This window comes from Sminthopsis crassicaudata, chromosome 2 (assembly GCF_048593235.1).
Source record: "Sminthopsis crassicaudata isolate SCR6 chromosome 2, ASM4859323v1, whole genome shotgun sequence".
NCBI classification, from domain to species: domain Eukaryota; kingdom Metazoa; phylum Chordata; class Mammalia; order Dasyuromorphia; family Dasyuridae; genus Sminthopsis; species Sminthopsis crassicaudata.
Genome location: NC_133618.1, coordinates 336,443,156 through 336,504,529, shown reverse-complemented (window position 1 = coordinate 336,504,529; position 61,374 = coordinate 336,443,156). Strand labels below are relative to the sequence as shown.

General features: G+C 37.1%; 1 long non-coding RNA gene across 3 annotated transcripts; it reads left to right on the top strand.

Annotated features, from left to right (window-relative positions):
• Positions 1 to 1,755: 1,755 nt before the first annotated feature.
• Positions 1,756 to 45,788, top strand: LOC141556402 (uncharacterized). 3 transcript variants are annotated; one of them, XR_012486523.1, is made up of 4 exons: positions 9,806 to 9,876; positions 37,900 to 38,012; positions 41,799 to 42,002; positions 43,068 to 45,788. It is a non-coding gene; the product is annotated as an uncharacterized LOC141556402 (long non-coding RNA). The 3 variants fall into 3 exon arrangements; XR_012486524.1 differs by lacking the exons at positions 9,806 to 9,876; positions 41,799 to 42,002 and adding an exon at positions 1,756 to 1,799; XR_012486522.1 differs by lacking the exon at positions 41,799 to 42,002.
• Positions 45,789 to 61,374: the final 15,586 nt, after the last annotated feature.

Here is a 61,374-nt window from a genome sequence, read left to right as displayed (position 1 = left end):
AAAAAAATTAAACTTTCATTTTTTAAACATTTGAGTTCCAAATTCTCTCCTTTCCTTTCTCCCAGCCTCCTCCCTAAGAAGACAAACAATTTGATATAGTTTATACATATAAAGTCATGTCATGTAAAGCATTTCCATATTAGCCATGTTGCAAAAGAAAACACAGACAAAAAAAGAAAAAGAAAATAAAAACTTTTCCATGCTATTAGTTTTTTTTTTGTTGTTTTGTTTTGTTTTTTTTTTCCCCAGATTCTGTCAGTTCTTCCTTTGGAGGTGGATAACTTTTTTAATCATAGCTCCTTTGGGATTATCTTGGATCATTATATTGCTGAGAATAGCTAAATCATTCACAGTTGATCATTATATAATATTGCTGATACTGTATACACTGTTTTCTGGTTCTGCTCACTTTACTTTGCATTAGTTTATATAAGTCTTCCTAGAGTTTTCTGAAATCATGTTGCTTTGTCGTTCTATTACAATCATATGTCACAAATTATATAGCCATTCCCCAATTGTTGAGCTCCTCCTCGTTTCCAGCTCTTTGCCACCACCAAAAAAAGATCAATATTTTTATATATGTAGATTTTTATCCTTTTTCATAGTGGTATTTCTGGGTGAAAGGGTATACACAGTTTTATAGTTCTTTGGGCACAGTTACAAATTGCTCTTCAGAATGGCTAGATCATTCTATAATACCACCATTAGTGCATTGGTGTCCCAATTTTTTCCACATCCCCTCCAACACTTGTCATTTTCCTTTTTGTCATATTATCTAATAAGATAAATATGAGGTGATGCTTGAACTATTTTAATGTGCATTTCTCTGATCAGTAGTGATTTAGAGCATTTTTCTTGATGTCTTATAAAATTTGCCTGTTCATATTCTTTGACTATTTGTCAATTAGAGAATTACTTGTATTCTTATAAATTTGACTCAGTTCTCTATGTATTTGTAAAATGAAGCCTTTACCAGAGAAATCTCCCCTTCTCCACTTTTCAGCTTTCTTTCTAATCTTGGCTGCATTGATTTTCTTTGTGCAAAACCTTTTAAATTTAATGTATTTATTCACTTTATGTCTCATATTTCATGTTTGGTCATAAATTATTTTCTTATCCATAGATCTGACAGGTAAAATTTTCCATGCTACCCTAATTTACTTATTATGTCATCCTTTAAATCTAAATCATTTTGACCTTTTCCTTGGTATACAGAATGAGATATTAGTCTATACCTAGTTTCTGCCAAACTCCTTGCCAGTTATCCCACCGATTTTTGTCAAATAGAAAGTTCTGTACCAAAAGCTTAGATCTTTGGGTCTATCAAACACTTTATTACTATCGTCATTTACTAGTGTATAAATAGTATACTTAATCAGTACCAGATTGTTTTGATAATTACTGCTTTGTAAAATACAGTTTTATATCTGGTTCTTCTGGGTCATCTTCCTTTACATTTTTTTTTCATTGAATCCCCTGATACATTTGACTTTTTCTTTTTCTAGAAAAATTTTGTTATTATTTTTTCTAGTTCAATAAAATTATTATTTTTTTGTAATTTGATTGGTATGGCATTGAATAAATAAATTTAGGTAGCATTTTCATTTTTATTAGGTCTAGTCTCCATATGAGCCAATTAATACTTCTCCAAATGTTTAGATTAGATTTTGTGTGGAAAGTATATTGTAATTATATTCATATATTCCCTGGGTTTATCTTGGTAGGTAAACTCATAAGTATTTTTATATTGTTTGCAGTTATTTCAAAATGGAATCTGTCTTTCTATCTGGATTCTGTTGGTAAGTTATAGAAATGTTGATGATTTATGTGAGTTTATTTCATATCCTGCAACTTTATTAGTTGATTCTCTAGGATTCTCTAACAAGAATCTGCCTAGTCTAATTCCTTCCATTTCTTTTTTCTTTTGTTACTGTTATAGCTGGCATTTTTAGTACATTATTGAATAATATTGGTGATAATGGCCAGTCTTACTTAACCCTGATTTTATTGGGAAGTTTATCCTATCACAAATAGCATTTGCTTATTATTTTAGATAGATATTACTTATCATTTTGAAGTGTATGGGGTGTTCAAGGAGGACTAGTGCCTCTGGTGGGAGGCCTTGCTGAGCCCTTTTCTGTCTGCTCTTCTACTTTTGGTGTATACTTTGTATTCAACTCTCACCTATGGTTCTAAAAAGCAAACCATCTTGGCAGACAAACTAAACTAGGTTAAGGGTAACAGATAGTTCTCATACCCGTTGTGAGTTAGGGGGGTATTTATCCCAAACATGTGAAGACTTTCCTCAGAAGCAGATGAGAACAATTTGTTCAAAGGCTGTGAAAAAGACTGAAGGTGACTCTATGAAGTGCTTAGAGTTTGGTCAAATATTGAAGACATCAAGGTCATCTATTGCTTTCCTGGTCATTACCAGTCATGCTGACTTTTGCCTTGCCACAAGATTTCAACGACTGGAAAAGAGTACTATTTTTTCTCACTTAAATTCAATCATATGAATTAAGGTACCACCCTTGTGATGTCATTGGTCCCCTTGGAAAATGAAGGATAAACAACAACTTATCATTTTAAGGAAATCTCTATTTATTTCCATGCTTTCTAGTTGTTGTTATTATTGTTGTGGGTTTTTTTTTTTAACAGTGAGTGTTATATTTTATCAAAAGTTTTTTTCTGCAATTATATTCTGTTTCTAAGATAAAGTTACTTAACTATCCTATTTCCTCTTCTGCTAATATGGGCAATTTATATTTATGTGAGTATTCATTTCACTTTATTGGCATATAAGTGGGTAAAATACAGATTGCTTTCATTTCATATTTATTGTTGGTGAATTCATCTTTTTCATTTTTGATATTGGTAATTTGATTTTCTTCTTTCTTTTTAAAAATCAAATTAACTAAAGGTTTATTTTATTGTTGTTGTTTTTCTTCATAAAATAAGCCTTAGTTTATTTATTAGTTAAATAGTTTGCTTTCAATTTTATTAAATCTCTGCTTTGACTTTCAGAATTTCTAATTTGGTGTCTAATTGAGAATTTTAAATTTGTTCTTTTCCTGATTTTTTAATTGACCACAAGGAGGCAGAGTTATATTCAGGCCCTCCACCCCAATTCTCTTTACTCTTCCATGGAGTGGAATGGGTCAGAAGATAGTGTAGAAAGTGTCCTCTAGTTTAGCCTGAATGATTCCACCCAAATGAATGGATCTACCTAAAGGATAACACCATTTGGGGCAGCTAGGTGGTGAAGTGGATGGAGCACCAGCTCTGAATTCAGGGGGACCCGAGTTCAAATCTGGTCTCAGATACTTAACACTTCCTAGCTGTGTGACCCTGGGCAAGTCACTTAACCCCAGCCCCAGGAAAAACAAACAAACAAACAAACAAATAAATAAATGGATAACACCATTTTCTCACAGTGCTAACCTAAGGACATAATTGAATACTGAAGTAACCACAGATCATGGTATCATTGATCTAGGGTTGCAAAGGATCTAAGAGGCCATTTAGTTTTATTTTAAAGGTGATTAAATAGAGGGTCAAAGAGGTTAAGTGATTTGCTTTAGTATTAAGGTGGGATCAGGAAAGGATTTGAAGGAAGTCAAAGAAGAAAGAAGGCAGAGATGAGGAAGAGAACAGTAGGCATGGGGAGCAGTTAGAGGAAATGCCCTGAATTGGGAGATTTTGTTGGGAGTGTCTTGTTGGTGGAAGACCAAGGAAGAAAGCCAGTGTCATTGAAATGCATGAGGAGGGAGTAAGGTGTGAGAAGGATTAGAAAGATTGGAGAAGGCCAGGTTGTAAAGAGCTTTGAAGATCAGAGGTTTTATTTTATTTTTTTTTTAAGTTTTATTCATATTTTGTTTTCCTATTACAAATATTTATAATTTCTCCTAATTTGTAAGAGGTCTCTTTAAATAAAGTAAAACTAGTAATACAGTGACCTCATCTGAAAGTATGCAGCATTTCACATCCGAAGCGCTATTTCTACTTCTTAAAACAACAACAACAACAAAAAAAAAAAACCCAGAAATCTATTTTCTTTCCTTCCTACTCTTACCTCACTGAAAAAAAACAAAAAACATTTTGTACTGTTTGCATTTTTGTTTTTCTTCCCAGGTTATTTTTACCTTCTGAATCCAATTCTTCCTTTGCAACAAGAAATTCGGTTCTGCACACATATATTGTATCTAGGATATACTGTAACATATTTAACATGTATAAAACTGCCTGCCATCTAGGAGAGGGGGTGGAGGGAGCGAAAGGAAAAGTCGGAACAGAAATGAGTACAAGGGATAATGTTGTAAAAAATTACTCATGCATGTGTACTATCAATAAAAAGTTAGAATTAAAAAAAATAAAATAAAATTCTATTTTAAAAAATAAAATAAATTAGTAAAAAATTTTGGGAACAAATATGCATAGTCAAACAAAATAAATTCTTTCAATGGTTATGTGGTTTAAAGATTTGATACATTCACATATAATTATATAGTATATGTAGTCTCATATATACACACTTATATATGTGTGTGCCTGCATTAGTATGTTTCATCATCAGAACTCTGGAATCATGAATGGTCATTGTATTGGTCATAGTTGTTTATCTTTATAATATTGTTCCTGGATAAAATTGTTCACTTGATTTTACTCATTTCATTCTTCATCAATTTATAAAAATCTTTTAAATATTTCCATAATATTGATATTGTTCAGTATAAATTGCTCCTTTGCTTATTTTACTCTGTCAGTTCATGTAAGTCCATGCCTTTTTGAAATCATCTATTTCCTCATTTCTTATAGCACAATAATATTCTTTCACATTTATGTTGGTGTTCCTTAATTGACGGACATCCCCTTAGTTTCCAGGGATTTTTTTGCCACCATAAAAAGAGATAATTAAATATTTTGGTATTTATTAGAGAAAGTAAAATTAAAATAGTTCATACTGATCAGAGTGCTAAGATGCTCACAAAAGGAAAATGGTAAATGTTGGAAACATTATGTGAAAACAGGCACATTGGTGTATTGTTGAACTTGTAAATGAGTACAACTATTCTGGATAGCAATTTGGAATTATAAGTAAAAACTTCTGAGCAATGTGTGACCTTTGATCATTATGCCATTTCTAGCCTGTACCCAAATAAAGGATTTTTATATTTGATCTTAGAGGAAACTACTGCAATTTATTGAATGAGGCAAAGAGTGGGAAATGGTGGGAGGTTAGGGATAGGAGGTGATATATTCAGATCCTTTCGGTGGAAAGATTAATTTAAAAGTTGAGTAGCCGGTGGATGGGAGAAGGGTGAGACTTGAGGCAGGAAGGCCAATTAGCAGGTATGAGATAGTCCAGATATGAGAAGGTAAGAGCCTAAAGCAAAGTGATATGAGTGTCATAAGAATGAAGAGGTGTTACAAAGGCAAAATCCATAAGATCCAAAAAATGGATATGGGCCAAGGGGCAGGGTGGTGAGGGAGAGGGAAGATGATACCTGGGAGGATGATAATGACCTGGATCAGTGACACCCAAACTCAGATTGAATGGGGATCACTCTACCATGTATAAGGATCCCTGCGGGCTGCATGTTGATTTAGTTTTAAATGTACTATTATCTACATTTTATTTTATTTGCAAGGCAATTGGGTTAAGTGACTTGTCCAAGGTCACACAACTAAGTGTTAAAATGTCTGAGGTTGGATTTGAACTCAGGTCCTCCTGACTTCAAGACCAGAGCTCTATGCACTGATTTATCTAGCTGCCCCAACAACATTTTTTTTTTTGGTATTTTTATTATTTCATTAAATATCTCCAAATCCAAATCCAAATTTCCAAATTAATTTGGTTTGGGCTGCACTCGGGAGTGTTGCAGCAGCATGTTTGATACTTCTGCCCTAGACAGTAAGTGGTAGGGAAGTTCAGAGGGGAAGGGGTTTTATTTTTTTTGGGGGGGGAAGGAAGATAATAAGTTTAGTTTTAAACATATTGAACTTAAGATTTCTAGAGGGGTTATGATGCCTTGGCAAGTAGGACTACTTCAGATGAGATGGGCGTGGGGAGAGGAAGGTAATAGCGAGATTAGGAGGAGAAAGAGGGATGAGAAGAGTAAACTCTTAGTAAATGGCCTTATTTTTTTCAGCGAAACATGAGGCAGGGTTCTCAGCTGAGAGAGTGATGGGAAGGGGGAATTACAGGAAGTTTGAGGAGGGATGAAAAAGTTTCAAAAACCAAGTTGGGACAGTGAGTTAATGAAAAAGGTGTTAAAAAGATTACCTTTTTAGCAGTGAGGCCCATTTGAGATTAAGGAACATAAATTTGTAGCATGGTTTTTTGAGTTTCCCCTACATGTGTATAGGAGTTAAGGCAGCAGCTGGTGGAAGTAATCTGAGGATGAGGCTCATGGAACTCAAGAGAGTTGGTTCAACAGAGTACCAAGATAGGGAAGAGAGCACATTGTAACTAGTGCCGGAATAATGGATAGTCTAGGACATAGTTTCTTTTAATTGTGGGTTGTGACTCTATATGGATGGAGTCTTGTAACTGAATGTGAGGGTCACAAAATTATTGTTTATTATCAGTAAATGTTTGATTTGCATATCTATTTTATATACTTACATACCTGGGGTTTCATAAGCCTTTCTTGGGTGAAAAAGCATTGTGAATGGAAAAGCCCTAGTATAGGAAAAAATTGAGGAATAGAGAGATCGGAGGTCATGGTGAGGACAAAACAGGGTTTGGTGTTTCAAGGCAGAAGGAGAGAAGGAATTACAACAGATTATAATCAGATAAATGTCAGAGATCATGAGTGTGGTAGTTGTACAGCAAGAATCAGAACCATCTAAGTGTGTTGTTGAGGTGAGGTAGAGGACTAGGTCATATGAAGTTGAGGAATTATGAAATTAGGATGTTTGAAGTAATATGTATATTGAATTCCCCAGGCAGAGGTGTGTTTGGAGCCAGCTCATATGGATTGCTATATTTTCAGTGTGATTATTTATATCTTGGAAAATGGCAAATGCTACAACTCAGGGATTGATTTGTTGTTTTATTGATTGTCAAGAAAATGATGTGATTATATTGAAATTGTATGAAAATAATGCAACTAAAGAATGACTTGTATTTTGGGGGGTAAACTTGACTCAGTTCCTTTTTATATGTTTGTACAACACGTATAAACTATGTCAATTTGCTTACTGTTTCAGAGGAGGGAGAAGGAGGGAAGGATAAAATTTGGAACTCAAAACTTTAAACAAAAGTTTAAGCATGCAATTGAGGAAAAATAGAATAGTTAAAAAAGAAAATAATAAAATTAAACTTAAAAGTGTGTTGTACATATGTTTTTTGGGAGGAAGCCAGTTGTTAAATAATTACTAGCATACCCTACATGTATGGAGAAAGGAGTTGGGAAGGAGAAGGACTGTGAGCCAAGCACTAATTCCTAGAAAAAAAGAAGGGGAGTTTCCCCGGAGGGTAGCAGACAAATAGTAACAGAATTTTGATTGGGTGATAGGTATGGATGGAGTAGATCTCAAAAGGGAAGGTGGAAGGGGGAAATCTGTAACTGACAATGGGGAAACAAGGAATATTTCAACTCTCTGAAACTGAAATTCATTACTGAAATGAGTGGCCCTCCAGGCTGTCTCATCAAGAGAGCCAGAAATGCACAGGATGGGAAAGGAATAGATGTAGGATGAAATCAAGTCTGTTTCCTGTGGTGCATTTAAAAAGCACAGAAGGGGTGGGGAATCTCAGAGCATTGGAAGGGGTTGGGTTTAGGGGAATGGGAATAAGAGATCAGGCAGTGGCATTGGTGTGTGTGTGTGTGTGGAAAATTTTGAATGATGACAGAGTCGGGATTTAGAATCATTGGGATGGAGAGGTATGACTGGGTGGGAATTTATTAATCACTGAGGAATGAGTTTAAGTCAATTATCAACATCCCTAGATAACAGTTTAGCTTTAGGGTGACGTCTTTTGGGTGAGGGGGACCAGTTGGGGCAAATTGAAGGAATGGCAGTCTTCCTAGGACTAGAGGAAGGAATTCTCCCAAAGGCAGGAGATGGGTGCATAATGAAACAGAGCTTCTTCATCATCAACCTCTCTAGATTTCCTGCTTAAAACTCTGATGTGGTTTGCTGTCTTTATTTTTAAATTGAATGAAACTGTATATAGTCAAGTGGGTAGTACAATGGATTAGCAGACCACTTTACTACTTAGTGGGGGACCCTGGGCAAAACAGCCCAGAACAACTCTATTGAAAGCCAGGGATGTTTCCCATTCAAGTGGAGGGTCTTGCTAATGTGAAAGTTGGTATATGACAAGCCTTGCTATCCCTGAGGCCTCCTAGGTGCCATACCACCCATACAAAACTATAGAATGAAAAAGATAGAAGAGACCTTTTAAAATAACTTTATCCATGTTACTTTTTGCTGATCCCTAAATTTCCTAATCAGTTTTCCTCATCTGTTAAATGAAGTTGTTTGACTAAGGGATTTCAGGAGTCTCTTCCAATTCTAATATCTGTGACCCTATGCTATAGAATTTCTCATATCCCATTTCACAGGTGAAGAAACTGAGGTGAAATGACTTACTTGATATAGAGATCTCATCCCTACAGGTTGACATTGATCCATTAATCAGAAATTAGAGATTTAACTGATTAGTAAACAGCATTTAGGACTACGTATTGGTATCTTGGCTTCCTTCCCCAGTTCAGTCTCCTGTAATGCTTCAGAAGAACTCATTTCCTTATAGGAAGAGAATGTACTTAGGTAGGTGTCCCTTCTAGTGTGGTGGCAGCTAGGTGGCTCAGCCAATAGATTGCTGGATTCTTCCTGAGTTCAGATCTGTCCTCAGACACTTCCTAGCTGAGTGACCCTGAGCAAGTCACGGCTTGTCTCAGTTTCCTCATCTGTAAAATGATCTGGAAAAGGATATGGCAAACCACTCCGTTAAGTTTTTCAAGAAAACTCCAAATAGGGTCATGAAGAGTGACACAAGCAAAAAATGACTGAACAAGAACCCTTCTAGTCTCTTCTTTACTGGTTGTTATCATGAAAATCAGTAGAGTTTCTGTAAGGGTAACACTTTATAATGATTAATTTACCTTCACTTTCCTTTGGTGAGGTGAGTAGATACTCTGAGATTTTTCTCCCCATTTTAAAGAAGGAAAAAACAAGAACAAGAAGGGTAAATGGAAGCCCAGCTTTGTAATTCATTCCTTAATTTTCCAGGCCCCTCTTTAGCTGATCGATTTTTAAATTAGAAATAATAGTATTTTGTAGCAGGGGTGATGACATGATTAATGAATGATTATAAACTATTTAGAAATTCTGGGCCTTTATAATTATTAAGTTGTTTACTCCCCAATTTCTGATAAATTGTATACATAGTTATTTGAATTATTTTCCTATTACCTCCTTTTACCACCCTTTACCCCCTTATCCATTTAGTCATTCGTTCATTCATCCATTAATGTAAATTCTTGGATTAAAAGGAAAATGACCCCATGGCAGGTTTAAGAGCATCCAACCACTGAATTGGAGAAAGAATGGAAGGGAGAATCACCCAGGCCCCTTAAGAGGTTAAAAGCAGTCTGCTCAAATTCTCCACTTAATTGTCTCAAGCTGGGGAAATGGGCTGAGGGGATGGAAGGGGGTGGGGCGGGGTGTGATTCATTAATTGGCCCAAGATGGGGGTTTGTCATTCCAGGCCCTGTTATCCCCTTTCCTGTCCAGAGTACTTGCAGCCTTGGCCCAGGGACACATGGGGATGCGGGTGGGGGTTGGGAGTGGGGGGGGCTACTCTCTCCCTGAGAAGTTCTGGAGCTGGTTAAGTCTGAGCCCACACAGAGCACTTAGGCTGGGGTAAGAGAAAATGCTTTGGTTCTTCCTTTCCTCCCTCTCCCCACCCCCTTCCTGTGGCTTTGAATTGTTTGTAGCATTATCTGAATCTTTGTGGTTCCCTATGTACATGGAATGAGAAAAACAATCTTCCAACCACAGGCTGAAGGGGCCTTGTTTTCTGTCCACAGTTTGGGTTGATTTCAGTCTCTTTTCTTTAAAGTTCTGTGCAAATCGATTGATGGAAAGACTAATAATGAAGGGAAAAGCCAATGCCTTTCTCTTCTTAAAAAATGTATTGAAGAGTCACCAAATACTAATAAGTAGGACACTGAAGGGCAACACAGGAAAATCACTAAAACAGAAAGATCCTGGATCTGAGGTCAGATGACCTGAATTCTAGATCTCCTGCCCTTTTTTTACCATGGTCTTGGACAAGTTACTTAAGTATTGAAATTAATTTCCATTTCCTCATCTATATGAAAGATAGAGAGAAAGACACATTTATTAAGTACCTACAATGTTCCATGCACTGTGCTAACTCAATGTGCCTCTCATTTGTAAAATGAGTGGTTAGACAAAATGATTTTTAAAGTTCCTTCGGTTCTAAACTTCTGTGAGTATCTTAGAAAGCAAAAAAACGTCAGAGCTCAATTTAAATTTCTTTTCCAAAACTAATGAAGACAGCAATACAGTTAGCAGGATCTCTGTTTTGAAAATTTAACTGGAATCTAAAACGGGATTGCAGTTGACACACAGGATTAACAATGTCAGCTGACTCCCCTGAAGCCAGTCAGAACATCTGTACTTTCATTCCTCCTTAGCCATACACAGGAGTGGTTATGTCCCCAGTCTGCTGATCTGTAATATGTAACTCTGAAATTCCTCTCCCCAACTCTTAGCCTCCATCCTGTCTTTCCTTGTGTTTCATCTGCTTTTCCCTCCTGTTCTCTACCCTGGCCAGAGCTCGAAGGCCATCCCTTTGGTCTGGCCTCCCTTGGTTAATCAGTTGAACTTTTTACTCTGACCTCTGCCCTTGAGTCCCTTGCCTCCTAGTCCCACTGGAGAAAGTCTTACCACTGTGCTGACTGGGACCCACTGCTCATTTGTGTTATATAAGCTCTCCCTGCTGCTCACCAGTTCTTTCACTCATTTATGACTGAATTCTCTTCAATTCCCTTCAGTGTTTGTTCCAAATTTCTTTTCAACTCACCTCGACTCCACCTCCTCTCAAGCAGCAGAAGATCTTGCCTTATAACTCACTGACAAATTCCAGGCTATTCTTTTTGAGCTCCCTAAACCTATATTTTAAATTACCTCCATATAATCCCTTACTGTCTTTCAGGCTCAGAGAAAAGGGGGCCTTTCCCTTTGTAAATATCTGATTCCATTTTCTTCAATTTTCTTTGTATGTTCCTCCTATCATCTCTTTTCTTTCCCAATTTTTAATCTCCTCTTGTTCACTAGCGCGTTCCCTTCTGTTTATTGAGGTAGTTAGTGGAGAAAGTACTAGGTTTGGAGTGAGAAATATTTGAGCTCAAATCCTGCCAGAGAAACTCCTTAGTTATGTGATGTTACTAAATTTCTTTCAGTTTCAGTTTCTTCATCTATAAAATGGGAATAATAATAGCACATCACTATGGCTGTTGTGAGAATCAATTGAGATGATATAGTATAATCCCAAGTTATTTTATTCTCATTTCAATGATACTGAACCCCCTTCTGCCAAAGTATGCTTTGCATACATTGTTGTCTATTCCCTTATTTCTATTTTTTTCAGCCCTATTATGCTTATACTTCAGCTCAGTTCTGCCCATTACTTCCATTAGGCCTTCTGGAAAGCCTATTTCATAACTAGCAAGCTTCCTAAATTCCTTTTCTTCATCCTTCCATCTTTTGGTACTCATTGAAACCTGGCCCCCTACACCTCCCTGAGGAAACAGCAACCCAGTCCAACCTTTTGGGAATTAACTCAAATTTTTCTCTTATAGCCATTCATTTACTGGTTTACTCCTCCAAATTTATCATTCCTTCTGTGTCTCACTATCTCCCTCCTTCCTCATTGAGTTCACTTCCTTGTTCACAATTGTCTTTTCTGCCCCATCTCTTGCCCTCATCATAAGGATATCAACATATATTTTTTCATTTTTTTCCTTCCCTTCCTCCTTTTCTCCCTCCCTTCCTCCTTTTTTCCCTCCCTCTCTCCTCTCTCCCTTCCTTCCTTCCTTCCTTCCTTCCTTCCTCCCTCCCTCCCTCCCTCCCTCCCTCCCTCCCTCCCTCCCTTCCTTCCTTCCTTCCTTCCTTCCTTCCTTCCTTCCTTCCTTCCTTCCTTCCTTCCTTCCTTCCTTCCTTCCTTCCTTCCTTCCTTCCTTCCTTCCTTCCTTCCTCCCTTCTTTCCTTCCTTCCTTCCTCCCTCTCTCTTTCTTCCTTCTTTCCTCCCTCCCTCCTTCCCTTTCTTCTTCATTTCCTCCCTTCCTTTTTTCCTCCTTTCCTTCCTTTCTCCCTTCCTTTTTTCTTTCTTTCACTTAATAATATTTTATTTTTCCAATTACATGTAAAGATAGTTTTCAGTATTCTTTTTGGTAAGATTTTGAGTTTCAAATTTTTTTCTTCCTCTCTCTTTTATCTTTCCCATCTCCAAAACAGCAAGCAATCTGATATAGGTTATACATGTACAAACATTTAAAACATATTTCCATATTAGTCAAATTGTAAAAGAAAAATCAGAACAAAAGGGAAAAATCATGAGAAAGAAAAAAACAAAAAACAAGAAATGAAAAAAGTACACTTTGATCCATATTCAGTTTCCATAGTTCTTTCTCTGGATGCCGATAGCATTTTCCATCTCAGGTCTATTGGAATTGTCTTGGAGAACTGTATTTCTGAGAAGAGCTAAATCTGTCATGTGGACCATTACACAATCTTGCTGTTACTGTATTCAGTGTTCTGGTTCTGCTCACCTTCACTCAGCATCATGCCACAAACATCTTGATGTTCCTTCACATATCATAACTTTATAGATTGGTTGCTGATCTCATCTTCCATTCCACTCTATTCTACAAAGAAGGATGAGCATAACCTTGATCTTGCCCTCATCCACAAGGATTCCATTTTCATGTCTATTAATTCAGAAATTCCTTTAGCCAATCATAATAATTTGTAATTCCATTTTCTCCTTTGCCTAAATACTCTTAACTTTCTTCATTATCCTCAACATGACCTCTAATTTCTCTCATTATTCAGGTCCTGTCTATATTCTCCCTTTGTAATCTTCACTCCTTTGGCAAATCAGTTCAGCTCTATACTGTCTTCTATACTTGAATTCTTTGTTCTTTAGTATGCCTTGCCAAATTTCAACGTGGAATTACTACTACCATCTGCTTCCTTTGTTCCAACTCACATACAGGATATAGGATAGGGATAGAGATTGAACTCATGATTTAATTGATATTGGGAACTCTCTGGGGAGGAAACTCCTGCTACCAATACACTAGCACCTTCCTATAATTTATGGTTTTAGAGAATTACTAATAGCTGGGATTGACAAATTACTTCTTGAGGACCAAGTCTACCCCAATACCTGTTTTTATAGGAAGTAAGGATGACTTTTATATTTTTAAATACAATAAAATTTTATATAAAAATGAAAAAAAATTCTTAGCTCTCAGAATTACAAAAGAGTTTATTTTCTAGGTCCAGATCTAGTTTGATACTTACTACCCATAGGACCAGCCCATGGATTATAGGAGTGAGGAAGATCTGAGTTCAAATGCAACCTGACATTCACTAGCTGTGTGACCCTAAACACGTTATTTAACTCTTTATGTCTCAGTTCCTCATCTGTAAAATGAGCAGGAGAAGGAAATGGCAAACCACTTCATTATCTCTACTAGAAAAACCTCAAATGGAGTTATAAGCACAACTGACAAACTTTAAAACATTCACTTCAAAAAGTATTTTGGACATTTTTTTAACTTCTATTTAGTCTGTAAGTCTTATTTTCATCGAGAGTATGACAAATTCTGATTAATATGTTGATATACTAAGAAGCAGAATTATTCCAGAATGATAGAAATTTCCAAACAGAAACAAAATGCTGCAACTTTTTCTGATGCAATTAAGTATTAAAAAAAGAAGATGAATTTTATCTAAGAGATGGAGATAAACAGGCTCCAGTAGCCTGGGAACTCACGGGATTTCTAAATCTTATTGAAAAATGTTGGATCATAATCAAGGTGAGACTTGGAAAAATGAACCATTTTTCAAAGGTCAAAGATATATTTAATGACTAATGTGCTAAAAATATGGTTTTGTGATGAGTAATTCAAGAATGTGTCAAAATCTTGTGAAATCAGTGCAAAATTTGTATAAAACAAACATCTGCAGCAAAAAGAAGATATAGCATGCTAACATTTTAACAAATGTAGAAAGTTGTTGGGCTTACTACATGTCTAATTTAATTATATTATTTTATCCCAGTTTATATATATGTGTGTGTGTGTGTGTGAATATACATATATATATATATATATATATATATATATATATATATATATATATATATATATATATATATATATATATATATATATATCCTCCCCTTCTCAGCTAATGTTTTTGGGAGAAGTAATTTATTTATATTAGGTGTTTCTATTTCTTTTATTCCAACTCTTCTAAATCCTCTCCATTCTGACTCTTGATCTCATCATTACATTAAAATTACTCTGAAATTATCAAGGAGCTCTTAATTTTGAATTCTGGTTGACTTTTTCTTAATCTTTATTTTTCTTGACCATTTTGCAGCATTTGATACTGTTGATCACTGTTTTAACAGTCAACAAGCATTTATTAGGTACCTACTAAATTGATGCAAAAAAAGCAAAATAAACAAAATCCCTGCTCATAGGGAAGCTCATAATCTAATGGGAGAAACAATATGCAAACAACTATTTATAAGAAAAGAAGAAGAATAAATTGGAGATAATAGAAGGAAGGCACTAACATAAAGGGGGATACAGTAAGACTTTTTTGTAGAAGGTAGGATTTTAGTTACAACTTGAGTGAAGCCAGGAAAGAGAATCCAGGAAGCATAGAAGAAGAGAGAGAGAATTCTAAGAATGGGGGGCAGCTAGTGAAAATGGATTATCTGGATTAAAAGATGGATTATCTTATTCCATGAACAGCAAATAAACCAATGTCACTAGATCTCAGAGTATGGAGCCTTGAAGGATACCTAAGGTTAGGGAAATGAGAAACAAGATGGTACAGTAAATGATACAGTATAAAAGAGCATATAGGCAATCGGGAGGTTCATGGGAGCCAAGGAGGTGAGAACATTAAGATTAAAGTGTGTCAAAAACTCTAAGGAAGGTCAAAGAGAATTAAAAGTTTAGAACAGAGCAGATTAATGGTAGGTTTATGAGTCAGATGACAAGGGGTAAAGAATAAAGAATTAATTTACCAAGAGGGAGCTTCCAGAGGAAAAAAAGAGTGAACGATTAAGGAAACAAGTTTTCGAGTTGACCTAGGCAAAAAAAGAATCAATTCTTCCTTAAAGATTGAACAGAGGAGGAAAGGAGCAAAGAGATTCTCAGGTGTAGAATAGGAGAGAAAAATGAAACTCATGGTATCTAGCCTTGATTTTCTCAGTTGAGTAGGAGGTGAGATTTTTTGCTGATAGAAGGGAAATGTGGGTTCATTGAGAGCTTGAGGTAAGGGAAAGTTAAGAAAAACTGATACAGATATTTTGATAGTCAGAGAACAAGTCAAGACTATAAGCAGAGAAAGTAGATTGTAGGGACAACCAGGATAAATCTGAACAATTCAGGATTTTTGCAGGGTATAAATGGCAGAAATCAGTTCATTATCAAGTAGTTATTAAGAATCTATTATATACCAGATACCATGCTAGGCTGTGGGGATGCAAATGCAAAGAATAAAACAAACCCTACTAATGATGAGCTTACATCCTGTTCTAATGGGAACAGCATATATGTGTATGTGTGTGTATGTTTATATATACATACATACACACAGAATAAGTATAAAGTGAATAAATACAAAAAAGGAGTTTTAAAGGCTCAAAAGAGGATTTATGTTTTATAATGGAGGCAATAGAAAAAACTAGGGAATTATATGGTCAGATATACCCTTAAGGAAAATTACATTGGTAGTGTTAGTTAGTGGAGTGGTGAGAGACTTGAATCAGTAAGACTAATATTCTTGCAATACTCTAGGGGAGGTGATGAAGGCCTGAACTAAAGAAAGTATTTAAGAGTCAAGGGAATATTTTTTTAAAAATGAGGAGTCTTATTAGCTCCACATGGTTGTTGTTTTTACTCCCTAAGACTACCTAATTGCTATCTTTAAGGCTACGAATATCCAACTCAAGATCACTGTTTGCTCACCTTTTTTTCAGGAAAGGAGACACAAACTGGAGGAGGCAGTCTGATTTCAAATTTTCTAAAACAGTGTATGTGGTCATACTCATTTGAACATTTTTAAATTTCTTCTGGCTTTACCCAGGCCCAAGCTGGCATCCCTCATTCACTTCTCAGTGTTATCCCAGTAAGGAAAATAGTTAAATTTCACTAAATTTTAGTGAGAATAGAAGCTCTCTCCTTTTAAACTGACAAAGACCCCAGCCCCTACCACTACTTCTGTAGTGGTGTTCTCTGGCTCATTTTTTGTTTTTCATAATTCTAGAATCTCTAAGATTCTGGGAAGACTCAAGCATTGTCAGCCTAAATTGTCTCTCTAGTGCCCTATATCAAAGAGACTCAAGAATGTTCATGTAGAATAATTACCAGTGGCTTTTCAAATGCAATTGTTTAAAAGTCACAAACTGGCCATTAAGTATGCTACAAATGAAGTCTTCAGGCTTATACTTCACAGCTGTAATAGAGATCATTTGTTACAACTCTCTTCTCCTACACAGAGTAATACAAATTTAACAAATAGTAACTTATAATATTTATCATCCTTAGGGTACGATCCTTACCTCTCCAGAACACATTTGTATCTATCTCTAGTCACTGACTTCTCACAGACAATAATCCCTTGGGGCTCCTCTTCCTCCACATTACACTTACCCCACTTTAGCCATGAACCCAAACCTGCCAACTAATGCCAAATGTCTTAAGTCAGACTTGACTCAGGTTGGTCTGGTGGTTCAGGTTAGGGATCAGAACAACATGAGTCATTCAAAGACTATCTTAATTGGAAATCCTCCTGAGTGAGTTTTAAAGGGATGTTGTGTTGTTATTGTTGTTGTTGTTTCTTTCTCATTTAAAAGGAAGTATCTCATGATAAATGGGACACAGGTATTAGCAAGGACACAAACATTCAAGTTAAGGTGAAAGATTAGAGTAAGAAGGAGAGATGGGAGGTAGCTGACATGGCTGGCATTTGAGACACTTGAGATGGCTGTTTCAACGGCTGTTTCCCAGTAACCTGATGGAGCAGCCTGAGGCCATGTCTGGAGAAGACTGGTGATTTCAGACTTTTCCCTGAGAGACAGTTGATAAAAGTAGGTGATGTACTTGTTTTTCCACCCTCCTTTTCTCCCTCTGTATGGAGGAGTTTTTCTGGTCTTTAAAGTTTGTTTACAATCTCTATTTAATTACTTTGACCATTAGCATAGGTAAAGTTTCGATTGATCATAATTGCTTCTTGATTTGCATATTTCCTTATTTGTGAATAGGAGGTTACAAAGAGACAGAAATAGTGAGGCACACTAGGCTGAGTGACAGGCAGACATATAGAGAACAGATACTCTCTTTGAATTGTTGGGGAGGAGTTCTTTTTGATTGGGAGCTCTGAGATTGGGAATAATCAGTTGAACGGACAACCTATAGACCTTGTCCATCAGCACATAGATCTTGGAAAGCTGTTGCATATGTTCAACAAGCTGGGCCCAGAAAAGCAAGATGAATTGTCTCTGGGAAATTTCAAAGGTCTTTTAATGGCTCCAAACATCTTCCTAAGATAAATGTCCATTTAAGAAAAATAGCAGTGACCTACTGGTATTGTTTGATATGTCACAGGACACTGCAATCCCAAGAAATTGATAATGAATGTAACTCAGAGGGCACTGGGAGGTATACATAAATGTGAACCAGAGTAAAAGATTTTGTTGTTAGAAAACATTGTATAACAATAAGATGGTGATGGAGTTGGCTTTTTTCAACAATGAATTGAAGACAAGTCGAATAGACTTGTGAATGAAAGAGCCACCCACATCCAGAGAGAGAACTATGAAAATTGAATGTGGATTGAAGCATAATATTTGCACTTTTTTTTTGGTTGTTGTTTGCTTGTGTGTTTTTTTCCTTTGATCAGATTTTTCTTGCATAGCACGATGAATATGGAAATATGTTTAGAAAAATTGCACATATTTAACTATATTGGATTGCTTGTTGTCTTGGAGAAGGAGGAAACGGGGAGAGAAGGAGAAAACTATGGAACACATGGTTTTGCAAAGGTGAATGTTGAAATCTATGTTTGCATGTATTTGGAAAAATAAAATACTGTTGAAAAAAGTTTAAAAAAGATTTTGTTGTTCGGTCATATTTAGTTCTGTGGGACCCCTTTGGGTCAAGCTCTCAGTGAACCCACATTGGGGGTTCAGTAGAGAAACTGAAATGATTTGCCATTTCCTCCTCTAGCTCATTTACAGATGAGGAAACAGAGGCAAACGGTGTTAAATGGCTTGCCCAGGGTCATATTTAAGCCCCTCTCTCCCTGATTCTAGGCCTGGTTCTCTATCCACTGTGCCACTTAGTTGCTTCAGAGTTAAAAGATGTCATCCAAGAAGCAAAAAAATAAAACGGAATGGTCATATGATGAAATAAAAGATTAACAAATTGATTGACATCTTCACTAATAAACTCTTAATGTCAAGGGAAAGCAAAAAAGAATCCTAGGATAAAAATATATTTCAATTATGTAATTGAATTCATGTGGCTGGCATGCAAATAGATTTTATGATGTATCTTACCACTTTGAAACACAAATGCCCTGTTGCTAGAAAGCTTCTAGGGAAGTCATCCTTTAGGATAAGCTAAGAATCCCCAGTCTAACGAGACGAGTCCTGATCACACTGCACCTTGGCAATCTATGGTGGTCTGGAATAGGATTACAGGATTTAAATCTGGAAGGAATCCTAGAGAATATCTAGTTCTAAATTCTCATCTTTCAATTGAGAAAGCTGAGACCCCGACAAAGTTGAACAATGTGGCCTAAGTCATATTGGTAGGAAGTGGTTGAGCCAGGATTTAAACTCAGGCCTGAAAACTTTTCATTGAATGTATTTTACCAGCACCCTTCTTACCTCCTCCATAAATTTTATTGATACTTTTTTATATCATAATTATTCATTAATGAACTCAATCTCCATATCTTGAAATTCAATCCCCTGTTAAAACAAAAAATAGCAATTAAGTAAAAATATCAGAAACATTGACTATATCTGACAGTGTGTACAATATAAAGGAGGATCTTAAGTTTCATTATCTATTCTTGGAATCGTTGTTGGTTTTTTGATAATTCAGAGTTTAACTTCCTTTCCATTTGCATTGTTGTAGTCATTATGTACACTGTTCCTTTGGTTCTACTTATTTCACCAGGTATTTGACTCTTGATAAGTTTGCCAATATCAACTTTTTGCTTCCATGAATACTGTTCTTTGTAAATTTAAAAGGCTGAAAAATCCATTTTTGCTTTACATGGATGTCATTTATTTCAGGAATAAGACATGATGTTTCTATTTTTTAGAAGGATTTGGGCAGTCAGAGGGTTCTATGATGGGATGCCATATCTTGCTACTTCCATCCTGTGCTAAAATTTCTCTCTCCACATGGTCAATATAGAAATAAATTATGCTTTGCAACCAAAAGTAGAGAAGCTCTATACCACCAATTAAAACAAGACCTGGAACTCACAGTGGCTCAGATTATGAGCTTCTTATTAAACATTTTGTACTTAAATTGAATAAAGTAGGAAAAAACATTAGACTACATAAGTAAGATCTAAATAACATCCTTTATAAATATGAAGTGGAGGTAATAAATATACTTAAGGGATTAGGTCTAGTGGATAGAATGTTGGAAGAACTATGGACAGGAGTTCACAATATTGTATAAAGGACAGCAACAGAAAACATTCCAAAGAAAAAGGAAGAGTAAGAAAGCAAAATGACTGATGAGGCTTTGCAAATAATTGAAGAAAGAAGAAAGTGGAAATGGAAAAGGGTAAGGCACAGATAACTCCTAATTAATTTTTAGTAACTGGGGCTGTTTTTAAAGATTGGCTGCTAAGACTTGGGAGGCTAGACTCTTCAGAGAAGCTGACTCTTTGCCTGATCTATAAATGGGATCTGAAAGATAAGCTTGACCCTTTTTGGATGTCACTTCACTTTCCTTGTTCAGAAGATAATCTTGGAGAGCAGATCGGTTGAGTCTGTGCTGTGTACAGAGGACCTAGTAATTGCTTCCTTGGACAAGAATCCATGAGAATTAGAATTATAGATTTGTTTCTAGCAAAAGGTGAGAGATTGAAGTCCCTGAGAAGAGATCCTTCTCAGGCAAAGAGATAGTAGTAGACAGAGCATTTGATAAAATTCTCTGAGAATCCCATTATAGAAGATATTCCTCAGCATGTAATTCATCTCCATTATGTTTTGGTATCTTTATCCATTTATCTACCTACCTACATACCTATGTATCTGTTTATCTATCTGTCTGTCTATCTGTCTACCTCTCTGTTTGTCTATTGTGGGGAATACTTTATGACTTTTCCGTGTGTGTGTGTGTGTGTGTGTGTGTGTGTGTGTGTAAAATAAAGACTCTATAATACAAAGACTCTATAATCCAATATACACTTATACAAAATGCTTATACAGGAATCTCATTGTCCACTTTAGGAAACCTAGAAACAATTTATTGATAAACTTTATTTTGGAGTTTTTCCCAAAGCAAATTCCAAGGTTGGGGAAAATTATAAGCCAACAACCAAATATGATCTTTTGGAGTAATCCCTTAAACTCAAACCTGGTCCATGTGAGTTCAGGATTTTGGAGGGTTATGGTCCCATGGGTTACAAAGGAAATGAGATTTTTTAGTAGACTAGGGATTCTTAACCTTTTTTGTGCCATGGCCTCCATGGGCAATCTATTAAACTTATGGACTCCTCAGAATAATGCTTCCTGCTTCCATTCACAATTGGAGGAAATGCTAAATTTCTGTTAAAGGTTAGTGAAAATAAAGATATAAATTTCCCCCCTTTAAGTTCCTGCATCTAAGATTTAAAATCACTGCAGCAGAGTTTAAGTGGAAATATATTTTAGGCATAAGGGTAATGTACTCTGTGTACAGAAGTATAGGAAGAAATCAGAATCTAACAAATGGTCCAATTTGGTTGGAATATAGAGTTTATGAAGGAGATTAATGTGAAATTAGACTGACAAAGAAGATTGGAGCCAGAATGTGGAAGATTTTAAAATTCAGAAGTAGAAATGTATTTATTTATATGAGATCATATTTGTAAAGAGCTTAGCAGTGTCTGGCATGTAGTAGACACTTAATACATGCTTATTCCTCTCCATTTATTTGTTTGTTAAGCCATTGAAAGGTTTTGAGCAGGTATGGTGAGTCATGATATCCTCCCTAGCTTTCTTTCTGCCACTTAAAGTCTTAATGACCTTAAAACCTTCCTTTTCCCTTCTGTACTTCTGAAATTGTTCTCTAGGCACTCAATGACAACACAAGCTTTTCTTGTCTCATATCTTATGATGATATGAGAGAGGTATCTTGGTATAGTGGATAAATAGCCAGTCTTGGAATGAGAATGACCTCTTAATTGTATTATCCTTCTTTCCCTCTTCACTCATAGCTCTCTGAGATGGGAAAACCCATAGTAGGTGTCTGTATTGATAGAAAGGGTTCTGTATACCAATTAAAACACAGTTCTGTTTTTTTTTTTTAAAGGTTATCAGCTATATAATGTAGTTATTCTATCCAGCTTAATCACTTCCCAATCCCAACTTTTGGTATCCTCCCCTCCCCAACAACCAGTATATTTTCACTACCAACCTCAGAGTTAATGTTTTGGATTCTGATAAAGAATGTAATTGGAGTCTTCTTGGAATGGAGAAGACCAAATCCTCCTCTTCTAATTTTATAAAAAGTTTGAATTTGTCATTCAAGATTGCTTCACAATGAATTCACTTACCTTTCCTGTTTGTGGAACAATAAGTCTTTGAATGCCATCTTCTTCTTGTAGAAGGTCCAGACTGAGGTATGCTGAGTCTTCCTGGTTACCTGGAAAGTAGATCTTTCCTACTCCTCTATTTCTGATGGAAAATCCTATTTTTCTCTCTGGATTTTTGTTTCCTCCTTCCCTTTCCCTATCTCCTAAACTAAATTTTCAGCCAATCTTTTTAATTTGAAGGGAGAGCATGGCACAATTTTAAATCTCTTTGCTTAATCTAGTATGGCAGCTTTTATTAGTAAGCAAAAATTAACTCTTAGTACAAAGATAACAGTTGATTTACGGGCCATAAATATAAATGTAAATTCTGACATATGTAATTCTCAACAGAACAGGACTGTGAGAGAAGGTGAATTAAGAGACCACCCCTTTACAAAAGTGAGATTTATGTTATCCCGACCAATACTACATTCTCCACATATATTAGAGGCAGCTAGGTAGCATGAGGGATAGAGTGTCAGGAAGACCTGAGTTCAAATTTAGCCTTAGACACTAGCTATATGGTTCTAGGCAACTTCTATCTGTCTTAGTTGTAAGTTGTTTCAATTGTTTTCTCAATTATAAAATGGGGATAATAACAACACCTACCTCTCTACATTTTATGGGAATCAAATGAGATAATATTTAGAAAGCACCTAACACAGTGCCTGGCAGATAATAGGCTTGATACAAATGCTTATTCTCTTCCCTCTGTCACATATACATACAGATCTGAACTTAGAATTGGGAAGGCTTGGGTTCAGATTCTACCTGATATTTGCTATCTATATGATTGTAGCCGAATCAATTAACTTTTCTGAATTTTAGGCTTACTTATCAAGTAAGATTAACTTACCAAGTTATGGATAGTTGAAATTTGAGATTGTGGAAAGGATTCTGTATCAATGAAATTGCAAATGATGTATTTGTATATTGTGATCTATCTATTATTTGTTTCTATAGTGTAACTCCAAGTAGAGATCATTTGCTGGATTTGGAGTTAGAAAGACCTTAGATCCTGACTCTGACACTTACTATGTGCCCCCTGAGGATTTAACTTTTGCAGTCCCAGCCAATTCAGTCATAGATTGGATGTAGTTGTGTTGAGGGAAGGAATCACCATTTTATTCATGCATTATTACATGGAGTTCTTGCAGAGAAGGGGTTCTTTAAGGAAGAGTTGCTGAGTACCAGTATAGTGCCTCTTTTGTGCTATTGATTCAAAACAGGTAGGGCAGCAACAAGATTATGTGATGATCAGCTCTGATGGATATGACTCTTTTCAACAATGAGGTGATTCAGGCCAATTCCAATAGACTTGTGGTGGAGAGAGCCTTCTGTACCCAGAGAGAGGATTGTGGGGACTGAATGAGGATCACCACATAGAATTTTCAACTTTTTTGTTGTTATGTTTGTTTTTTCCTCTCACTTTTCCCCTCTTTGATCTGATTTTTTTTCTGTAGCATGATAAATGGAAATATGTATAGGAGAATTACACATATTAAACATGAATTGTTTGCTATCTAGGGGAGGGCAGTGGGGGAAAGGGGGGAACAAAAATTTGTTACACAAGGTTTTGCAAGAGTAAATGTTGAAAACTATCTTTGCTTATATTTTGAAAATAAAGAGCTATTATTAAATAATTTATTTTAAAAGCTATTATTTTATTTAAAATAATTAATTTATTTAAAAAAAAACAGGTAGGAGGTTGTGTGTTCTGATCTCCCTTTCCATCTTTAATAAGAAGTAGAGATTATATCATTGTCATCAGGCATTTTCTGTTCCATAGTCTTAGATGTATGCACCATTAAAGAATAAATGGGTCCTTTAAAGGGGGCATATTCCTCCTTCCAACTAACATTTATGCAGAATCTTAATGTTTGTAAAGTACTTTACGTGCATCTTAATGGAATTTGATAACAAATCGATAGGGTAGGTCTTATGGATATTATGATTCCTATTTTACAGACAATAAAACTGAGGCTCATAGACCTTCAGTGATTTGCTACTGATTATAAAGCTACTATGTGTCATAGGCTAGTAGTGAACCCAGTCCTGTGTTACCGAAATAACTCAGTTCATATGGATTCATTGTTCAGTGCCTCCTTTGAAGACATGGCAATTGACTCAATGACCTTGAAAAGTTCTTGTCATTCAGCTGAGGACAGATGATATCACAACCCAATGATGAAGGAAGGCAGACTCAGGCTCAAAGGACAAGCATTGGAGTCTGAACAGGGTCAGCTAGACTCATTGACTTCCTACTGACTCCAGATCTGAACCTCTGAAAAATTGTTAAAAAGAGCAATTAAAATGATCAAGGGCTCAGAATGGCTTCCATATGAGGACAGACTAAAACAATCAGGTTGCTTCAGAGAGGAAAAGACAGACCAAGAAAGGGATGTGATTGGGGTTTATAAAATTATAAAGACCATCCCCCAATCCTAGAATACTGGAAGTGGGAAGTGAGTTGAGGGGGGAGATTTGGTAATTGAAAGAAAAAGAGAAATAAAAGGAAATGCTACTGTAAAATATCATAAATGTGCAACTCATTATCCCCAAGAAACTGAGTGGCTTCAAAAATAGATGCAGATTTGAGAAGTTCTGAATTACATAAATTCATGGATTATTGACTCACAAGTGGTTGTTAAAAAAGAGGAAGTTAAGGGAATTTTCCTAATTGTTTGTGGTCACTATCAAAATGTTAATTTCCAAACTATCTCAGTTTTATGAGCCAGTTCTAAAAGTAGTCTTTGTGTTTTTCTCTCTTGTCCCCTTTAAAGTAATTTTCTTTTTCTTTTGTTTGTGTTCTGCTTTAAGTTATTGTTGATATTTTCTGTTTCTTATATCACAAGAGTATTGCATGTATCCTTTCCATTCTCTCTTCCATATGATAGTTATTTTTTAAGAGGGAAAACAAGTTAACAAAAATGATTGATACATTGAAAAATATAAAAAATATGCAGTATGTAATACCTGTAGTATTATATATGTAATATGTGATACATATAATATTGCAGTATTACATCCTTTTCCACAAAAGAATAGGTTGAAGGTATCTTTTCATATCACTTCATTTTAAAATCCCACTTGAGCTGTATAATTTTCTCACATTTACTTTTGATTTTTTAGTTCTTTCCCTTTACATTATTGTAGATGATGTATATATTATTTTATTGACTCTGCATGTTTCAATCTTCATTAGTTCAAACTAATCTTTCTATGCTTTTCTATATTTGTCACATACATAATTTTTTTTTAAATTCACGCACCACAATTGGCTTATTCATGCCCCAACTGAGTGGCATCCTATCATAAAAATATTGCTATAATATTTTGGAATAGATGGGGGCTTTTTTCTATCAATGGCTTCCTTAGGGGTAAAAACCCAGTAATAGATTCTCTGATTCAAAGGCTATGAACATTGTAGTAATATTATTTGCATAATTTCAAATTGCTTTTCAAAATGATTGTGCCATTTTATGGTTCCATCAACAATTTATTAGTGTACTATCTTTTACAACACTCCAACATTGAATGTTGCCATTTTTTTCATTTGTACCAATTTGTAAAGGATGATGTGAAACCTCAGGATTGTTTTGAATTACATTCCTCTTATTATTAGTGATGTGAGGCTTTTAAAAAAATGTGGTTTTGAATACTTTGCAATTCTTTTAAGAGCTGTTTCTTTAAATCTTTTGATCATTTATCTATCAGAAAAAGGCTTATTATATATATATGTGTGTATAAAATGTATATACACACATATATGCATATACATTCACACATGTATGTATGTGTATGTATATATCTTGAATGCCAAACTCTTCCAGAGAAATTTAATGCAAACTTTTCCCCCCATTTGACCACTTCCTTTCTTATCCTAGAGGCATTAATATTGTATGCAGACCCTTTTTGTTTCAAGTAATCAAGCTTATCTATTTTTTTTTTTTTTTGTAGTTGCTTCTATCTTTTGTTCAGTTAGGAATGCATCTCTTGCCCAGAGCTGTGAGTTATTAATTTGCTTCATTTCTATATTTTAAAAGTACTATCTTTAATATTAAGGCCCTGATTCCATTGAGAAAGTATTGTAAAGTGTGGTATAAGATGTTGGCTCAGGCCTAATTTCTGCCAGGTCGCTTTGCAGTTTTCCTGATATGTTTTGTTATTGGTTTTGTTTAATTAAATAGAGAGTTTTTCCTTGGGTAATTTATGTTTTCCGCTTTATCAAATATTGGATCGTTGAATTTTATTGTTTCTGCGTTTTCTTTGTCTAAGTTTGTTTCATTTATTTATCTCTATTCTCTAATACCAGATAATTTGAATTCTGTGAATACAAAAGGACAAGGAGTCCTTCCTCCTCGTTCCCTACCCTTTGGTAGTTCCTTTATAGTAGATCTATTTTATTTTCTGATTTTAGGCCATATAAGCTCTCTATCTCATCTTCTAATAGTTTGAGTATTTTTTTGTTTTTGAAGTTATTGTTCCATTTCTTTTGTTTTCTCAGTTATATTAACATATAACTCTGCATAATATATTCTGATGATGCTTTTCATTTTTTCTGGTTTTGCTGTGACTTTACCTTTTGCTGGACAGTTAGGTGGTGCAGCGGATAGAACACTGGGCCTGGAATCAGGAATCATCTTGAGTTCAAATCTGGTCTCAGACCTTACTGGCTGTGTGACCCTGGGCAAGTCACTTGGCTCTATTTTCTTCAGTTTCCTCTTCTGTAAAATGAGAAAGAAATGGGGAAACACTCCGTTTTTCCCCCAGATAGGTGGAAAGACCCCAAAGAAGAGTCAGACATGACTGAAAACAACTGAACATCAACATCTTGATCATTTTTTCTTTTATTGATTTAATTTTCTGCTTTCTTCTTTTTAATCAATCAGCTAAGAGTTCATCAATTTTATTTCTCTTTTCAAAGAAACAACTCTTAGTTTTATCTGTCATTTCCAATGTGTCCCCTCCCCCTCAATGTATGTTTCCTCTCTAATTTATTATTATCATTATTATTATTTTTGGCAAGGCAATTAGGGTTAGATGACTTGCCCAAGGTCAGAGAGCTAGTAAGTGTTAAGTGTCTGAAGTTGGATTTCATCTCAGGTATTCCTCACTTCAGGACTGGTGCTCTATCTACTTTATCATCTAGCTGCCCCTCCCCTTTAATTTTTAATATCTCTTCTTTGGTGCTTGTTGATTTTATATTTCATTTATTTATTTATTTATTTTTCTGAGCCTGGGGTTAAGTGACTTGCCCAGGGTCTCACAGCTAGGAAGTGTTAAATGTCTGAGACCAGATTTGAACTCGGGTCCTTCTGAATTCAGGGCTGGTGCTCTATCCACTGTGCCACCTAGCTGCCCCTGATTTTATATTTTAAAAATACATGTTCAGTTAATTAATTTCCTCTTTTTTCATTTTGTTATTGCATGATTGTAATGATATAATTTCTTCCCCAAGGACTGCTTTAGTTGCAACCCAGAAATTTTTTGTTGTTTCACCATTATATTTTCTTTTCCGTAGTTATCATTGCTTTTGTGATTTGTTCTTTGACCTACTCATTTAATTTTTACAAATTATATTTAGTTTTTTTCAAGTTACATATAAAAACAATTTTTAACATTAAACAAAGTTTTAAACTTTGAGTTCCAAATTCTCTCCCTCTCTTTCCCCACTTTTCCCACTCCTTGCCACTTACTTAAGATTTTATTGTTAAGTCTCCCTTTGGGTGCTTATCTTTTGTTTGTGATCTCTGGACCAATTTCTATGCTTACTATATTATGGTCTATAAAGGATGGATTGGCTGTTTCTTCCTTTTGATTTCAACTGCTGTCTTTACCATAGTTCCTTATTCACTTTTGTCTCCTACTGGTCTTTCTATTCTCACTCAGTTCCTATTGCTCTCCTTGCCTAGCACATTTCTGTTGTTTGAGGTGTTTGAGAAGCAAATAATCTCTTTTGTTCTGGTTTTCTTTTTTATTTATAAAGAATATTTCAAATATTTCTAACAGTTTATTTTTAATGTCCATATTTTGTCCTATGTGGTTAAGCTCAGATTTTGTAGGACACATGACCTGGGCCTGCATCTTGAGCTTTACTGTTCTTTGACACATATTCCATTTTCTCCTTTTTCTATTAGGTGCAAAATAATTTTGGATATTTTTTCCCTTTGTATTTGAAGATCTTTCTCCTAATGACTTGCAAAATTTGCTTTTGAATTGAATTGTTTCATTTAACCACTATGTACCTTAGAATTTGTAACTCTGGGTTTTTTTCCCTGATCTGTTAATTACTCAATTGAAAATTTATTTTCTATATTCAGAGGTTATGGTTGATTCTCTTCTGTTTTTTCTTCCTTGTATTGTTAATGTTTTTTGTCTGTTCATATTCTTCTAGGAAATATGTAATCCTTAGTTTATTTCTACATATCCTGTATTCAAGATCAATATGATTTACTTGCATAATGAGCATATTTTCTTTTAATGTTATTACTTTTTTATTTTCCTTCAAGATATTTTTACTTTTACTTACTCAGGTATCTTTGCTTATGAATATTTGCATTCCCAATTTTTTGTTCTCTCTTTTATTGCTTTGATGAGGCACTCCATTGTAGATCCAAGCTTTTTTTCTATTCTGCTTATTATTTTTCCCGTACAGAACATAAATTCTTTCATAATTCTCGCTCCTCATTTAAGCCACTCAATTGTGATTCCATGTTTTCCTCTGTCTTATCAAATGTTATCTCATTTTCCTTTATTTTGCCATATGTATTCATAGATGTCTAAGATCTGGAGGTTATATTTCTTCCTGTTGTTAATATTTTTCCTGTTGATTCATCACTTTATGTCCAAAGTCTTTGAGATTTCTTCTTCCTGAAATCTTTGGTACTTTCATATTTTTCCCCTCCTTATTTTCCTTATCACTCATTTTTTACTCCCTCTCCCAAAGGTGGTTTTCATAGGGCCTAGTTCTTAAAGTATCTCATCCTCCTCCTACACTGGCCAATTTACTGTTTACCAGCTTAGGTCTTTTCCTCACCTGTTGGGTGGACAGAACTGGCACTAGATGGGTGCAGAATATCTTATTCTGTCTTCATTCTCCAAGGCCTTAATGTTTGTGATCTGGAATACAGGGATGATTCTGTTCTCCACTCTTATGCAGAGCTTATAGATAAAAGAAAGGAGTTAGGTCTTTTTCTAAAAAAAATCCAGCCATGGGTATCCGATGACTACTTGCCATGGGGACAAAGGTCAGTAGTATCCTCTCAGTTCTTTGCAGGCCTGACTGAACTCCTTGCCAAACAGCACAGATGGTAGCCTTAATCTTGGCCTAGATAAAACCTCCTTTATTTTCTCATAAACATAATAATCCTTCCAATTTAGTTATTCCACCTTAATAAGCCAAGCAACCTTCATTCACCAGCAGCCCCTGCATTTAGACAGGAAGTGAAAAAGAGAAAGGTTCACATAGGCCTGATATGAAAATGAGGTCATGTAAACAAAAGCAGAAGAGTTGGATCAGCTAAGATAACTTTATAACCCAGAGACAGGGCACATTGAGTCAGATACAATAAAGCACAGCTTTTAAGCCTTTTCCCAACTTGGAACTCATTCAAACGATGATGGGAGGTAGTTTCAGAGAAAGCTTGGAGGTCGTGTATGAACTGATGCAGAGAGAACTGAGCAGAACCAGGAGAATAATTCATACACTAACAACATTGTGGAGACAAACAATTTTGAAAAATTTAAGAACTCTGATCAGTGCAATGACTGACCATGATTCCAGGGGATTCATGATATTACCCACCTCTTGACAGAGAGAACTCTCTGTCAGATTGAGATTTTTTTTTTTATTATGGCCATTTAAAAATGTATTTTGCTTGACTATATATATATATATATATTTATGTTATATATAACACACATATACAACACAAAACACATAGCTCTAAAATACAAAGTGTATGTGTGTAGATGTATACACATACACACACACATATGCATGGCATATCTTGGAAATATTGCAGATTTGGTTCCTGTAATAAAGCTAACCTTGCAATAAAGCAAATCACATGAATTTTTTGATTTCCCAGTGCATATAAAAGTTATGCTTATGTTGCACTGAAGTATGCAATTCTGTTATGTCTAAAAATCTTTTATCTTAATTTAAAATGCTAAAAAAAAAAAGTACTATCTGAGGTTTCAGTGGATTGTAATCTTTTTTGCTAGTGGAGGGTCTTGCCTCAATGTTGATGGCTGCTCACTGATCCAGGATGGTGGTTGCTGAAGGTTGGAATGGCTGTGGCAATTTTAAAAAATAAGACAACACTGAAGTTTTGCTTTATTGGTTGACTCTTCTCTTTACTTGAACACTTAAAAGGCCATTGTAGGGTTATTATTTGGCTTAATTTAAATATTGTGTCTCAGGAAGTAAGGAGCTACAAGGAGAGGGAGAAAGACACAAAAATTCGCACTGGCTATTTTCTGTTGCAAACTATTGAAAAAGTAAACATGTAGGTGGATACTTATGAACTATGGCTTTAGGAGTGTGAACCCAAAAGACATCTGAGAATTGGAATAGCCATCCTTTGGGTCTCTAGATGCAATTGTACTTTGGAAATCCTTTCCCATCTGATATATGGATTTGAGCTCAATTGGAGACTGACATTTTGGAATAGAATTCTGAATCCTATATGAATATAAGATTCTATTTAACTTTTCTCTCACCTGCAGCAGTAAGCACCAGCTTTGTTCTTTATCTCTTTACTCACATAATGGTATGCACATATATGTGTCATAGATCATCACAAATGTAACTTCAGATGAGACTTGGAATTCTGCTGTGACCATCCTTCTAGTCCTTGAATTGGTGAGAGACAGCATGGGATAATGTAAAGGGTAATGGTGGGAGCCAGAATAACTGGGTTGAGTTTTAGAAGGTGGCAGTGGGAGGAAAGGAAAAGAGAGAACAAGCATTTATTAAGCACCTACTATATGCCAGGCAATGTTCTAAGTGCTTTATGATTATCTCATTTGATCTTCACAACAACATTTTGTTGTGAACCTTTTTAAATAGGTTCTATTATAATTCCCAATTTACAGATGAAGAAACTAAGTGTCTCCCAGCCTATATTTGAATTCAGGTCCTCTTGACTCTAGTCTGCACTCTATCTACTGTGTCACTTAGCTGCCCTGAGTTCAGTTCTTCCTGACTTCAGACCTGGCTTTCTGTCCACTTGCCTCATCCTAGATGCTTCTACTGTCTCACTGTGCCATTTAATGTCTGGATCACTTAGTATCTCAGAACTTGTCTCTTTATCTGTTTAAAAAAAAAAAATGGAGTGGTGAAGCTAGGTGGCGCAGTGGATAGAGCATGAGCCCTGAAGTCAGGAGGACCCGAGTTCAAATCTGGCCTCAGACACTTAACACTTCCTAGCCGACCCTGGGCAAGTCACTTAACCAAAGGAAAAAAAAAAAAAAAGAAAATGGGGTGGAAAATAACAATACTTAATTTTAAATGTAAGACAAAGTGAATTGTAGGCATTGAGTGATTATAGAAATGACTTTCAATGCCGTTTTTCTTCCTTTTTTTGTAAAACAGATTAGTGATTAAATAAAATATAATAAAATAAAAGGAAAATAGGTTAAACAATTTGCCGATGGTCACACAACTAGTGCCAATTATCTGAAGCTGGATTTAAACTCAGATCCTTCTGACCTCCAGGGCCTATGCTCTATCCACTGCCCCCACCTTGCTGCCCCAAGGGCTATGTTCTTAATTGGGATAGCTCCCAAGTTGTGTCTAGAGTCTCTAAATTAAGAAATACTTAGAAAAACCTTCATGGAGTTCTCACTGAGCAAGTATTTCCAGCTTCCAAAGGCTCAGTCTTGTGGTTGTAAGATCCCTTGATGTCTGATTCAGAAGGTTGGGGGTTTTCATGTCTTCTAGTACCAGGGAGTGGCAGATACTTTCCCAAATCTTGGCTTTTATTCCCAAGTCATACCACCATGCTCTGTCTATATTATGACATTAGATTCATTGTGTTTTTATAAATACCAAATGGCACCTCCCCATAAGAAACCTATTTCATTTCTCCTATTGGATGTAATCTTGTTTTCCCCGCCTCTCCTTTATATTCCCTGTATAACACTAAGAACACCAAGGGATAAATAAAAATGGTGGTTAAAAAGAGAGAGAGAGAGAGAGAGAGAGAGAGAGAGAGAGAGAGAGAGAGAGAGAGAGAGAGAGAGAGAGAGAGAGAGAGAGAGAGAGAGAGAGATCTGTCTTACAATCTAGTAGAGGATTGAACAGCTTAGATACCCATTTTCTTGACCAAGAGAGACAGAGTGCTACATTTGAAATCAAGAAGACAAATCCTCCTTCAGGGATTTTTGCTCAATATTTGTTTTTTCGTCTGTAAAATGGGGATGCATACCTTATATGATGTTGAAAGGATCAAATTAAATCATATAAAATAATTTTCAATATTGAATTCTCTCTGTCTTTTTTCTCTTTGTCTCTCTGTCTTCTCTCTTTCTCCTCTCTTTTTTGTCTCTCTCTTTTTTCTTTTTCTTTCTTTCTCTCAATTTCTCTGCTTTATCTCTTATTCTTTCTTTCTCTGTCTCTCCCTGTATATGTCTCTTATCATTAACTATTGTTAATTGAATACTAAGTCAGACATATTCAGACATATTCATTTAATTTAACTCGAAGGATTTTCAAGCTGGTGTATCTGGGGTGGTAGGTCATAGCTTGGGATGAGATACAGTCTCTGTATGAAATCACTCCCTCTTTCTTAAACCATTGCCAGGGATTGTGCCATTTGTGTTAACCTTTGTGCCCAGAGGAGACAGGTCAGACTGCTAACGTCACCATTCCAGACTTTTCCAAGTGTCAATGACACTCTTATCCGGATTTGTTTGTTTATTTAGCTCCTTTCTGGATATTCATTTATTCATTCATTGGTACTAGTCCATTGTCCATAGTAGATCTCAGTGAATAATCACTGAATTTAACAACTATTTACTAAGTATTTATCTATATATGTGTGTGTTACAGATACACATACATATACTCAGTTCTGGGGAGGTTATAAAGGTGAATAAGATACCTATACCCTCAGGGAATAATAAATGATGGTATTTAAATTTTGGAAAGCTCCTAACATACATTATTTCATTTGATCCTCAGAAAAATCCTGTGGGGTAGGTGTTATTTCCATTTTATATATAAAGAAACAGAGACTCCAAAAAGAACAGAGACTACATAGCTCATTGTACATGACTCCATTTGGGGTTTTCTTGGCAATATACTGGAGTGGCTTGACATTTTTTTCTCCAACTCATTTTTACAGATAAGGAAACTGAAGCAAACAGGGATAAGTGACTTGCACAGGGTCACATAACTAGGAAGTGTCTGAGGCTTTATTGAATTCATGTTTTCCTGACTCTAAATAGATACTCTTTACATCGTGGTCGAATATGCGGTTATTAATGTAAGACTTAGTCTCAGTACCGAACACTGAATTTGGAGTGCACCAGTCTGAGGTGGAACCCTGGCACTTACTACTCATGAATTGCTTAAGGTCTCTAGGCTTCTGTTTCCTTATCTACAAAGTGAGAGGATTGGAGGATGTCTGAAGTCTCTAGAGGATCCTGTTACAACAGAGTGGCAATGGTTGGATGTATGAAGGAGAAGGAGAAGGAGACCACCACAATTCCAAAGCGAGGAGACAGTGGAGGTAGTGGTGCTCAACCAAGGTTGATTGAGTGAAGTATGGAGGAGGGGAAATGTATTTGACAAAAGATTATAAATCTGGTTTTGGGCTTGTTGACTCTGAGGCACGTGTAGGCATCCTCACTGAAACTCCCCAGAAAATGTCACCTTCATGAGTATCAAAACATTTTGTGTATGTAGCGTTTCTCTCTCTGTCTCTCTCTCTGTCTCTCTGTCTCTCTCTCTCTCTCTCTCTCTCTCTCTGTTTCTGTCTCTGCCTCTCTCTCTTTTTCCTTTCTCTCCCTTCCTCCCCTCTTTCTCTCTCTCTCTCTCTCTCTCTCTCTCTCTCTCTCTCTCTCTCTCTCTCTCTCTCTCTCTCTCTCTCTCAATTTCTCTCTTTCTCTCTCCGTCTCTCTGTTTCTGTCTCTGCCTCTCTCTCTTTTTCCTTTCTCTTCCTTCCTTCCTTCTCTCTTTCTCTCCTCCCTTTCTTTCTCTCCTTTCCTCCCTCCTTCTCTCTCTGCCTTCACATATGTGTATGTGTATATACATACTTACGTGTATGAGTATATGCATGTATACATGTGTATGCATATATACCCCCCACAATCTCACCTCTGAGATTTTCACACGACTTTCAGACAATTTGAACTGGATGTCCAATATACATCTCAAATTCAACACGTCTAAAACTAAACTTATTATCTTTCCCCCTAAACCTCTTACCTTCTTCCTTTTTTTCATATATATATATATGTATGTACATATATATATGTATACATATATACACATACACATACACATTTCCTAAACCTCCTACTTTCCCCATATATACATATACGTATGTATCTATGCACATATATAATCTGTATGTGTATATAGTTTTTATTATATATGTATACATACATATATATGTATATGTTGTAATACACATATATACAGACACATGTTATATAACAACAACATTTCTATTGTGCATTAAAATGTGATCCTTATAACAACCCTGGGAAGGAAATGCTATTATTATCTCCATTTTACTGAAGCTGAGGCAGAAGTTAAGTAACCTAGAGACTCACTCCCCCTCCTCTCCTCCCCACACCCCCAAAAGAGCCAGAAACACATGGATGACTGCTTCCTGGAGGCCCGAGGAAGGAGGGTGCCTCCCACAAGTAGAAAAGAACAAAAATAGCCTTGACTTGAGCTGTTAATACAGCTACTGGCAGGGAGCAGTAGCTCACCAGGAGCTGAGCCACTGGGGGAGGAGACAGGATAGGGGAGGGGAGATAAAGGGAGAAGGGGAGGAGGCTGGAAAAGGTTGTTCTAAGGGCTGCCTCCCCTTAAATACCCCCCCATCTTCCCCACTGAGTTAGAGAAAGAAAGGAGCAAGATAATAGATAAGGTCCACTGTTTTGATCTGCCTTGTTTACCCAAGGTTGGGTTTTAGTAGGATTGACCCACTGGGGAGTGGGGTGTGTGTGTGTGTGTGTGTGTGTGTGTGTGTGTGTGTGTGTGTGTGTGTGTGTGTATACATGTGTAGAATGGGTGTGGGGGGCCTGAACTGAGGTTTTGCCTGTAGCTAATGACAGGCATGAGTAATTTTCAGGGAATGTTATTCTTCTTTCTCTGTTCCCTTTTGCTCTCTTCAAGTTTAGAGGACACACACTGAAAAATATGTGAGGGTCCTTATATATAGTTTTATCCTTGGTGCCAGAAATCAGTTTTAAAAGACAAAGCATATTGATCCAGTAGTCTGTATCCCAAAGAGATCCCTCTTCCCATAAAAGAGGGGAAAGAACCCACATGTGCAAAAATGTTTGTGGCAGCTCTTTTTGTGGTGTTAAGGGTCTGGAAAGTGAGTGGATGTCCATCAATTAGGGAATGGATGAATAAATTATGATATGTGAATGTTATAGAATATTATTTTTTAAGAAATGATCAGCAGGATGATTTCAGAGAGGCAAGGAGAGACTCATGCTAACTGATGTTAAGTAAAGCGAGTAGAACCAATAGAACATTGTGCACAGCAAAAAAATTTATGTAATGATCACCTGATCAATTTGGTTCTTTTCAACAATAGGTGATTCAGGCCAGTTCCAATGGACTTGTGATGGAGAGAACCATCTGTATCCCAAAAGGGCACTGTGGGAACTGAATGTGGACCACAATACAGTATTTTCACCTTTTTGTTGTTGTTTGCTTGATTTTTTTCTTTTCTCATTTATTTTCCCTTTTGATCTGATTTTTCTTGTGTAGCATGATAAAGGTGGAAGTCTGTTTAGAAGAATTGCACATGTTTATCCTGTATTGGAGTGCTTGCTGTCTAGGGAAGGAGAGTAGAGGAAAGGGAGGGAGAAAAATTTGGTCTTGCAAAGATGAATGTTGAAAACTATATTTGCTTGTATTTTGAAAATAAAAAGCTGTTATTAAAAAAGACAAAACAAAACATTTCACAGGAATATAGCTTTAGAGTTGAAGGGGACTTTTTTTTTAGATCATCTAGTACAAGGCTTTCATTTATACAAACAAAGAAAATAAAGTCTAGGGAAAATGAGTGATTTGTCTAAAAATTGATAGCAGATTTAAATCCGGGCCCTGTGAATCCGCTCCTAGGATTCTTTCTACTCTCCCTGGAAATTAAAGGGGGTATTTTGGGATGACAAGGACTGCCAATATGTGTACCCTACAAAGTTAAGGTAATGGTAGGCATTGTCTAGCTTTTCTGTTTCTTAATCAGGCTTATGTCTTTAGGGCATTAGGGTAAGTCATTCACTGCCTCATGTCATTATTCTATAATGTGTACAGTTTAAATCCAGTTTTCCTTGACTTAGTGCCTGCCATCTTTGTCCTATTTCCATGGTATTCATTCAAACAATCCTACAATTTTTTCTTAAGGGACATCAGGATTAGAACTATTCAGAGTTTGGTGTGGAATTGCTGTGGGGGAGGGCAAAGAAAGAAAGGAGAAAATAGTAATAGGAGATGGAAGATATTGAGGTTGCTAATTTAGAGGAATGAAGAATGATACAGAAGCAATAGGAGAACATTTGGAATATGGGTTCAGAAAAATAAATCTAACAGGCCTCTTCTTTAGAAGATGGGTGATTGTTTTCTTTGATAGTCTATGCTATTCAGTGAGGGAAGGGATTATTTTCTAGGGTTATTTGTTGGGGTTTTTGGTACCTTCAATACTTCACACAGTCCATAGTAGGTGCTTAATTCTGTTGAATTGAAGTTGAAATTATACTAAATTTAATTTTATTCCAACAAACATGATACAGGCCAGTTCCTCTCAGTTTCAGCCCCAAACCATGGAAGCTTGTTTAGTTAGTCAGCTTCTGGCTTGTTTTCTTTGAGCATATGCCCAGACTTGAGATACTGAGCAGGAAGGTCAGCATCTCCCAAATCAAAACTCTGAGCCAAAGGTCTCCCTGAATGGGGTGGAACCCAGAAAAGGTGGTGACCTTAGCAAAGCTGGGTAAGATTCTATTCCTGTTGTCCCAGGAGGAAGAGATAGCTCTGTTTCTCTGATTCAACTCAGTTTCTCATTACTGGGGTGGAAAAGTCTTCCTTAACCTATCTTCCCTACCCCTTCCAATGTGATAGAAACAACAGCTGTAGGCTAGAGTTCCTGGGGCTTCCAAAAAGGCTCTGTGGGCAAGTACAATGCCTTCAGATGATATTTTTGCCCATCAAACATCAGAAGTTGGTGATATTTGATTCATACCTACTATTAGGTAAATGAGACCATAAAAAACCAAACAGACCACAATCTTTGTCTAACCTGGAGAGATTATAAATTACCCTGCTTCCTTCTTCACAATACTATCCTCCCTTTTTCCTCTAGGCCCAGTGCTGTGCCCTGTGGCAATAATATGGGGCCTCAGTATTGTTCCTGAGTCCCCTGCCAGAGGTACTTTGATTCAAACAATGTTATGGGCCTTGGAAATGATCACTGAATGCCTTCACTTTATAGATGAGGAAATTGAGATCCAGGATTCCTTTAAAGTCACTCAGGGAGTTAGCAGTAGGCTCTGAAGATGCTGAATCTAAGCTTCCAAATGTAATTGAGCCCGTTCCTCTATTTCTAGGAGAGAGGATTCCATGGTGTTGTGAGAAGGCATTTGGCTTCAGGCAGAAGATCTATGAGGAATCCTGATTCTGTGACTTCCTAACTCAGTTTCCTCATCTGTAAAATGTGGCGGTAAGACCCAAATTGAAATATGAGGATCCTTAGAGATTCTATCCTTTGTGTGGGGAACAGTTTTTTTTTTTTTTAAATAAAGGTTTATAAGATTAGGAACTTTGGAAGTCTCTTGGTCCAAGCCTTCCATTTCAGAAATTTAACATCTGAGGCCCTAGGAGAGTAAGGTCAAAGGAGTATTGGCAGAGCCAGGATTTGCACTTCTAACTACATTTCTGAGACTCTTTCCACTATACTACATTTCCCTAGAAACTACAGGGGTGTCTCAGGGAGCCATGAGATTTGAACTCGGATGTTTAGAGAGGCAGCTCCATGGTACAATAGACAGAGCGCAGGGTCTGGAACCAGAAAGAGCTAAGTTGAAGTCCGGCCTCAGACACTTAAAGGCTGTGACACTTCATTTACCTGCCTCAATTTCTTTAGCTGTAAAATGAGGATAATAGGAACACTTATTTCTCGGAGTTATTATGAAAGTCAAATGAAATAACACTTGTAAAAAGTGCTTAACAGTGCCTGGCCCATTGTAGGTAGTTAGTTAATAAACACTTGTTTCCTTCCTTCTGTCTAACTTTGAAGCCATCTCTCTCTCTTGATTAAGCTTTGAAATATGAATAAGTCGAGATGGTCTGTAGAATCTGATGAAACTTGCAGTGAGCTTCTTAGGCCCTCCCCCTCTTTCCCCTTTCCTGAGACTGGATTCTTCCTCTTTTTTTTTTTTTTTGAGCTGGGGGGTTTCTTGTCTGTGTCCTTTTTTCTAAAGCTAATGAGCGTGTCCCTGGGAGCCAGTTCCTGGGCTAATCTCTCTGTTGCTAGGGGCAGGCTGACATGTATCAGGGAGAGAAGTTGCTTCGGTATGTGTGGGTGGGGTGGGCTGGTTTGGAGGTGGTGGGTGGGGTGGGGGCAGTAGGGGAACTAAGGATTGCAGAGTTTAAAAAGAGCTGATCAAACAGAGACTGATAAAAAGCCCTCTTTGGTAAGGCTGAGCCAGGCACAATGGGAGAAACAGCTTGAGATGAATGAGAGAACAGCTCATTAAAACTGGGCTTGTGGGAGCTACCAAGACTTAGCTACCTAACCTCCCCCATTTCTACTCTTCCTCCCCCCCTCCCCTTGACCAGCTCATAATAGTGTTTTCCAAACTCTAGAAGGGTTTCCAATATTCTGCTTTAACCCCTCAGAGTAAAGGAATATTCCCTATTTGAAGGTATTTTTTAAAATTAAATTTTTACTTTTTTATTTTTGTATCAACTAAACTTTCCTCTTTATTCCTCTTCTTCCCTCCACCACTACCAGAAGCATCCCATATGACAAAGACTTTTTTAAAAGAAAAAAAAAATCAGACACTCATTGTATACAACGTTTGAGCTTTTGCAAAGGAGTAGGACTGTCCTTTGGACTTTTTGAGGATTTTTTAAAAATACAAAGGTGAATTTAGTTTTAATGAAAACCCAAGTCTCCCCTACCTCAAGTTCTTCACATCCAACTAATCAACAAGTGCTAGGCACTGTCACTGTGCAAAACACTGAATATGAAACAAAAAACAGTCTGCCTCCAAGAAGCTTCTATCAGAATGAGGGACTTTACAGGGCTCTTTCAAGTTAGGGACTGAGGTCTAATACCATTGCTTACATTTGTTGCAATGCCCACCAATTTTTTTTTTTTGGTTTATTTTTAAACAATAAATTCTAAACTCCTTAATTTGGCATTCAAGACTTTCTAGAATCTGGTTCTAATTGACCTTTCCAGTCTAATCTTCTCTTCACCTTTACTTCCAGACAAACTGGACCTATCTTTTCTTGAATTTATACTGTTTTTTTTTCCTATTTCTGTTCTTTATACCCAGTCCCCTTCATCTGGAATACATATATTGCCTTTTTCTCTTTTTCCCTCTTTCCACCATCTAAAATTCTATTGATCTTTTGTCTGATAATTTCTTTATATGAAGAAACTCGGAATTTTTTATCCTTTTCTGTAATCCCCAACCAAAGCTGGAAATAATCTCTCCTTTTTTTCAGAACTCCCCTAGCACTTTGTATATTCTATTTCATGTTATAATTATTTGGGTATGTAAAAAAGTATGTCTGGTACGTATCTCATTTTCTTTTTGGAACTCCATCATCCAGAAAGGTAAGAGGAGCATGAGGAGCTTTTGAAGAGTGAGCATAGCAGGCTGGGATGTTGGTGAATGAGAATTCTGTAAAGGATGAAATCTGGGTCTGGAGAAGCATGGAATGCTTAGCTGGGAATGAATACATGGATGCATGGGGAAAAAAAAAAACAAAAACCATTTTTATTAGGAAGAGATAAGAGAAATATGACAGCTAAGTCCTGAGCTCTGACATTCCGTTTAGACTCAGCTACTGAGACAAGAGTTGGGACCTCTCATGATTAAATATTCTTTCTTTTGCTCACTCATACATCACCTTTGGGGGTTGGCAGTGGGGAGAGAGGTAGTTTCAAAGACAACCTGGAATCTATGGTTGGATATTCCTCTACTCTGTACTGTCTGTACAGGTCTTATTTTCCCCTCTAGATTATATGCTTCTTAATAGTATTTTATTTTTCCAAATACATTCAAAGATAGTTTTCAACATTTACTTTTGCAAAACCTTGTGTTCCAAATTTTTTCTCCCTCTTTTCCCTTCTTCTCACTCCCCCTCCCCACCACAACAGCAAGTAACCCAATGAGATTATAAATTTCTTAAAGGCAAGGATTTTGTTTCATTTTAGATTTCATCAAGCATCTAATACATCGCCTTGTACAAAGTGGAGACTCTATAAATTTGTAAATTTCCAGAGCTTTTCCATCCCCTATAAAGATGAGAGTAAAAGGATTTAGGTTCATTTCTCATTCATCTCATTCAGAGAAATTCATGTTAGCTCTATGAGAAACATTCTTATCATGATATCATAGGGTGACTTAAGTAGTTACATATCAACTATTACAGACTGTTTAGTTGGATTTAATCCAGCTACAGAATAATACTCACATTTTAATGGTGTTTTATAATTCAAAAGCATTTTCTTGTGTGATGTTATATCATTTGAACAAAAGGTATATAGTGAAGTGGATAGAGTGCAGGGCCTAGATTCAGGAAAATTTGAGTTCAAGTGTGTAACTGTGTGATCTTAGACCAGTCACTTAACCCTATTTGCTTCATCTATAACCTTCATCTGTAAAATGAGCTGAAAAGAAGGAAATGATAAACCACTTCAGTATCTTTGCCAAGAAAACCCTAAATGGGATAACAAAGAGTCGAACATAACTGAAAGAAATAAACATCTCATTTGATCCTGACAATCAACATTATAACCCCTAATTCACAAAAGGGGAAACTGAGTTTTAATGGGCAATGATTTGCCCAAGATCCCTTGGAGGTTTCTAGTGAATAGGACTTTACCTTACATCTCTAGGTTCAATGATCTTTCCATTATATCTTATTACCCCACTGTCTTTCCCCAAATTTCTTTCCAACTTGGAAAGTAGCTTAGAATAGAAGCTGGCTCTGGGAAATGGAGCTCACTGGGAACTGAAAACATCTAATCAGATTCTGCTTGGGAGGGGGTAGGTTCACCGTTTCTGAAACATGTGATCTCCCCAATGTGAATAAATCTCTGTTCCACCTCCTCAGACATACCTTAAAACCCTTTTATGAGGAGCTTTTTCCTGAAGGAAAATATCCCTTCCTGATCTCCCCATGGAAAGATTGCACCTGAGTTAAAAAGTCCTTTCCTCAGCTAACAATACCTTCCCTATCTGTGTTTTGATCCTGTAATCTGGGAAAGGAGGGCACGGGAAGTAGATTGTGTTTGCTGGAGGATCACAGGCTTTACTGCTGGACTGGACAGTTGAAATCACCTCAAGAGGAAGCCTAACTTCAGCAAGTGAAGAGACTTGACTGAAGTTACACAAGTTGACAGCAGAATCGCTCAGTATTCCAACCCAGGTCTATGGACACCAAAGTCAGGACCTGCTCTTCATTAGCAACGGTATTAGTATTTCAGAACAGGCACTTATTAACAGGAGGGAAGGCAGGCCAATCACTCCCAAAGTGGGAGGAAGGGAGTTCTTCTGGCCTCAATTCAGACTGCTTTCTTTAATTATTTCTTACATTCATATTCTCTCTCTCTCTCTCTCTCTCTCTCTCTCTCTCTCTCTCTCTCTCTCTCTCTCTCTCTCTCTCTCTCTCTCTCTCTCTCTCTCTCCCTTCCTCCCTCCCTTCCTTCCTCCTTTCCTTCCTTCCTTCCTTCCTTCCTCCTTTTCTTCCTTCCTTCCTTCCTTCCTTCCTTCCTTCCTTCCTTCCTTCCTTCCTTCCTTCCTTCCTTCCTTCCTTCCTTCCTTCCTTCCTTCCTTCCTTCCTTCCTTCCTTCCTTCCTTCCCTCCCTCCCTCCCTCCATCCTTCCTTCCCTCCCTCCCTCCCTCCCTCCCTCCCTCCCTCCCTTCCTTCCTTCCTTCCTTCCTTCCTTCCTTCCTTCCTTCCTTCCTTCCTTCCTTCCTTCCTTCCTTCCGACAAATTCAATTCTGCTGCTACTATAGACCTGAAAAGTGTGTGTGTTGGGGGAGGTATTCAATTATATTTTCACCCTAGACAAATCTCTTAGGCATATAAACCTCAGATACATGCCAATTTGCATTTATAGAGGAAATTTCATTATTTCTTCCACTAATGAAATAACAGGTTTATTTTTTTTTTAAATCCTTATACAGAAACCTTTAGCTATAACTACCTTTAACCTTCTGCCTCAGTCTACCCATTTTTAAAACAAAAAGAAGAAGCCTGTGGACACTTCTCTAAAACTACCTTATTAGGTGTCCTAGGAATTAGCTCATGTCTGTATGTGAGTTCAGATCCCTTTGGGAGGGCCCGGGTTAAGTGTCAGCTGCTGGTATTCTTATGGAGCTTTAAGGTTCAGGGAGAGATTGACTGAATTTTTACTCATTTTGATTCTGGCCTACCTGACTAGCCTTATTCTGGATGGGTCCCAGAGATGTGTAGAAAACCAATGATTACAAACTCTAGCTTCAGAGATCTGACTTGCATTACCTTGCCTCAGGTGCCAATGGGATCAACCTAAAAGACAACATTAGGAGATGGAAAAATCCATGGAATTTGAATTGGAAGACCCAGTTCTAGTATTTACTAATGTAGGAGATCAGGAAGAGGAGGAGAATGTCTGGTCAGTGAGGATCAGTTCTCAGAGCATGAACAAGGACTTCAGTCTTCTGCCAGTCCACATGGAGCTCCAGGGGACATGCTTCTGGAAGTCTGTAATGACACAAAATGGAACGGCTCTCACCTCTCTGGGTCGAAGTAGGAGCAGAAATTCTGCAGTTGTGGATCTGGGAATGAGAACGTACCGAGGGCGCTAAGAGAGAAGCTTGATCATCTTTCCTTCCTTTTACTGGCTGTAAGTTGTGATGATGACTCTTTGTAGATGTAGGGAGGCTGCCTTTCACCTCCACTCCACCAGGCCAGCCTGTGAGTGCATGAGTTCTCAGCTCCACTTGCCTCAGGACAGAATCTGACTCTTGTTTGTGGCTTCTTTAAAGAGCAGAAGTCCCAGTGAGGAGAGTTCATTCTGGAATCCCTATCTCTGTACCTGAACTTTCATAGAAACCCTGAATTGACCCAGCCCAACAGTGGATCATCCCAGAAGCCAGGACTCCACACCCTGCAGCAAAGCAACCAACAACTTAACCATTGGCAGTGCCATAGTCAGACGTGACCTTGGTGCTGTGACTACTTTATAACAATTACTTTCAGTCTGAATCCATTCTCCCTAGGACCAGAGATGATAGAGGGGGAGTGTTTCTCCTATTTGGGGAGGGGAGGTTGGACTATTTTTGTGTTTTGATTTTTGTTATATCTTTTCAATTAAAATCTCTGATGTTAATTAGTTAAATGATATTGATATTAATTCACTGTATTAATTACTGCTAGCTGGGTAGAATGGTGTGTGTGTGTATGTATGACCTGAATTCAAAAATAGTCTCAGAGACTTACTAGTTGTGTGATCCTGGGCAAGTCACTTGCCTCTGGCCCAATTTTCTCATCTGTAAAATGAGTTAATAATAGCATCTAGCTCCTAGGTTGTTGTGAGGATTAAATGGAATAATAATTGTGCAGTTCTTAGCACAGTGTCTGGTACATATGCACTATTTAAATTTTACTTATGGTTACATATGAGAGGTGATAACTGTAACTAGCAGTTGATATTAGGGAGAACATTAGGAAGGGGGGTTGAGTTAGAAGCATTAGAAAGAGATGTACTAGTCCTCTAGAGATCTGACTTACCTGTGTGAGTGAGAGTTTATATGCGACACTGGGCAAATCTGTTTGCCTTTTTGAGCCTAGATTTCTATAAAAAGGTAATAATATTTGGCTAGAAGAAGAGGCTGGATGACCATTGAATTATAAGTCCTATCAAGCACTTTGCAAATCTTCAAACATTATATAAATGTGATTTTTTATTGCCACTTTTTGTGTTCCCCTCTACTGGTGAGATTCTAATAAAACCTCGTCATTTTTGGCAAGGCAATTGGTGTTAAGTGAGCTCGGGATCACACATCTAGGAAGTGGTAAGTGTCTGAGGCTAGAGTTGAACTATACTAAATGAAATTAGTAGAACCAAAAGAACATTCTACACAGCAACAAGAAGATTATGTGATGATCAACTGTGATAGACTTGACTCTTTTCAACAATGAGGTGATTCAAGGCAATTCCTACAGACTAGTGATGGAGAGCCATCTGCATCCAGAAAGAGGAGTATAGGGACTGAATGTGGATCACAACATGTATTTTCACTCTTTTTGTTGTTGGTGGTTTGCTTTCCAAAGAGTTGTTTTGCTGTATAAAAAGAATCGGATTTTGAAATAGTGTACAATTAGCCTGTGAAGGAAATAAAAAATGCAGGCAGACAAAATTAGAGGGATTGGAAATTCTATGTAGTGATTCATAGTCATCTCCCAGAATTCTTTCGCTGAGTGTAGCTGGTTCAGTTCATTACTGCTCTGTTGGAACTGATTTGGTTCATCTCATTGTTGAAGAGGCCATGTCCATCAGAATTGATCATCATATAGTATTGTTGAAGTATATAATGATCTCCAGGTCCTGCTCATTTCACTCAGCATCAGTTCATGTAAGTCTCTGCAGGCCTTTCTGAAATCATCCTGTTGGTCATTTCTTACAGAACAATAATATTCCATAATATTCACATACCACAATTTATTCAGCCATTCTCCAATTGATGGGCATGCACTCGGTTTCCAGTTTCTGGCCACAACAAAGAGGGCTGCCACAAACATTTTTGCACATGTGGGTCCCTTTTCCTTTTTTAAGATCTCTTTGGGATATGGGCCCAGTAGAAACACTGCTGGGTCAAAGTATATGCACAGTTTGATAACTTTTTGATCATGGTTCCAGATTCTTTGCATATATTTTGAAAAAAAGCTATTATTATTATTTTATTTGTATTTAGTTCTTCTTGACTCCAGGACTGCTCCTCTATCCACAGCTAACTGGCTGCCCCCTCATCATTCTTTATGCCAATGATGGTAATATTCCTGACTCTAGTTAATAGATGAAGCTCTAGGAGGCTCTAGGAGATCTCAAAGTGGCACAAAACCTAGGAAGAATCTAGAACTTGGGAGACGTAGATCTGAATGTAGGTCCTTCTACTTAAAATGGTGAGATCTTTGTTATTGTGCAGTCATGCCTGACTCTTTGTAACTCCTTCTAGGGGTTTTCTTGGCAAAGATACTGGAGTGGTTTGCCATTTCCTTCTCTAGCTTATTTTATAGATGAGGAAACTGAGGCAAATAGGGTTAACACAGGTTATACAGCTAATAAGTGTCTGAGGTCAGAATTGGGAATTCAAGTCTTCTAGACTCCAGACCTGGTACTTTATCCACTATCCTATTTATCTGGCCATGGTGAGACCTTAAAAAATTCTAATTTAGGGAACAGAAATGGTCTCAATCTTCCCATATTTTTCCTTTAAACCCTCAAAGATCATAGGAGAACAAATTCTCAGTGGGAAAGGTCCTTAGAAGTTATTTATGCCTACCTCCTCATTTTGCAGATGAAGTAACTGAGACCTAGAGAGTTTAAATGACTTGCATTGGGGTCATACAAACGCTTAAGCCAGTATTCAAAATAAAATTCTTTGCCTACAAATTTTGCTTTGCTTCCCTTTTGTCCAGTGTAAATATTTTGCATTTCTCCATCTCCATCTCCCTCAGTGACCTTCAAGATATTTTGCTTAATTTTCTGTGTTTGGAACAGCTAGGTTTAGGGTAAGAGAGTTCTTTATAATGGATAAATACTATTAACTACACTAAATGAGCTTTTCGCATTTTAGAGCTCAATGAAATAAAATCATCATCTACTAAACAAGTAGGCAGGATGCCATGAGGTTTGAAGTTCAAGACATGGAGGTGCATTAGAAAAGAAAGCTACATCTGGAATCAGAGTCACTAAGTTCAGATGGTCCATTTGCCACATGTGTGAGCATGGGCAGGTTACTTAGGCTTCACTTTTTCTGTCTTTAGGATTAGGAGATTATATTGGGTGTCTTGAAGTTCCTTCTAACTCTAAATCTGTGGTACCATGAACTCAGGTTCTCTAAGTCTAAATTCATTACTCATTTACATAAAACAATATCTTTTGTTTTTTACATCACCTTTATCCCCCCTTTGTCTTTATATCAGGAATAAGTAGTAAATAGGGGAAAATAGCAGTTCAAAAAAAAGCTAACAAACTGATCAATCAAATTGAGTTTTATATGTAGTATTCTGCACCTCTATAGTCCTCCCCTCTACACGGAAGGGAGAAGAGAAATGCCCGATTATACATCATATACATGAAACAACTATAACTGAAACAACCCTCTTCTGAAAGGAAATCTTTCACTGAATTTTAGAGTATTAGAATTGGAAGGCACTCCAGAGATCATTAGTTACAATCTGTACATCAAATGAAGTTCAATGTAATGTTCAAGACAAAATAATCATTCAGTCTCTGCTTGATGATCTCCAAAGAGAAGGAGTCTATCCACTACCTTGCGTGGCAGTGTATTTCATTTTAATGGGCTGTAATTATACTTCCTAAAGTCAGTCCTAACCAGCAGCCAAATCAACAGCCAGTAAAGCTAATGTGGTTTCAGGCTGTCTAAAGAGATATATAGGTTTCAAGACTAAGGAGGTGATAGCCTTATGCTATCAAACATGTGGTCAAACCACACTTGGGAGTACTGTGTTCTAGCCTACATGCAACAATTTAAAAAACACATTGGTTAGTTGGTTGGTCAATGTATTTCTGTGCATTTGCTCATATTTCTGCTCTCTAGATCCATACAGAATGAATCTAATCTGTCTTCCACATAACAATTCTTCAAATTCCTGAGGTCAACTCTTGTGCCCATTGAGTCTTCTCCAGACTAAACATGGCCAGTTCCTTTAGTGATCCTTATGCAACATGATCTTGAGGCCCTTGACTATTCTGGCTCTAGACACTCACCAGTTAACCAATATCCTTTTTAAATTGTAGCATCCAGAATAGAACATAGTAATCCAAGTGTGACTTGACTAAGAGCAGAAGGGCCATAACTTTCTTATATCTGGAAATATACCTTATATCTCATGACATCTTTCCTTCCTTTCCCCCTTCTTCTCTCCTTATCTCCCTCCTTCATTGCCTTCCTTCCTTCCTCTCTGTCTTTCTTTCTTCCTCCCTTATACTTCCATCTGTTCTTCCTCTCTCTCTCTCCTCTTCCTTCTATCCCTCCCTTTTTCTCTCTCCTTCCCTTCCTTCTTTCCTTCCTCCCTCCTTCCTTCCTTTTTTGATCATGGCTTTCAGATAGTCCAATAATTCTTAAATTACCTCTACTTGATTTATTCTCCAGGCCAATTCATTTCTAATGAGATCTTTAAGTTTCTTCTATTTTTTTCATTCTTTTTAAAAAAATCATTCATTTTGAAATTAAATGCAAAAAGACAAAAAAGAACATTTCTATGTAAACAGCTTAACATTAAAATGAGATTAAATATAAAACCATACATTTCCATTTTATTGTTTACTTTGTTTTTGAAAAACTATATAATAAATATTATACATTGTTTTCAAAGCTGCCCTGCTTTTCTGTGCTTCCTTCTAAGTCGTCTTTTGTTCTCTGCTGCACACTTTTTTTTTCCCTTTCTCTCTACCTTAGAGGAGAGTAGCATGAGAAATACACACAAACACAGACACAGACTTTTATTAGTTTTTACTCTGGTTGTAGATAGCATCTTCCTTTATAGGTTTTTTTTTAGTTGATTTGAGTATTTATAATGCTTAAAATAACTTAGTCATTCAAAATTGTTCTTGGAACAATATTTAGTTACTATATAAAATGTTCTTTTGGCTCTTCTCATTTCATTCTTTATTGTTTCATGCAAGTCTTTCCATGTTTTCTAAAATCAACCAAACAGTATTTCATCACAATCATATACCATAACTTGTTTAGTCCTTTCCCTAATTTTTGATTTTGTTTTATTTATTGTTTCTTGTGAATCATGGAATCATTAGTTTCTAATTTCCCAATTCTAATTTTTAAGGAATTTTTTTCTTAGTGAGTTTTTGCATCTCCTTTTCCATTTGTCCAATTCTATTTTTTTTTATTGTTTTGTCTGTTCTGTTTTTTAAGGCATTATTTTCTTCAATGTTTTTTGTGCCTTCTTTACCATGCTGTTAACTTTTTTCATGATTTTCTTGCATCACTTTCATTTCTTTTTACAATTTTTCTTCTAGTTCTTATTTGATTTTTAAATTCCTTTTTTGAATTCTTTCAGGAATTTTTTGGATTTGAAACTGATTCATATTTTTCTTTGAGGCTTTGGATATAGCCATTTGAATTCTGAGTTATGTTTTGATCTTCCTTATTTCCTGGTCATGTTCTTTTTTGTTGTTTGTTCATTTTCCCAGTCTATTTCTTGATTTTTAACTTGATGTTAAAGTTGAACTCTGTTTCTAAGGTGAAGAGGGCATTGTACCAAACTTCTGGGCTTTTTATTTACCTTTTTTAAGAGCTAGTTCAGGGAGGTCTGTAAGTTTCCAGTTCTTCTAAGGGGGCAAGAACTAAAAAGTGTGGTTACTGCTTTCCTAATCTTTTTTCTCATCTTTGAGAGACTATACACATTTTTTTAAAACCCTGGAACTGTGATTAGGGTTCTTGCTCCCTTGAAAACCTGGGTTATATTGTTCTACCTCTCCTCCTCATCCTGGAATTGTGACCCAGCACCAATGAAATGGGTCCTGCACCTAGTCCCAGCAAAGCATACTCTGTAATCTCCTGATCACTTGTCTGATCCCTTTACTGTCTTTGGCCTGAGATTTCTTGAATACTCTGCTGCAGATTCAGTTGTCTATCCCCAAAGTTGTTTCTGGCTTGCCAGAGAACAGCCTGTGCTGGATCATATTTAACTCTCATCTAAGTAAGACAGACCTTTCCTGCCAGCCGCTACGTTTGTCTTGGGGTAGAAAATTGTTTCACCCCATCCTTTTGTTGGCTCTGCCACTCCAGAATTTGTTTTAATCCATTATTTTAAAGTTTTTTTGGAGGAGAATTTCAGGTGAGCCTATATCTACACACTGCCATTCTGACTCTGCCATAGCTGTATCTTTGTTAAGTCAGCCCCAAAACAAATTAGTTTTTTTGATATTGGATTCACTGAATTTGTAGTCCACCAAAATCCTCTGATTTTTTTTTTCTCCAGAAAAATGCTGTCTAACCATGCTTTTCTCATCCTGTAGTAGAGATTGACTTTTTGAATGCAACTACAAGGTTTTATATTCATCCCGATTGGATTTCATTTTATTCAATTCGCCCAATACTTAAATCTTTCAAGATCTTTTTTTGGATCCTTACCCTATCATCCAATGCATTGGCTACCCACTCAAAGCTTTGTACCAATTGAAATTTTGATGATCGCAGGATCTCTAGCTTTATCCAAATCCATGAGAAAAGTAGCATAAAATCAAGCTCACATCCCCAAGATCTTCCATTGGAGGCCTCTGCCAAGTTAACATTGAACCATTAATGACTATTCTCTGAATCTGGGCAATAAACCAGTTCCAAATTCACCTAATTGTATGCTGAATCAGTCATCTTTTCCACAAAAATAGTAAGACATATTTAATGAAATTTTTTCTAAAATCTATGTAAACTATGTCTACACAGCATTCTCCCGATGAACTAGCTTAGTAACCCCAGCGAAAACAGAAATAAGGCCAATCTCATATAACCAGTTTTCAAGAAAGACAAATGCTCTCTCTTTGCATCCCCATTTCCTTTTCTAGATGGTCATTAGTCACATATCTAATGATCCATTATAGAATTTCCCAAAGAATTCAAGTCAACTCATTAGTTCAGTTTGCTGACTTTTTTTGGTATCTTTTCTGTTCTCCATGATCTTTCAAATATCATTGACAGGGATTTAATGATCCTTTAGTTTTTTTAGTACCTGAGTTAATCTGGGCTATTGGCAAGAATTCATCAAGAACAAAGTAGATGTTCTATTTTTTTAAAAAAAAATTATCAATAATATTTTATTTTCCAAATATATGTAAAGATGGTTTTCAACATTCATTTTTGTAAGATTTTGTGTTCCAAATTTTTCTCCCTGCCTCTTTTACTTTCTGTTTCTCCAAGACAGCAAGTATTTGATAAAGGTTGAATTTGTTCAATTCTTTTAAGCATATTTCCATATTTGTCAAGTTATACAAGAAAAATCAGACCAAAAAGGAAAAAAAAAACCATGAGAAGGAAAACGAATAAACAAAAACTGAAAATACTATGCTTCAATCCATATTGTTTTCATAGTTCTCTCTCAGTTGTAGATGTTGGAATTGTCTTCAATCACCACATTATTGAGAAGAGCCAGATCCATCACAGTTGATCAAGATGTTCTCTTACTATCTTTTTAGCTACATTGTTATTTTTGGTTTATCATTTGTAAGGCAAAGATCATTTTCCTTGTACACATAGCCCCAGCTCAATGTTGTCTGGTAACTGCTAGGCTTTCCTCCCTAATACTAGATTGTAGGCTCATGTCTTTAAAGCCTTCCAAGCCATCTAAAGTCCAGGCTGCTAGGGTATAGGCTAGAACCTTTCCCTTGTTAGGGAAGGTGTTCCCAGCTGCTTTTTAGTCATAGCCACCACATGCAGACAACAAAAGCCAGGTAGAGGGCCCCTGGGCTAAAAATTAAGTTTTTTGGTCACCTGTGTATGAATGAAGACCAAAGCCCTCTTATTTTTAAGACTCTAGGGGGCCTCAATCCCTTTTAAAAAATCTTCCCATTTTCCATCCTCATAAGAAACATTTATATTTGTTTTTGGTAGAGTTTTGTTCTTGAAAATTTCTCATCTTTCTTGGGACAACTTCTACAGAATCTTGGGCCATAGATTATACTTAATCATTGTCTGAACTGCAATACCCCACTCTCCTTAAGTCTAAGAAATGTATTAGTCTCTGCCCAATATCCCCTTCCTCATCCATCACAGACTTAAGATGGCATGGTGATTGTTTCAATAATTTCTTCTTTGGCAAATGGATCCTCATATGTCACAATCATGGTCAGAACGTTCATTGCTCTGTTGCTTTTTATACCTTTTGAAGAATGAATTGAATAAGTCAAGTCAACAAATATTAATTATTTACTGTTGTGATAAGTATTGAATTATAATCTGAGAATATCAAAAGAAAGGAAGGAACTAAGCATTTAATCAGTGCCTACCTGTAATGTTCTGTTGTCTCCAGAAACTGCCAATCGCTCTCTGGGAGGAGATCTGCTGTCTCAACTCAATCTCTCAGCCAGATTCTTCTTTCTGTAGAGAGCCGCCAACTCTGACCTAGAGTAGAGACTCCTCCTCCTCCTCCAGAGTGCCGCCCTCTTTTATCCTCCCAGAGAATGGGCATGGGATAACACAAGGGCTTGTGGGAAGATTACTTCTACCAATGAACTTGCTCCTTTTAAACATTAAGCTCCTCCCCAGAAGTTCAAAGGAGTAAAACTCCCTTTAAAGGCCAGAACTAGAGAATTGCTAAGTACCGACTTAGCACTTAGTAAGAACCTAACATCTCCCCCTTTCTTTTGATTTAGAACTAGGGTGGTCATGACCTTGAAACATAAATCCAACAATATGGGAGGCATTACACATAATTACATAGATTATATAAACACATAGTAACATAGTAACATAACACATGCTAGAAGTATGTAACAAATAACATGATCAAATAATCATAAATTGAGAATTTATAAATGTCCATAAGTCCATTGTCCATTAGTCTCATCTTGTGTTAGGAAATCCAATGAATCCTGCTGGTTTTAAAGTTCTTTAACAGTCTTCTTATTAGCCATGCTCTTTCAGTGTCAGATGTTTCTTAGATTTTCTTCTTTGTTTTGAGGTCTTTCTCTTTTTCTGTCTCTCTCTGATGGACAAGGTGAATACAACTCGTTGGCACCCATCTGATTCCTTCTCCATCTGAAAAAATACAAGCAAACCCTCTTCCCCAAGCAGTTAACCTATCTGGTCCCTTCCATTCACCACTTTCTGGGTCTCTCCATATCACCTGGAGATTATCTAAGGACAGTGGAGCTGCTCGCACTGGACACTGCCCTTCTGGTGGGTTATAAAACCTGTCTGCCAGAGCCAGTGCATCTTTGTCAAAAATTAGAAAATTAATGGTATACTTCGGAAGCTAATGATTAATGTGCAACAAGAAAATGGTATTTACACACATATATTGTATCTAGGTTATATTGTAACACATGTAAAATGTATGAGATTACCTGCCATCGGGGGGAGGGAATGGAGGGAGGGAGGGGATAATTTGGAAAAATGAATAAAAAAAAAAAAGAAAATTAATGGTATAGAGAACTAAATTTAGAAGTTCTCTAGGGTTACCTGTGGCACCCCTTTCTTTTGTTTTTGGAGGAGTGTCTTAATGTCTCTGTTTCTTCTCTCTACTATTGCCTGACCTCGTGGATTAAAAGGTATGCCAGTGGTGTGTAAAATCTTATACTGTGCACAAAAGTGTGCAAAATGTTTAGAACTATATGCAGGTCCATTATCTGTTTTTATTTCTTGTGGCACACCCATAATTGCAAATGCTTGGATAAGGAATTCAGTGACCACTTGGGCTGTCTCTTTTGACGTTGGCACTGCAAAAGTGAATCCTGAAAAGGTATCTACTACCACGTGGATGAAAGACAGACGACCAAAAGATTTATAGTGGGTCACATCCATTTGCCAGATTTCATTGGGTCTCAAACCACGAGGATTCTTCCCTGGAGGGAGTGTAGGAGGGTGGAAAGGAAGGCAAGCTGTACAGCTTTTTACTATGCCCCAGCTTCCTGTCTTGTTATTCCAAATTATAAACATAAAGCTCGAGCAGCCTGATGATATTTAGAATGAGATTCTTGTATTTCCCGAAATAAAGGAGTACTGGCTAACATAGTTAAAAGGCTATCTGCCTTTGAATTTCCATCAAAAATAGGACCTGGAAGTCCACTATGTGAGTGGACATGCACGATATAAATCTTGCCTGGATGCTTTCTTACTTGCTCTTGAAATTCCTTAAAGAGCTGGTAAATATTAGAGGCTACAAATTTTATTTGGGCTGTGGCAATTCTTTGTATTACACCTACTGAATAGGCTGAATCAGTAATTATATTTACGTCTCCTGGGTAATAAGTAAGAGCTAGCATGATAGCAAATAATTCATTCTGTTGAGTAGACTAAAAAGGAGTTCTTACTACTCTCTTTATGGCTAAATCATGAGAGTATACAGCACAAATATTTTCTTTGGAGGCGTCTGTAAAGATTGCTTATCCCAGATAATTGTATCACTCTCTTAATGGACTTTAATAAATTCTAGCCACAAGCACTGGGTAAGGAGTAAGGCTTTGTTCTGGTTGTGCTGGGAGGTTCACCCACTCAATCACACTGTCTCCTTGATGAAGGACTGCTGTGGGTGCCTCTTTTGTAGCAAAAACTGATATTTCCAAGGGTTTTTGAGTGACTCCACCACATTGGATAAAGCCAGTTCAACTTCTCTCAAAGCCTCTTGTGCTTCTTTTGTAAGCTGGCATGGTGAATTTAAAGCACTGTCTCCCCTTAAAATGTCATATAGAGGTTGCAGTTGATTGGTAGTTAAGCCTAACATTGGATGCATCCATTGGATATCTCCTATTAATTTTTGGAAATCATTTAAGGTGTTCAACTTCTCTGTTCTTAAAGAAAGCTTTTGTACTGTGAGTGTCTTAGGATATACTTCATATCCTAAATATTGAAAAGGAGCATGTCCAACTGATGTTGAGTGAAATGAGCAGAACCAGAAGATCACTGTACACTTCAACAACAACACTGTATGAGGATGTATTCTGATGGAAGTGGAAATCTTCAACATAAAGAAGATCCAACTCATTTCCAGTTGATCAATGATGGGCAGAGGTAGCTACACCCAGAGAAGAAATAATGGGAAGTGAATGTAAATTGTTAGCACTAATATCTGTCTGCCCAGGTTACATGTACCTTCGGAATCTAATGCTTATTGTGCAACAAGAAAATGGTATTTACACACATGTATTGTATCTAGGTTATATTGTAACACATGTAAAATGTATGGGATTGCCTGTCATCGGGGGGAGGGAGTAGAGGGAGCGGGGGGGATAATTTGGAAAAATGAATATAAGGGATAATATTATAAAAATATATAATAATAAATTTCTAAATTAAAAAAAAAAAAAGGAACATGTCTTTGAATTTTTTCTGAAGCAGTTTGTAGTACTTTAGTGTTTCCATGGTCTTTTGTAGACATGCTTCTAACATTTTTCCTCAGGTGCACATCCCAAAATATCATCCATATAATGTAACAATATTACTTTTGGAAATGCTTTTCTTACTGGAGCAAGAGCAGCACCAACATACATTTGGCACATAGTAGGGCTGTTTTTCATTCCCTGTGGCAAAACTGTCCATTCATATTTTTTATAAGTCTCAGCCAAATTAACACTAGGCACTGAAAAAGCAAATCTTTTCATATCCTCCTTATCTAGAGGGATAGAATAGAAACAATTTTTAATGTCTATAACCCAAAGAGGCCATTCTCTTGGCAACTGAGTAGGAGATGGAAGTCCAGGCTGAAGAGTTCCCATAGTTTCCATCTGTTCATTTACTCATCTTAGATCAGTTAACATCCTTCATTTTCCATATTTCTTTTTCATCAAAAATACTGGGGAATTCCAAGGACTTAGAGAAGGCCGCAAATGTGCTTGGTCAAGTTGTTCATTCACTATGTCTAATAAGGCTTGAATTTTATCACTTCTTAAGGGCCACTGTTCTACCCACACTGGTGAATCAGTCTTCCACTGAATAGGTACCAGTGAAAATGCAGGTAGGCCTTCAACAGCAGCCCTGCCTAAAAAGCGGAAGTGCTTATTTGTAATCCTATCTGCTGTAAAATGTCTCTTCCCCACAGATTGATGGGGATTTTTTTCAACCACAAAAGGAGTTAAAAACTCCTGTTTCACCTTCAAATATACATCTCAAAGGCATAGCACTAACTTCTGCTGCTATTGATCCTTCTACCCCAGATATGTAGGTGTCTGCCTTAACCTTTGGCCAGTGACTGGGCCAATTGGCACCTCTAATAACTGTATGATCTGCACCGTGTCTACCAATGGTATTCCATTTATATAAATAGTAAGCATAGGTCGGTCAGCTGTCATAGCTGCTGTCCAATATATTCCTGGATTTTGTTCATTGGAGTCAGAATCTGGGCGACTATCACCAGGTTGCTTATTAGGGGTATGTAACAATAAGCCTGATGCTACTACTTCTCCTGGTTGATAAATCACACATTGTCTACCTGTGTTAGTGACTGGGATATTAGCTACACGTTCTCCAGTTTCCCACATCAGTGTATGGATGAACACTGTTTTGTAAGCACTCTCAGAAGGTGAAATGGTCAAGCCTACTGTGCCTGGAGGCAAAGGATCCATAGGCTGAACAGGAGCAGATTTCACTTCTCCAGGGAGTATTTCAGTAGTCTCTACTGCACACAACTCTATTTTTCCTAATTTCAATCCCTTTCTTCCATTTTTTGGCTGATTGATCATGTCTTAAAATTCTCTTAATGTAACCTCAGCTGCCATCATGCCCCACTTTGGGGGCTGAAGCTGGGCCCCACCTCTCATTTCCCTGGGTCAATCTACATTCAGAGGCCCAGTGGAAACCCTTGTGACATTTTGGACATGGAGTTTTAGGCTTTCTCTTATCCTGTCTTCTCACTCTATCTCCATATCTACACTGAGCTCTTAGATGTCCAATTTTTCCACATTGAAAACATTGCTGAGTTTCTCTAGAAGTCCCTTGCCAGGAGGGACCCTGTCTTTCCATGTTCATAATAGTCCGGGTGTAAAAAGCATTTGTTCCCACTATGGCACATCGTCTTATGATTTCCTCTAAAGGAGCATCTTTGTCTAATCCCCATATAATTCTTTTGCAAATCTCATTGACATTTTCCTTAGCCAGATGTCTGGTCATTATTTCTGTAGCTGAATTTTCTCCAATAGTTCTTTTGACAGCAGTTTGCAAATGTCCCACAAAATCCGCAAAAGTTTCATTGGGACCTTGCTCTATTTTAGTGAAATCCTCCCCCTGATCTTTCTGTCTGGAGAGGACACCCCAAGCTTTTATTGCAGCCTTAGCAATTTGCTCATATATTGTCATGGGATATTTAACCTGTTCTGAATTCTCTCCATAGTGACCTTCACCAGCTAATTGCTCAAAAGTGAATTGTGTGTCAACTTCTATTTCCAAATTTCATCTGACTTGGATTTTACATAATTCATGAAACTCCGCAAGCCACAATAAGTTTTGTCCAGGTTCTAGACATGTCCTTGCTATGGATTTCCAATCATCCGGGGTTAGGACTTCATAAGACAAACCATCTAGTAACATTTTAACATAAGCTGATGTAGCCCCATAAAGTGTACAACCTTTTTTCAAATCTTTAATTTTATTCAAATCTAAAGGTGCATATCTTCTCCTTTTTTGACCTACAGAGTCAATCTCTTCAATCACAGGATATGCATGTATAAAATCATTTATATCCTGTCCTTCTCTCTTAGCTTTAACCAATGCTTTTTCTAATGCTTCACAGGCGATTCTGTTTGTGTTTCTACCTCTTCCCCTCCTCCTTCTTCCTCCACCCCTGAAGGTGGAGTTGATGTGGGCATGTCAATAATCTGCTCTCTAGGTGGGGTTGAAGCTTTTTCAAGAGAATCAGAATCATCACACCCTAATTCCTCATTTAAATCCCCTTGCCCTTGGGCAAGATCTTGATCTTTCCTTTTTTTCTTCACACTTCCTCCTCTGTACATTTTTAAAACTTTTCCTTCTCTTACAACTTGCTCAATAGTTTAAGGCTAATTGAACTACGTTGTAGATATAAAATACCTCTGCAGAAATTGAACGAGGCCCATTTTTTGAGTGAAATTCTTTCATTTCAAGTCCTACTAGCTTTCAGTTATCTACATTTATTTTTTCTTCCTCTAGGAACCAAGGGGACGTGCATCCTAATGCAGCCAAGAGTTTAGCAATCTGTACCCAGGTTACAAGTAAACTCTGCTCCTCAATTATCTTAATTATACTCTCTATAGCACCACTCCTGGGTGGTGCTGGAGCTGAGGCTGGGGCTGAGTCGGCTGAGGTCAAGGGAATGTCTTTAGCTAACATCTGCCCCATTTCAGCTATAAGAGATTGCTGGTTTAGCCCTTAACAAGGTAAGTTCCTTATTTGTCTATTAGAACACTAACTTAATCTTTAACAAAGTTTTCTTGTTACTCATGGTTTTTTCTGCGTCAGAAAGTCTTTTCCACTGGAATCTGTATCGGAGGTTTTTCCACTGGAATCAGGATCATGTCTGTCCATATTCGGGCGCCAAATTGCAAAGGTCCGGGCTAGCTCTACTGAAGGGCTCAGAATAAGTCCTTGTCAGGATAAGCAAAAGTCCTTGCCCATGTTGTGGGCATCAATATGTAATGTTCTGTTGTCTCCAGAAACTGCCAATCGCTCTCTGGGAGGAGATCTGCTGTCTCAACTCAATCTCTCAGCCAGATTCTTCTTTCTGTAGAGAGCTGCCAACTCTGACCTAGAGCAGAGACTCCTCCTCTTCCTCCAGAGTGCCACCCTCTTTTATCCTCCCAGAGAATGGGCATGGGATAACACAAGGGCTTGTGGGAAGATTACTTCTACCAATGAACTTGCTCCTTTTAAACATTAAGCTCCTCCCCAGAAGTTCAAAGGAGTAAAACTCCCTTTAAAGGCCAGAACTAGAGAATTGTTAAGTACCGACTAAAACTTAGTAAGAAACTAATATCTCATTATCTTATTAGCACTTAGTAAGAACCTAACACCTACCCATCTGAACAACAACCCTATGAGGTAGATATTATTATTATCCTTATTTTACAGTTGAGGAAACTGAGACATACAGGCTAAATAATTTGCCTAGAGAGACATAGCTAATCAGTATCTGGGGCTGGACTTGAACTCAGGTCTTCCTAATTGTAAGCTTAGTGCTCCACTGACTTATTTGTAGAAAGAAATCAATCTCTGCTTTCTAATGGAGGAAGATAATAATTAAAAGGAGGGAGAAGAAGAGATGGAGGTACTTGGCACAGGGAATTGTTTAGAAAGTCTGAGACAGTCAAATGTGCTGTAGAGAGAGGAATGAAGATGTGGCTGGTTCCTGGCTTTTCCCTTAAATTTGAGGTACTAGAAGGAACCAGCCAATTATAGGGAGAAGCTGTAGCATCTGGAGTGTATTTCTATTATGTAAAGGCCATGGGTAGAGTATGGGGTGGAGGGAACTTTTAGGGAGAAACAATTTCTGAGGCATTGTAGAGAAGGGCCAGGAGAGTCAGAAGTGTAACCTGGAAAATAGTGAATAGCTATCTGATCTGAGGCTCTCCCTTAAAATGGATCAAGGGGAATGGAAAATTTCTTATCTCCTTTGCTTTTAGGAGAGAGGGGAGGAAGGGAGGGAAGAAAGGAGAGAAAAAGAGAGAGAAAGGGAGGGAGGGAAAAAGAGGAAGGAAGAGGGAGGGAGGAATGGAGGGAGGAAGAGATGAGAGATAGAAAGAAAAAGAGGAGAGAGAGAATGAAAGAGATAGAAAGAGGGAGAGAAGAGAGAAAAGAGATAGTAAGAAAGAGAGAATAGATATTGCTACTGTGTTCATGTGAATTTTGTGAACTACCTCTGGAACTCATCATCTTCTGGTTGTGTGTCTTGTGATAAAGTTCTCATCAAAATATTTAGCCTCATTGATTTTTGGATTTTCATACACGCACACACACACACACACGTATGTGTGTGTGTGTGTGTGCGTGTGTGAAAATATATATATGTGAAAAAAATGTATATATATATCCTTAAATTAAAATCTTGCATTAAAATCTCTCATTTACTTTAGGAAAGTAGGAAGGTGATTCAGGAAGTCTTTGAGCAAATAAATGAATTCCTTAGTCCTAATGAAATTATGGGACATTGGTCTTTGGAGGTAATTAAGGCATACTTCTCCTCTGAATATCAACTTGCTCACTGGCACCATACTTCCTGGTTTATAGATATGGGGAAACTTCCTGATGACTTACTAAGAATCATGATCCATAAAAATGTTAGTTGGTCTCTCTTGCTCCATTCAGGATTTTGTCTTCTCTTTTTCATTTATGCCTTTTTATGGGGTGCATCAAGGGCAAGGAGGAGGGTATTTCCCCTCTCCCCCAAGGAGCAGTTAACAAAGATTTGCAGCCGAAGCATATGGTAAGAGTCATATACTTGCATGAGTTTTAAGAGAAGAGTTCAAAGGCAGTTTCTGACTTTTAATCTTCTGTTTTGAGGAAGAAGGATTTTTGAATTCCCTAAGCAGAAAGATGATCTTGGATTCTAGCATTCTAATCAGAGAATTTTCCCAGGCAGGACTAATCATGGAGTAATCTTGTGAGTAACCCCAAGTTAGAGAGTTTAGGGACTGAAACCTCTAAAGAGAGATTTCTTAAATTCTGTTATTAGAGAAAAGAGGGTTGTCCAATTAATTGTTGTGCTGTGTCCTATTTGGAAAGCAAAGTTAGTGAATTTCAAGGATAGTGCAGATTTGACAGGGTATTGATTGTTCAGTAGACCCCCAAATATATTTACCTTTGAAGGAAGCTAAACCACATGGTGTCACTATGAGTCTGAAAGGGACTATGTATGATCTTATAGGAAAAAGGGATTTCATTAGAATGTCATAGTATTCTTCCAATGGTAAGCCCAAATTCAGTTTCCTTTCAAAAGAATTGATGGGATAGTTGGATATGTCATGCATTTTTGTATTTGTTTATGAACTCCTTTGAATCTTCTATACTCTCTTTGGGGTAAAATTCAAGATATATGTCCCATACTAGATGTGCATTTAATACCTACAGAGCTATATAGGAGTTACATAGCCTTTTATTTATGTTTGACTCATGTTTACTCACTATCTCCTGAGTATACTAGATTTTTCCTGAAGCAAATTCAGGTGGGGACAATGAGGTTCCCAGGATTGGACCTGGTTCTTTGTGAACCCGAAGCTTTAGGGGACTGGCATGGATTACATGTGTATAGACATTTAAGGATATAAGCTTCCTGGACATTGTCTCCTATGAATTACCAGGCATCTCCACATTCATTAATGTCTACAAAAGTGGCATTTGGGTGTTCAGTGTTATTATTAACTTAATATGTTTGTTTAAAAGGGGGAGGCTGCCCAATTCCAGTGGATTACTTGTGAGCTGACAGCTAGCCAGGTTTGATGGGAAATCCTGTAGATTGTTTCCACATGGGAGTTTACAACACAAATAATTTGTTGCAATGGTAGGAGGCCTTGGAGGCAAACGATGATAGATTTTGATGATGGATTTTCCAGCCCTCCATATGAAGTACAGAGGTATTTCCTGGGCGGGGGTATGTTATTGTGGGAGTAGGAGGGAGGTCAGAGGCAGATTTGGCATGGCAGGGGGCTGTCCTGAATTTGTACATGTACAGGCCAAGTTCCTTCCTCCTTTTTTGTCCCAAAGACCACGAGTGCATGAACCACAGAACCCTAAGCACACTATACAATGTGACTTTGAACAGGTAGCCCAGAAGGCGCATGTAGTTGCACATGCTGCTTATACCCATGAGACGATGCACATAGGTAGAGTGCCCATACTTATACACACCTTCTATTTCACACAGGTATGCCATGGGTAACCAAAGCACAATTTTACCTGAACCTGTTTTAGAGGCAA